General features: G+C 42.2%; 3 protein-coding genes across 4 annotated transcripts in view; 2 read left to right on the forward strand and 1 right to left on the reverse strand.

The window, feature by feature from the left end:
- The first annotated feature begins 17,645 nt into the window (after positions 1–17,645).
- Positions 17,646–27,537, forward strand: pitx2 (paired-like homeodomain 2). 2 transcript variants are annotated; one of them, XM_079268216.1, is made up of 4 exons: positions 17,646–18,025; positions 20,448–20,517; positions 24,987–25,183; positions 25,951–27,537. In XM_079268216.1, exons 2-4 carry the CDS (start codon positions 20,472–20,474, stop codon positions 26,506–26,508), a joined length of 801 nt encoding a protein of 266 aa, XP_079124342.1. In that variant the 5' UTR covers positions 17,646–18,025; positions 20,448–20,471; the 3' UTR covers positions 26,509–27,537. The 2 variants fall into 2 exon arrangements, with proteins under 2 accessions (XP_079124342.1, XP_079124341.1); XM_079268215.1 differs by lacking the exons at positions 17,646–18,025; positions 20,448–20,517 and adding an exon at positions 24,084–24,463.
- Positions 27,538–44,266: 16,729 nt separating this feature from the next.
- Positions 44,267–58,336, forward strand: elovl6 (ELOVL fatty acid elongase 6). Its single transcript, XM_079268053.1, has 4 exons — positions 44,267–44,396; positions 56,311–56,442; positions 57,104–57,255; positions 57,774–58,336. The coding sequence occupies exons 1-4, from the start codon at positions 44,314–44,316 to the stop codon at positions 58,214–58,216; spliced, it is 810 nt and encodes a 269-aa protein (XP_079124179.1). The 5' UTR covers positions 44,267–44,313; the 3' UTR covers positions 58,217–58,336.
- A 3,726-nt stretch (positions 58,337–62,062) lies between these two features.
- egf (epidermal growth factor) overlaps positions 62,063–72,089 on the reverse strand; it is a gene marked incomplete at its 3' end in the record, with an annotated part of 19,838 nt that continues 9,811 nt past the window's right edge. Inside the window, 15 exon segments of the mRNA XM_079269218.1 lie at positions 62,063–62,225; positions 64,564–64,601; positions 64,603–64,700; positions 64,832–64,928; positions 65,141–65,243; positions 66,798–66,962; positions 67,604–67,769; positions 68,080–68,202; positions 68,495–68,872; positions 68,971–69,120; positions 69,420–69,587; positions 70,717–70,940; positions 71,116–71,220; positions 71,553–71,701; positions 72,003–72,089. The exon segment at positions 72,003–72,089 is cut by the window's right edge and continues 50 nt beyond it. Coding sequence (XP_079125344.1) covers positions 62,063–62,225; positions 64,564–64,601; positions 64,603–64,700; positions 64,832–64,928; positions 65,141–65,243; positions 66,798–66,962; positions 67,604–67,769; positions 68,080–68,202; positions 68,495–68,872; positions 68,971–69,120; positions 69,420–69,587; positions 70,717–70,940; positions 71,116–71,220; positions 71,553–71,701; positions 72,003–72,089 — 2,214 coding nt within the window.

The raw sequence follows: 72,089 nt of genomic DNA on the forward strand, positions 1-72,089 counted from the left end.
CCCTCCAACAGTTGCTGTTTGTAGGACAGATTAACGGCGAGATCTCCATCTCGGCCATGGCATGATGTGATATTTGCTGCCCTTTAAAGGATACTTATTCGTCTGAGGTCTCACATCTTAGATGTTCAAGCTGAATTAAAGCGGCTATCCTTGGAATAAATATTGGTAAAGCAGCAAATCTACTAATACAAAGCAAATAAACACGGTATACGCCGATACTCTTTACAAGTCTAAATCTTATGATCATATTTTCAACAATTCTGTCTGCCTGGTTTGGGAAGATGTACTTTTAACTTTGCTTATAGCAGTACTAGTTAGTATAATGTAGTGAGGAAGAACTGTTACATTAATATAAATGACATCAATTACATGAATTATGTAGTTCCTTATAACAGAACAAAAGTGACACTGAAGATTCCCTGCCTTAAAGACATAATAGCCCTTAAATTAAATTCAAACCTTAGGGTTTTATTGTTATTGTAATTTCCTTGCATTTGGTAAAAACATCAGATGGAGCATAAAAGTTACATAGTGTTTGTTGTAACCACATACTACCAATGAATTACTGAATTGGATGTATATGTTATTCTTACGGGCACAATATGTGAAACAAAAGCAGTTTTGCAGCTATTTGATTACAAACCAAAGTAATCACCAAAGTCATTACAGTTGATCAAGGGAGACATGAATATATGTACCAAATTTCGTTGCAATGCATCCAATAGTAATGATATTTCACTCAAAACCACAAATGTGAACCTCATGGTGTTACAAGAGGAAAAGTCAGGGATCACCACAGTTGACAGGATTCATCGACTGAGCAGCCATGAATATCTGTACCAAATGTTGTGCTAATCCATCTGGTAGACGTTGAGATATTTCACAGGATAAGTGAAACATTTAACCTGCTGGTGGCGCTACAGAGGGATAAGTCCGCAGCTCACCAAAGTCACTGGGATTCATCCTCTGTGGAATAGGAATGTCTGTAGAAAATGTCACTGCAGTGTTTGAGATATTTCAGTCTGGTGGTGGACAGACCAACCAACCAACCAACCAACATTGCCATCCATAGAGCCATACCACTTTCCATAGAGCCTACCACGACTAAAAAAAAATCAGACAATCCCCATCCCTATTTTTAAATCATGGACGTGGTATGTTTTTGGATGTGGAGGGTGCATAAATTAGATGAATTTGGCACATGTTTATGGATCCTATGATCAGTGCTTTTCAGTCAACGCCTTAACATGTCAACAATAATCCCAGATTCTTCCCTGTCGTAAACTTCCATGCATCACCTCCTTGCTCTGACTTTTCCTCTCCTTAGCCTACTATGTTTGCAATGCAGGAAGCTCACCACACTTTTCCTCTGGATGAAAGCAGGACCTAAATACCTCACATGTAAATGTAAACAAGCGCACACACCCTCACATGACACATCTTTCCTTTCAGCGCACATACCCTCACATGACACATCTTTCCTTTCTTCCCAACATGGCTCGTAATCGGATGCCTGGATGCCCCTTGCCATCCCTCATTACCCAGCATTCCTGAGGGCCACATGCCGAGGGCGCGGCAGAGAGACTGGTGCGAGGTTGGCGCTGGGCCACGTGACAGTGATTGATCCAAGTATGATTGATGGCTACAGCTGATACACCAGCTCTGTTTTCAATTGTTCTTGGATCTGGCACTTCACACCTTGTAAAAGGACTTTAAGAGGAGCTTTGGGATGAATGAGGGTGCCATGTTAGAAGTAGACAATGGTAAGGGTGAAAAGTGGTTGAGGGGTAGAACTTGAGTGGATGGACTGGACATTTTCTAATTCCAAAGCTGTCAGTAGGAGACAAGATGGCGGCTGTCAAAGGCTAATAACACTGGCATTGTTTTTTATTGTTTACAATAAAGTGACAAAGTACTCTATCAGCCGTAGGAATTGAAGAAGTTGAAGGCAGAATAATGGCGCAATAGTGACACCTTGCACAGGCTTTGTGAAAGGGGCTGTTACAATCATTAAAAAAGCATGTGAATACATTCAGGATACATTCAGTAGCTAGCGTAACATAGACGTGCTAATGCTAGTTAATGATGTGTCAACGTGCTAATGTTAGCTCCACAGGTTTTTATGTAGAAACAACAATCTTCTTCTAACCTCTCTGGGTAAGAAGTCTCACTATGACACAACGTTTGACCGTGGTTAGCTCGAAATCCCCTAAATAACAGCCTGAAAATGAAGAAATCTGAAATGATTGCATAAGAGTCTGTGGAGCAGTCAGAGCTGGACGAAGCTACACTATCACTGGCAAGTCTGCATTCGAGGGCTGGACTGAGTGGGAGCAAGGAGAATGTGTTGTGACAGAGCCAAAAAGTCTGCAGAAGGACGAGGTTGGGAGGACGGATGGGTCCACAACATGTTGGTCATCAACACAGGGGACCACTGTTTGCTTCCAGTTGCCAAACAACAGTCAATGTTGGTTTCTTTTAACAATGAATAACGTTCTTTTACCAAGTAGTAATTTCAACCCAAAAGATTCATCTTTCCGGATCCTAACCAAGATGAATAAGACAGTCTCCTTCCCTTACTCAACTAAACCACAGCGTACAAACTGTTTTGAAAGTTACTGGCAAATGATGTCCTGTTGATCGGGGCATGATATCAGAGAATTACGTTGGCCCTGTGAGTTACACTGCAACTTAAGAAAACATGCAAAGATTGAAAACACAAGCAAATGAAGAGAACGTCCTCAACAATTTGGCAATTTGAGTCTTCAGATCCACCGTATCAACTGCTTCATACTTGAGGGCAAAACAAACACATTTTGGAGGACGTTTTTTTGTAACAGTGACATGTTAAGTTAATGCAATCTTAAAATCATGCAAACCAGTTGATCATTCTTTTGTAGACTTGATTTTAAATTACAATATGGAATATATAAGCAGACAATATACATTTTCGAACCTGGAAGCCACATCATCCTAGATATTCCCCCTGTGATAACTTATAGAGCCATTTTTAAAGCTGTAATGGGGGTTAACCCCATCTGAACTCCATTTGCATGTGTTTTCTTCAGATGAACACATGCAAAGATACAAAACACAAGCAAATGAAGACAACTTCCTCATCAATTTGACAATTTGCAAAGCGTTGAGTCTTCAGATCCACCATATAAACTGCTTTGTACTTGAAAGCAAAACAAACAACACATTTTGGAGGATGTATTTTTGGAACAACAGTGACATGCTAAGTTAACGCAATCTTAAAATCACGCAAACCAGTATACATTTTCTAACCTGGAAGCCACATCCTCCTAGATATTCCCCCTGTGATAACTTGTAGAGCCATTGTTAAAGCTGTCATGGGGGTTAAAAGACAGAAGTCTCATGTTGCACAATTTGAGCCACTGGTGGTAATCACCAACCATCACTGTGGCCATTTTGTTCTACGAGGGCAGTAAAAAAAATCATAATCGCTTTTGTGTTCAATGGAAATACCCGCTCTCTCGTTCTTGGTTAAATGTTTAGCTGAGGTGAACAGGTGGCACCCTCAATCCCCCGCCCGCCCCATTTCACAGCTCCACTCTTCCCGCGGGGAGCTGCATAGCTGAACTGCTTTCTGAGTTCCTGCTCCGCGGCCAGGACAGAGTGGCTTTGAGTCCCAGTGGGGAGGCAACCTATTGGGAGAAGCAGGGAGCTCTACGGCATGCCGACAGAGTAAGGAAAGACACAAAAGCCTCATCGGTGACCTTCTGAGACACCAATAGCTATCTGCCCTTTACTGCACTGCTGTGGTCCTATATTGCATCAGTAGAAACAAAAAAAGAAGCACATTTTAATTGATTTACTCCTAAAGCCTTACGAAGCATGTGATTTAGGTTTTGGAAAGATAAAATTCAAAAAGGTGGACAATATAGATGAATTCAAAAGGCTTTCACTTTTTGCACTGAGCGATGGTGATAATGTGGGTGCCTGCTCACAGAGTCAGCTGATAAATCTGACATTTTTGCCAAAGCTACCGATATTAGACTTACTGAAAAATGACTACGGCTCTCATGTCGTGCACCAGTAGACATTATTGAACTAGACTTGAGGAGTCTGTTCGAATTCCAACTCATTCTTTGATTTGGCTGCTCTGGTTCAAAAGCTAAAGGGATCTGTGGTTTGTATGCAGAGGTAATTGGACTGATACCTAATTGGGTGTCAGGAGAGAAAAGAGCAGGTGGGCACGCTTGGAAATTGCACTTGTTTATGAGGAGGAAAAAGGGAGACATTTTCTTTTCTGCTTATTTCTTTGTTTGGTGTCAATTGTGCAACTTCTTTTTATTCATTTTTTTATATGAGAATCAATAATGAACTCTCAGAAAGGTGTTCATCATGCCACCGTGACTATGCCATTTGCTAATTTAAAGCCAGTTCATCTGAAACCAGTGTTTTTCATCACTGATTTACTTCAAGCTTTTCTTTGAGCTACAGGTGAGCTTGAATGCTGGAGCTTCACAGGAAAGACAAATCTTCTTTATGGTGTATTTGGTCTCCGTGGCCATAGACCAGTTATAGAGTCAGGAGTTGATCGATTTGTTTCCCCTAAAGATCCTTGAAGTTGATTGGTGACAAAGCCTTGGTTCTGTTAATACGGGCCCCCAATGACCTGACGGTATTTGAACTGCCCTTCGGGTCCAGTGATCAGAATACTCCGTGTTATAACCATGAGCACCATATAGGGTTAAGACTCGGTTGGTCTCCAAAGGCCAAGCCTTCAACATACTAAAGGATCTGCAGTTCTCTTTGCGAGGATCACGGACCTGCAACCTGTCAACCTTGGCTGAATTCATGTCTCACTGGCCAATGGAAAATATCAATCAATCATTACCTGAAGCCTACCATTTAATGGTGGCAAATCCAGTCTGTAAAGAATGTATCTTCTTCTTTTTTACTCTTTCAGCTTTTCTATCAATTTTGTCATTGAGATAAGAGATAATTTATCTGAAGATGCTCACTCTATATATTACTCCTATTCTTTTACTGGATATATGTAGTTTACAAGAGCAAGAGTGTTTCATAATCTGGGGGTTTGTCACACAATCATTCTGAGGTACATTAAAGTATGCCTGAGAGTAAACACAACTATTTGCTTAAACTGCTCATAGATACATTTTGTCTGGGGTCCCAAGTTTTTAAGGGATTAGAAACCACGTCCTTAGTGCATTTGTAATTTGATGAAGTTTTTTTGGCCCTGATCCTGATCAGAGTGACTTATTGGGTATCTAATACGTATATTTACATAAATGTTGATTAAACATGTATCCGGCACATTTCATAAACTTACCAACCTCACCTTAGTTTGAGATGTACAAATCTCCAAATATATACAACCATCTGTTTAAAGAATATATATATATGTCAGTAAATGATTTTAAATCAGAAAAAGGATAACAATTTGAGAATTTCTAGTTGTCTTTAATATGGTAAATATAACAAATATTAAATGTTTGTACTCCGTGTCTGCTCAGATTACATTTGAAGAAAATTGAGTTTCCATGTCAGATGTGTCAGGTTATTACATGCATGTCTACATCACGTTCAATTTCACAACTGCAGTATCCTCTAATCGTTGAGTGTTGTTAGACTTGTGCCTTGATAACGTTTATATCTTTATATACTGATAATGGTAACATGGACTGAGTTATGTTTTGGAATAATGCCACAGAGGAAAATTTGAAGAAAAAACAAGTTTTGTTGAATCACTTAAGGGCAATTTAAGGTGATTTTCATTTAATCTGCCAATCAGAGTGGAGTTCGATGAACACTCCACTAATCAATCTGTGTCCTAGAAAAAGAAAATATCTAAAAGATCCACACTTTTCAATAAATACACATGAGCTGTTATATTCCAAACCACTTTCACTGTTGCTCAATGTAGGATACATTTTCCTCAAAAACCTCTCAGGTCCTATTCATCAGCCACACAACCTCCATCTGTTTTTGCCAAAATAATCACATGCAATATATGTTTGACTGTGAAGTTTAGATAACTCTGTCAAGATACAAGGTGAGGTCAAAGGGCCTTCTCCAGCTGAATCTCACAAAAATGTAATGTGAACCAATAAGACACCGATTCGTTTTGATAATAAAGTTTTGCTTGCGCCATATTTATTAAAGTAACATGTGAGGATATGCTGCGAAAGCAATGAGGGAGCCTTGAAATTGCCTGGAGTGAATGTTTGTCCCGCCACACATGCAAAATGAAGTCATGTGCACCACCAGGGATGCACAGCATATAATGAAGGCTTTGTTTCCACTCCCATGCTTTCCTTTCTCTCACACTCCTCAGACATTTTTTTTCTCCCCCCAAATAATAAACTATCTCATCCCTTTTTCATTACACAACTATTCCAACGCTGGAGTAGCCTGAAGGTTAGCGAGGCTTTCTTGTGACCGGAAGGTTATACAGTCGGAATCTGCCAGATTTGCTATGAAAACCTGGACGGGGGAACTGAATGAATACATGATGACCGCCATCAAAGTGCCCTTGAGCAACACAGAAAGCTCTCGTTGGCTCCAGTGCGGCTGCCCAGGACAGTTTGCAACCCGTTTCACCTGTAGTAACAACAAAAGAAATCCTCGGAAATTCATAAATAATGATTTTTTTAGTGTAAATGTGTCTCTACGACCATGTTCAGATCATATCAAACACCAGTAAGAACTGCTCGGTCCTTCAAACAAAACCTGTTGTGCATACGTTTGAGAGGGCGGCAGAGGGAGGGGACGCAGTTGTGCGAAACGATCTGGAACGAGATTTAACACTTCTAATTTCATCCATCAACAATAGGGGCTTTCACGTCAAAGCCAATGTGTTTCCTGTTAGCTGAACACCGTTCGTGACAGCCCTGCGATTAATTGAAACATTGGAGAGAGGGGGAAATGCTCTGGGGCTCATGTGGCCTTGGTCGCATGCACTGCAGTCCCCACAAGACACGGAACGCACGAGCTATCCAGCGGGAGCTTAGCCTAGCCTCAGAGTCAGCGGGCTAGCTTTCCTCCCACTCAGGGGGAACCAGATGGAACTTTGTACTCAGCATTAGCACTTGCATCATGCAGAGGCAGCCGGCGCGGAAGTGTCCCTTACGTGACGAGGTTATTGTTCTGCTGCGCGTGAATTGTTTTGGAAAGCTGCTCTTCAGTCTTCAAGTAATGCATACGCTTCAAGTGTTGGACATGAAAGACCCGAAATGGAAGGTCGTTGACTTGTTATATGGAGGTATGTAGATGTGTAAGGGGAAAGGGTTGAAGTATGGAAAGTGGGAAGAGAGTAGGGAGTGGCAGGATGGGTGTGATGAGGGACTATCCTGAAGCCAAAAAGATTAGATTCAGATTTCAGCCTCAGCTTATGTGCCCTTTAGCAAGACATTAAACAGCTAGCGCACATCCATAATAGTTAATGATTTTTTTTTTAAAGGCTGCCAGGTGAAATAATTGCAAACTCAGCAATAAAAGCATTTTTGTAATAATTTGTATCAATATAATAAGCAAAAATGCAGCTTTAAACATGAGGATTTTTGCTTTTTTATATCTTTGTAAATTGAATATCTTTGGAGTTTAGACTGTTTGGATGTCACCTCGGGTTCTAAACAGTGAATCACAGATCAAAAACAGATAAATCCTTAATGAAAATGATTGCCAGTTGCAGTCTCTAATGGGACATTTCATTCATAATGCATCTTTGACCTAGTTTGTCCCAGTGTTGGTTTGTTTTATTCACATCATGATTTTTGGACAGTCAGGTTTTTAAATGTTTTAAAACTAAATAATTCAAAGCCTTTGCTGTAAGAAGAGTAGATCAATTTGTTTCTTGACTTGAAAACTTTATTTTCCCCCCCATCCATCTGTGAGGGTTTGGCATGCTGGCATTTTCCTCATGACGCTCTCTACAGTTAATGTGTGAGCATATGTGTCTGTGAATCTGTTGTGACGACTGACTGAAGTGTTGTGTGTCCATGTTGGAAAACAAATGAAAAATCTATTATTGAGCATCTCTGAAACTATAGAACGGTTTTCATTTTGACAATGACAAACTGCCACGACTCTAATTTTGTACCAACATTTGTAAGACTCTTTTTTTTTTCTTTTGGAAAACTCATTTAGTTATGATAGTCATGTCTTGTGCGTCTGTTCATTACAATGGAAACTGTTGTGGGACATTCACAGCATGCCAGGGGTCAACGGAGCCAGCCTGGAGCAAACTAACGTGTCAGTCAAAAGAAGCACTTGGAAACAATCTTGAGCATTATGTATGAGGCTGGCAACTGCTATTACGATGAACTGTGACATCACCTAAGCTTAGTCCATTAAGCATTTATTCGCAGCAATGTGGCACCCTTACACATCAAAGCTGTCCGCCCGGTGTTCCCTGCACCTCAGACAGCCTGCACCTAATTACATGATCTGATGGTTACGCAAGGACGGTTGCGACTGGACGAGCGCTGCTGGGAAGGTAAATGTGCTCCACTACCGCAACAACAGCTGCTGTGCCCTTGAGCAAAGTGATAAACCCGCAACCGACCCAGTAGCATTGGCCAACAATGTGCAAACTGCGCCGTAGATACAGACCAAATCTTTTGAAAATGGATTTTGGAGAGCAAAAGAAAACGTTAGACGTGGATCATCAACTAAAAACTGAACATTAGACATTCAGGCAGAAGATATTAAGAAATGTTTAATTGATATGACACTGATCCAATACTTGTTGACATAATGACAGATTGCATTTGCTTAATAAGTTCAAGATTGTCTTATGTTGGACAGGTAACCAACAAAAATAGCAAAGAACATTGAAAATGTTGACTCCTTTTGTCTTCTTGTGTCTGCTGATAAGGTATAACAGTGTTCTTACTTGACAGATAACATTGAGTGCATTAAAAGAAATTTTTTTAGCTCTAACCAGGCAGAACAAACATCTGCTGTGGCTAATAAGTGATGAATCTGGCGGCTGTCGTGAAATCTGTGCTATATCTCTCAAGGTTGCTCCGTCCAGGGCTTTAGTACTCAAGTCCAGTCTCGGTCTTGAGTCCGACCTCAAGATCTCTTTTTGGAAGTCTTGGTCTAGCGCCTTGTCGGACTCGGAATCGTTTCCGCCTCAGGCTTGGTTATTGAGAAATGGTCAAGTTGTTCCGTGCATGTTATCTACTCAGCATGTTGCCTGCACCTGCACCGAAATGAGAAGTAACTCTAAGCTGCGTGTGCACGGTTAAGCAGGAGGACTTTAACTGGTCATCTCTTGCGGCACAAAGAGACATCGCCTATACCACTGCTGGCCCAGTTGAAACGGATTTTCAATTATGATCAGTAGACAAATGTGTCTATTTTGAAGTCGAACTTTTATGATTATATCTAAAAGAAATTCAAGATTGTGGCTTTAAAGAATAATTGCATGTCTCGAAATATATCACTTCTAATATTAGGGTCTCATGTTATCATGAGAATATCCCAATCGTTGTGAAGGAGATTAAGTCAGTGAAACTGTTTTTAGCAACATTCTTATAGACATCAGATATTACACTTTCACTCAATACACCCACATTTGCCCTCAGGGATCAATACAGTTCATCTTTTTTGAATTATGCTGTCACTTTGATCTTTTTATATAAGTAGGCAAAGGCTTTGATGAGTTGTCTTGTTGGGAAATCCCGCCGCGAGGTGATCTCACTTTCAAATGGAACAGGAAGCGATCCTGGAACGATCCCGCTCCTTTCAGACTGACAAGAACAAACAAGATTTCTGATCAACTGAAACAGGAATTTCGCAAAGGGCTGACTTTTAGAAGTTATGATCCAACCCTGCTACTGTGCCAGGAGACATCTCCTCCACCTGTGGCATTTGAGATGTTTGAGTTGTTTCTCTTACCACATCAGAAGGTTACAGTGTTGTATTGTGGGTGCAATGCAGTCATTGTTCTTTTCTACTTGAAAACATTTTTTTTAAACCAATTAAATGTTGAAAGAGACAGCCCTGAAGCTATGAGGTTTTGTTGTGCCGCAGTAAGTTGGCAGCTATCAGTTACACAAAGGCCCCAATAAAGAGCAGAACGTTGTGAAATTGAATAATTTGAGTGATTTGTCACATGAAACAATAGTGTAAAAAGAATCCGTGCTTAATAAAAGTGTTGAAACTGGACATCATGAGGTTACAACAGTTTTATTGATATATTGTGTCGTCTCATGAGAGTCTCTGTATCAGAACACCTCCATGTAAAGAGGTTTGTTTGACTGAATACACGTTCCCACCTCTTCGTAAAGGTCAGTGGGTAAACATACATTCTCCAAAATTCCTCCAAAAAGTGTGTTTTTCATGACATGTCCCCTTCAAAGCATTTCACCGACACTCTTATTTGTTAGTGGTTATCTTCGTGAGCCGGCAGCTGCTGCATGCTGGGATTTTTGCATGTGCATTGTTCAGTAGTCAATCCAATGAAGGCTGGTGGAAGGCTACAATCTGATGATTAGCTGGGACAGAATAACTCAATGTGCTTTTTGTCATTTGCCAATTCTTATAGGTATCAAAATGAGCGGGCCATGAAACAGGCCAGTATAGAACAAGTACAACCAACACTGTTACCAGACCCAAACCTTTAGTAGCCGTCCACCTTAAACGGCAAGAGCAAAGACAAAAACTTCAATCTTTATTCAAATAAAAGTGCAGCCGATCGTTGCTGTAAAGATCCTTTTTGAGCTTTATCCATGCCAGTCCAAAATAAAAACATATTCAATACCAGAAATAAAATATACAACAATCTCATATATGTGGGATTATTCTTACCTGCGCTTTATGTCTCACCACCAGATTTAGGTTGTTTATTCTGTTCAGGCCGCATCTCCATTGTTTTGAGAGAAATCAAAGCTGGCAGTGGGGAAAGAAATAGTGAATACGTACACCTTTAATCTCCCTCATCCTGCTGTTAGGCCAGGGTGTGTCCCCCGGTCTTCTATAATAGTCTGCAATGAGAAGCTTGATTAAACACAATCAATGGAAGATACTAGCATATGCACCGCGAGACTTCCGAAGTCCCCCCCCCCACCCCCCTCCCCCTTTTTATTCACCCCCTCCACGTATTCGATTCCACACCCCTACCTTTGTGGATTGCAGGCAAATTACAACCCGAGACAAAAGATATTGATGCAATATTACATGTGGGGAGCAATAACAGGTAATGTTGTCAGCGTCACCGGATTGTCTTGGAATAAAAATAAACATTCTACCAGAGGGGTGCCCTCTCTCCCCCTCTCCCTCTCTCCCCGTCTCTCTCTCCCTCCGTGTATAGTGCTCCTCCATGCTCTCTTACTCCTGGATTACAATCTCTTCATCCATTATTAATGAAGTTAAACTACTAGTGGCATGCTGAATGTGCTGCATGGGAGATTTGTAGCTAATCCAGCGCAAAACAGCCCCAGTCACATAATGAAGGGAAAAAAAGCACAAATGTCAACAGTTTCACACTGGGACTGGATTAGATGTCTGTCCCCCACCCCCCCACCCCCCCCCACACACACACACACCTCACCCTCCTCATTCACACACGGCCTGCTTTCTCTCCTCCACACCACTCGCACAGAAACCCCTGGGCACACAGCACATCTTGTATCCAGCATAAAGAGTTATGAGTGCACAAACACCCACATCCCTCCGTCACCTTTTCTGTGAGTTCCACTAACTGAAGTACCGCTTTGAAGGAAAAGGCCAAAGTGCTGTTGAGGTCTATATGCGACATTGTTCAACACAGTCTCCCAAGGAGTGACAGATGTAACGCCGTTTCATAATATCAGCCACATATGGAGCGATGTGACACAGAGACGTGCATGCTGACAGTACGACTGGATGTTGACCCCCTAATGTCATCTCGAAGGTTCTCATGTGTCACTTGATTGCACGGGGTTGGTCGTTGTGTTGTGGTGAAACGCTGTGCACTCGTTTACAGCTCAGCCAGGCGACGGGGCTCCATGAAAAGCGGAGACGAGCATGAAACACCGGAACTAATCAGAACACAGGACATGAGACCAGCATCCTGATTTCAGATTAGCCACCCTCCCTTCCTCCCTCTCTGCCTCTCCCGTCTCCATATTTTATCTTTGTCGTCCTTTATCTACCTTTTGGAGGTGATCTTTTTGCTCTGCATCTTGCCGTTTCTTTTAAACCCTCTTCGTCCAAGTTGTTTTCTTTAAATTTGCGGTCCACACTGAATCGTCGAAAAGACAGTAAATGACTGAAACCAATATCTTTGACAACCTGATCATCAGACTGAATCGCCATTGTGTTTTCACTTTATTATTCAGTTTCTAACATTAGAATCATGTTAGCCAATATCTGTTTGGACAGGGGTTATGTTGTCCTAACCAACCAATTTTCAGTCAACAAAAAAGCAGCTACCAGTAGCAATTAGCTGAAAGTTTGTCAAGTCGAACAAACAACAATTCCCAAAGCTGCATCGATCTCATCCACTGGTCTTGCAATGTTTCTGTTGCTCTTTTTATGGCTCTGGTGCAGGAAGTCCATGTCCCCATCTAAGCCCCACCTTCAACACTCTGACTCTGTTATTTCTCCGACCAGGGAAACAGCAGTCATTGAGGCCTTGTTAGTCGTATCAGAGTTATTACCAGTTTACTACTAGTTTCACTCCCAAATTTACAAGTGCAAATTTTTTTCTGAAAGTTCTTATGAAACTGACTTGAGACTTGGTAGTGCTTGAAAAACAGACCAATATGAATGTCTGGGGTCAGCCAAGGTCTGTTGAAACTTAATAAAAGCTGCATTTAATGATTATACTGCTGTAGTTCGTCAGTGCACAATATTCTGAACCCCCACATGACCAACTCTGCAGTCAAACAACCGTCTTCAATTGTCAGACGATGTGAACACTCGCCATTTGTAAACATGGAAGTCCATTCTATATCATAAGAACACAGCAAGAACACCAGAACTATTTGATTCAGAGATGTGGGAAGTAATGCAGAGGCCTAAGGGTCACATAACAACCACACTTACCAAAGACTACTTGGCACTTGTGTTTCCATAAAAGCTTCAGTTTCCCATCAACACTACAGTGCAAGACTTCCAATTTACAAATGAATGCATTTGGGAGACATTTTTTCTTTGCCGCTGTGCCGTCAATCACACGATAGCCATGCCCTAAATCATGCCCTGCTTTATGGTCTATTTTACTCTAAATGGGACCACTTGAAACTAGCGATTGAGACTTGAAACGCATGTTTACTGAGGTAATAAATCAAGTGAGAAGTAGAGTCATTTTCTCATAGACTTCCGTACAGTCGGACTTCTTTATGCATCCAGAGCAGTCGCCCCCTGCTAGCCAGAAGAGAGAATGCAAGTTTAAGACTCTTCCGCATTGGCTTCCCAAGTCAGAGCCGGAGGTCGCCGCCATGTGACCATGAATAGCTTTGTATGTGGGGAGGGGACCAGCTGAGCCATGACTGAGAAAATTCCATGCACTTATGAAGACCATGAGATGTGGTTGACAGCTCCAGAAAAAGCTAGCGAGTGGACTCTTCCAACCATTTCTGAATTAGTTCTGTACCTATACACTTACATGTATACATCTTATTGTTTCCCCCAAACATAAATTGTGCAATATCATCCATGCTCCACTCCACATCTCTCCAGCTCCTTCCCTTCCTCCTCCTCCTCCTCCTCCTCCTGCCCTCTCTCTGCCACAGTAGACCAATTAGGACTAAGCTGATTCCAGTTGTGACCTTTGGGTCCACCTCAGGTCTGCTGACAGGAGAGTTAACATGTAGCTGAACTGTTTTACATGTTATCGACGGGGTGGGAGGCATCATAGTCATTTTATCACACCAATTTCATTCTTGGCCGATTTCCCCTTAGGCAGGTTAGTGGCAGCTTCCCATTGATTTTTCATGTAATTGATCAGAGACCTGCTTGAGCAATGTATTGGCCCGCTCGCACCTGTGATTAAGGCTGAGGCCGCATGTGTTTATGCATGCACCGACTATTACTTTCCCCAAGATCAACCACGTGCCATGAAAAAAAGCGCCGCTGTGCTTGCCCATCTGTGGCTGTCAGCGTAATGAATGCCGTCCGAGTCTCAGGGACATTTTTAATCACGCTTGACCAAAGCCATGTCATGTCCAAAGTCAAGAGGAATGGAAACAGGCGCGTCTGACTGACCGGCAATGACAGGAGTTAATGTGCTCACATGAAAACATGGACCAGAGTTTAATTCAAAGTAATTGTTATTCATTTGAAGCCGCCTCTTGCATGGGATTAATATTAGAGCAGTCGGGTGGCCAAAACCACAATGACATCAGCTGAGCATTTTCTTTGGAAGCCGAGGATAGGATAATTACAGAAGAAGACAAAGACGAAGAGCTGAGTGCTTTTTAAATATACACCACGGTAGCTGGGCACGTCGAGAGGAGTGAGGGTAGCCCACGGCGTAAGTCATTTACTGGCCTTGCGTATAACGGTCTAAAACCACAAGCCATGCTGCTGAGTTGCAGTGCTCAGCGTTGGTGTAGCTCATCTCCCTTTGGTACTGTGACAGAGCTGGAAGAGTAAGGATCAGGCATAAAGCCGCTCAACAAGCTCAAGAGCCATCAAAAAGCCACCCTTTTAATTTGGTTAATTTACAGGCAGCTTTTTCGCTAATAACGTTCTTGGAGTGATACTTGACAAATTGAAATACACACAGAATATTTCTGTCTCGCAGGAGAACGACTCATCTACTGTTCCGTCTCTCCTATTCATCCTCTGTTTCTCCTCTACTTCCTCCTCCTTTCTCTCCATACTCATTCTATTTTCAATTGTAGAGAAGTCACACCCCCACAATAAAACTAAATTCCCAACCATTACTTCATTTCTAACATGTTAGCAGTACATAAACTGATTTGTTAAAAGATTTGTGGGTTTGGAAACACCAATTTGACTCAAAATTTTATTACATGGCCACAGAGTGTTGGCCAGCCAGAGCACTAGGCGACAATCGCATGTGGTTTGAGGCAAAAACAGGGAAAAAAAGAATCAGACTTGTTTCACTGTGAAAGAGCACCCCTGAATAATGGAACCACTTCACATCTGCAATACCCAAGCTTCCCAGTGCAACAGAGCGATGACAGGACTTGCATATTTCACTGAATGCTGTGGGGAAGAAAGTTTTAGATTCACTTTTAATGACAGCCTATAGGAGAGGAATCAGAGACGAGCTTGTTTTTGAATTTAGTTTCCGTCTGACTAACTTAATTGATGCATTGAGCACGATGCAAAGAGGGGACATCTCCCATAGATTGTATATGTCTTTGTCAATAAAATAGGGCTTTATTTCACAATAAGACTAAATGATCGTGTGACAAAGTGCAATTTGGCACACAATAGACAAAGTATTCCAAAGCTTCAACAGTCTTGGAGATAAGGGGCTGTGTTCTGCAGGTCATGATGCGTATTTTCAGAAGACTGTTTAAGCTTTTAGACTGCATATTTAGTCATTTTGAATAAATCATATATAGCTGTCAGATCTAAATATTCGAAATAATATGTTGTATTAAGTGCACAACCGGTTGTTAGATGATCTGAAGTCTGTAACCAATCACAGTGAAAATTAACAAAATAAGCCAATTCGTTCAAAAATATGAATTCAAAATGAAAAGGTTACTTTTAGGTACGTTTTAGATGGTGTGTGTGTGTGTGTGTGTGTGTGTGTGTGTGTGTGTGTGTGTGTGTGTGTGTGTGTGTGTGTGTGTGTGTGTGTGTGTGTGTGTGTGTGTGTGTGTGTGTGTGTGTTGCGGCTGACTTGCTGGGCAGTCCATCACCTCTCCTCTTTAAAGTGGAGGCTTGTGACCGTGCTGATACACATGGAAAGAGTGTTTTAAAGTCCTCTCCAGCATGCTGGAAGGGGGAAAAGTTGAAATGTGCAACTGTACTGATGTGCTCGTTAAGAATCAGGAGCGAGCGTCAGCAGAGCAGGTCACCCCGTTTCTCACATCACAGCCCCATCAGAAATTCTTTCAAGTGTCCTGCGTCGCCAAAGATGACAACGGCGAATCGATAAGCGCTTGAAATGAAAAGGAGCCGCCGGTTTGCCCCCGAGGCGAAAGATTTCATACCCGCCAGCCTTCTCTGAACTTCAGGCATTCCTCTGCACCTTTCTGCGTGAGAAAGAGGAGGCTCTTGACTGATTCCTTTCTCTTTTTTTTCTTTGTATAAGAAGGTAAGAGGAGAATATAGCCGAACCATCACGCCTCTCAGCCTCTTTTTCTCCGCGTGCAGGCGGGGCGTGATTTGAGATGTGCATGATGTTTTTGCTTGCTTTTTTGTTTGTGCGCACGTGCACATGTTTGTGCTTTTCTCTGTGCGTGTGCCATATCACAACACATATATTAAAAGCGCATGGGTCACATTTGTAATAACTAAGCGAGCTGTGTTGGCAAATATAAACATTGTATTTATTTTGTCCTCAGATTTGTTTGCATTTGACCAAAGCTCTTTTTTCCTGCCTGCACGTGTGTTTACGCGAGTGGGAAATGAATAAAATATGGCCTTCTTGGGCCTTTGTAGAAGACTATACAACTAAGGTTTACAGTCCTGACTGAATAAACCAGATGTAAGCAGCTCTTGAAAATAGCAACGCTTCTTTTAATTCCTTTGTGAGGCTGCAGCAAGCATTTATCACATCACCTGTGTGTTTGGGTTACAAGTATTCAAACCATTCCTGGTTCACCAAATTCTGTTCTGGGGATGGATTGTTTTGCTTCAGTGTCCCCTAACGCCTGGATATTCCCGTGTGGATGTGCGCATTAATTACCGGTTTAATGGGAGTATGACTAAAAATGTAAAAGACGGATTAGGCGCGGGCCTGCGTCCGGTCTGCTCGCCTCGTTTAAAATGCGAATGGAAAATCAGTCTGTATCTGACGAAACGGATCTATAAAGAACATTTGCATCTGAGCCAGCTGTTCACTTCATCTGCACGTAAATCCCCAACCCGACCGGGCTCTGTCTGGCCATGAACGGGTCTCATTTAAATACGTTTGTTTTCCAAATATTGCATTTGAAATGTGTTAAATTATGTTATAATCAGTGCCTACAACGATCAAACAATGAGCTTAATTGAGCGTTAATTAGGCTCTTGCTGGTTACATAATAGGCTGCCATCCGTATCTGTGACTTTAAATACAATATTTCTTGAAATTAACTTCCAGTCAGTGGCTTTCGTCATACACCCCGGGTTATGGCTGTTTGTTTTGCGCGCGCACAGTTCAGATAATAAGGCAGTTGAGTTGCTTGTTGTAAATTGCAGGTTGTGATTTGACAAATTGAACCATTAGGCTGTGTGTGTTTTGCATGCCAGCACCTCAAATGGTGCAACGTTGCAGTGAACGCACCGTGGCTAACAGGGATATCAGGGTTTGGTTTTTAATCTAACATGTGTGTGTTTTTAAATATGCACATTTGTTTGATTGTTGTTGAAAGTTGAGAGGCTTTAAATTTGCCCTCTGCTAGATTACACAGGCACATACAAACACACACCCCTTTAAAAAGGCGCGCGCGCAAACACACACACATACGCACACGGGGTCCCTCTCTGAGCTCAAAAGGAGGAAGAGAAAAAAATGCGCCACTCTTGGAGCGTCTTTCAAGGGGAAAAAAGTTGAGGAAGACAGAAGAGGACGAACCAAGGGGAGACTCGGATGAAAGCGCCTCCTTCGCTGCTTCTCCTCGCGCTGTAAACAGATGGTTATTTATGCGCATAAATGAAACTATCCTAAAAGGTAGCGCTGCGTCTCTTCTTTGGGATAACATTGCAGCAGGGGAGCCACATCCACGAAAGGCTCACATTTCCGGACAGACACTTAGACTTCAGCGCACTGGACCTTGAAAAGTTGCTGAATTTTCGCTATTAAAACAGAATCACTGGTGTCCGAGCGTGTTTTTGGACGGTGGAATTTATCTCTCCGCTAGAGAATAAAACGCCGACGACAGGGAAGCCCAAAAGCCACCGGTGTCTACAACTGGTAAGTGCAGCAGAGGAAGAGAAGAGGCGTTAAAAAGTAAATAAAAACTGAGATGCGAGTTAATGCAAGTGAAGGGATTTGTTCCACCTCTTGTTGTTGTTTTGCCTTTTTCGGTGCGTTTCTGACGCGACTCTCAAAGCCGTGTAACATAAAAGGAGCATGAAGGGATGTGAGGGCAGGGTTCGCCTTCCAGGTCGGCGGATGGTAATGATGCATCGTTAGAGGTGATGGAGTGTGGGGAAATGAAAAAGAAAGGGGGGTAAACCACACTGTACTGTCCTGCAGTTGGGGGTGATTGTGAAAAAAAACTGTCAAATATCGATTAAAGTATCAGAGGAATTAGACATTTTAGAATCACAGCCTGCAGCTCGTCAGTTTGGTGATTTAAATTCACACATATTGCAATAAAATGCGTAAAGAAACAAAGCGCATGAACTCCTTAGCTCCCCAAAGCTACATTTAAATAACCCTGTTGATTAAAAAAAACCTGTTTTCCTCCCTTTATATGTTGCAATATAGGGAGGAAAAGAATGTCGGGAAATAGGCGACGTTCACGGTCTCACGCCTTCAATTAATACAGGGCCATATGGTGGAGGTTAGTCGATTCATCTCCCGGTAAAGGCGGCAGTCTCATGCTCTGCTGTGTTCATTTCACAAGTAAAGCCGGTGTGAGGCAATGCCAGCTTTCTGTCTGCACTGGGCCTCACGCCACGTGAGCCACTGACTCCCATCAACTGTTGGTGTAGTAGGGTGAGAGCAGCGAGCGTCCGTGGGGTGAGAATGAATGAATGAAAAGGATTAATAGAAGTAATCAGAATATCAACGCAGCTGCATATTTAAACTGCTCCTACTGGATAAACACTGTGGCATATGTAAACAATATTAAAAAATATATTTATTACCAGGCTTAATTACCACAAAACCACTGTCACAACATTATCAGAAATTATTATTCGTCGTGTTATTAGCAGGCCTGTTGTTATTAATATTGTAAACTACGAGTTGAATATATTTTAAGACATTATTGGTAACATTTTTTGTCCCATATGCTTTTGGAAATTAGCGCAATAATGTCGATTACTTTGACTAAAATGTAAACTACACTTTCTACTTTTAATATTTTTGAAATGTTTATTTCCTGTATATTTTAAGGAGATGCTTGCCTTTAATTTGAAGTATCCAGCAACAAGAGATACAACAGATAAAACAAATCATTTTGACGTAAAAAAAAAAGGGTCCCTATACATTTTTTAACAGTCAAATAAAATACAGTAAACTGCATAAATAACAGTAATAATTTCAGAGGCCGTGGAGCAACCAGGCAGGCTGCAATATTGCAAGGACCCCTGATTGAATCTCACTGATTAGATAACACCGAGTCGCATGCAATGACCTTACACCTTACATCCTGACCCACACCATTTCATTTTGCAGTGGGGACATAGAGGAGTGGTGCGAAGAAAGGTGGTGCAGGTACACGCCGTAAAACTTAACCTCCAATATCTGCATCTTCTGAATTGGAGAAAGAGAGAAAAAAAATAAACCTCACAGATGATGTAGAGCAGGTGAAGAGAAGAACTGGGGGAAATGGTTAACAGCATGACTGCATGCAAATTCCCCCCGACTTGAATTATCATAAGCAAACAGTGCGAGCCTGGACTAATAAAACCCCCATCTGTGTAACTTCATATCGAGGTAGTATGAGGGCTGCGATAATGAATTTTGTAATATCCCACCGACAGACATCTCAATCAGACTCTAATCCCGTGATTTTACGACGGAATCACTCCACTTCCAAATGCAGGGTCCACCAAAGAAAAGAAAAAAACACAAGATCCGGCTCATGCAGAACACGGCAGGTTTTATATATTCAGACTGCACAACAATAAATATTGCACTGGAAAAATATAAAACAATACATGGCGTGCTATACAATTGAGCCTTAGACTCTAATCATTCTTAAAAGCAAGTGAAACCAGCGTCAGAAATAATCTTGTTTATATTGTTTATTTGAATCCAGAGAGGTTTGTAATGTTCTGCATTTCCCAACACAGGTAAAGTTTAATTGTAAATAAATCGATCACTGACGCAATTTTACAACAAAAAACAACGAGACTAGCAGAATGAGAATTATCATTCAAATGTACACTTTTGCAACCAAACTTTATTTTATGCTTTTACTTTCTTTCTTGCAGGAGTCGAATATCTGAGTTTTGATTTTAACATTTGGAATATTTTCCTCAAGACCACCAGCATTTTGCTCTTGTAATCCAATCCTTATCTTTTGAGCACACTCTACTTTTCAGTCTTATGTGGACTCCAAAAAATATCGACACGCAGAATCGGATGTCGGTGAACAACACAGCGGGGTTGTTTACCACACTTAAAGGCTAATCGTGGCTCTTTTGTCTGTTTTTTTCAGAAGCGGTTTCCTTAAATTGCCACAATGGACACCCACTGCCGCAAACTAGCCACCACCTGCGCGCAAATAGGTGAGTACATCATCCATCATCAATGCCGCACAATCCTCACACATCACTCAAACAATTAAACGACATTATTTTTCGATAACATGTTAGTTAATTGTACATGATTGGTTCTGTATTTTATTTCATGCAATTTACATAAAATCAGCACTATTTGGTCAGGCTAACTGTGTGAGTGTTTTCCAAAACAGATTATATATTTATTAATTACAGCTCGATATCTTGTTTGCATGTACTGCATGTTTAATTGGAGAAGCGGCCCAAACACTGATGTGATCTTAAAACCTGATTTTGTTTAAAATAAATGAACAGTTCTGGCACTGTGTAGTGAGCCAATTGTCTTCCACTTTGGTGAGGTTTCAGGCTTAGCATCTCTAATTAAAAAGGCTAAATTACGTTGACAACACTATCTTTGTCTTCTTCCCAATTTCAAGACTTGTGACGGTAAAAAAAAAGGTAACTTTAGTTGATATTTGTCATTTATTAATGTATTTGTTTTGCAGTAGATATCACTGAATATTTGGCAGTCAGATATTCGGCCTCTTTGCTCGTCAGTGTGGAGAAGCGGTTGGTGAATGCAGCGTGTTTGCTGTGTTAGAGGGACACCTGGTGGTCCAACGTGGATCTGCAGTTTCAGAGCGTTATCCGAGGATTTGATCAGAGTGACAGCTCGGCAGCGATATCATTTGCTGTAATTAGAAGATGGACATAAATGCACATTTTATCATACCCTTTACTTTAAAAATTGACTGCCATTTGGCACAAGCAGGCCGTTGTTTTATAACCACAAAACACATTTATTTTCTTCAACCCCATTTGCATTAATGACAACATGTTTTCCTAAATAACATCCATGAATAAAACCCAACTAGAGACTAAGGAACAGCTAGAATCCCTTGCTCGACAAAAAGTCAGGGATTTATTAATTATTCTCCATCGTGGCGGGGAAATGAGTTCAGGTCTGGTTAGGGTCTTAAACGAATAACCAATAACTCTCGTTCCGTCTCATTTAGCCGGCACTGATGGGGCAATATGTGGCAGAGGGCAGGCTGCTCATAGCTTCACAGCTGCATCGTGTGCACGGCCATCGATTAAGAATAATAGGATAACTAAAATACAAAAAAAACTGAATCACACGGGAGGGGAGTCAGAGTGATGCTTGCAAATATAGACACGCCAGCGCCAACTGTTTTGCTGTAATATATTCAGCGCTCGTTGGATGGACTCCGGGGGAAACTAAATGTATAATGAAAGCCCATTCGTGAGGAGGAATATACTAATGGAGGAATCTGATGTCTGCTTAATCCTATGTAAAAAGCCTTGTCGTCTCCCCCTATATTGACTGAATTGCTAATTAATGGCCCTCAATGGCGGAGGCCTATTGCGCGCAGTAATCCACAGAAGAGAGATAAAGCATTCAGAAGGTAGAAATGAAGAGGAAACCGATAATCCACTTCAAGTTTAGTATTACAATACGGCGGGAAGGAAAAAAGGAGCAAAATACTGTTCGCTGCTTGGCATAAAACAAGACATGGAAAACATCGGTTTATTATTGTTATTTCTAATGAAATAGTAGCCTTATTTTGAAATGTAAAACTTTTATTTTTTGAATCAAGTTTATCTAATGCACACCATTATTCATTTCTATTATATAAAGACGAATCGTTTTTTGTATACCTCCCCCTATTTTAGAACTGCCTTTTCTGGGAATATAAGAGCAGGATTATACCGTTTATCCCCCAAAAATAATCTGTTAATGAAAATAAACCCATTAAAATGAATACCACGTGAATGATTCCAACTTAACGCGTGCATCATCTTAATTGAATTACTCGGAGACGAACAAAAAAAGGTTGTATTGCTCTGTATGAGAAGCGATTGGCTCCCTATGTTTAAAAAAAAGTCTCTTCCGTCGCTCGGAGTGCCGCATACAGTCTATGCCCTGCTGGTATATATCAGGGGCTTTCACGGGATTAGCCCCGCAACTTCTTAACAGCGCCAAGTCCAAATGTGCTGGCTGAATGGGCGTCCGCCCGGCCACGTGGAGACGGGAAGTGATGGTGACGAGCCGATTGTGTCGTGGAATAAGAGAAGGTCCGGAATATAATACATTTCTAATGTAATTTAATATACATTTGTATGGATCGCAGTAATTGGCGTTAGCGTGTCCTCTCTGTACGATGAGTCCATCCCTTCAATCACCTGTTACCCAGCTGACATTTCTCCATCCCCCCCCCCCCCCCACCCCTCCTCCTTGGAAATTAAAGTCGCATTTGTTTGATTAGACATGTTTACTTTGCCTTAACGCGTCACAATCTTTCGGGAGTTGTAGGTTAAAAAAGAATTGCTGGCATATCGGCTCAAACTCATTAAAAGTCCTCCTTCAGAAATTCTTAGGCAAATGAGAGTCTTATCAGATTAAAAAAAACACTACAGGAGTGCTGGCTGGAAACGACTGAGGGGTCCAAACGCAAAGTGAGAGGAGAGATCCAGTTAAGCACCCAGATAAAGTAATCCGTCGTCAACAAACCGAGTCTGCGTGAGTGCATGGCTCCGGTGGGGTTGATTTAATGGATATTTGAACCTTAACTCTGGGGAGGTCAAGAGGATCGTCTCATTTGACAACTCGTATGCTGCATACGGGAATGATAGTGAGGAAGCCAATTTAAGTCAGTTTGGTGACGTCGTACTTCATATCCAAGTATGGAGTTGGATATGAGGATTAGAATGAAAATGCTTAAATTCAATGCATTAGTGGTTGTTTAACTTTAAGTCATTTTTACCACATTTTCCCCGTTTGTTCATTGCCTTTGAACCATATCATTACAATTCTGCAGCGAGCTGCACCAGCTTCAACATATACTTTATTAGTCGTTGACCTGCGCACAGATGTTTGTCACAGAATGGCACATTTGAAGTTCCATGTATTTGTTTTGCCTTTATTCGTGTGTCCTTTCACGGAACCATTGTGCTGTAGTAAGCTGCTGCGTTTGATATTCAGTGTGCATCTCTCTTTTTTTTCATACGGCTTTCAATACAATCCGCTCGGTGGCTCTCTTTATCCACATCCTGAGTAAACTGCGGTGACAGAGCCTGCGAGCTGCACAGTTTGCGCATCAATAGAACTGCATCGTTTTACTGGGCCACTGGACCCATCTCATAAAATGAGGCCAAACTGTGTTATTTTCATTTTTATTTGGTCTTGGGCTGCTGCGCAACGGCTACGGAGCGCCGCGGGTACACCGTGCGTCCCAGCTCTCTTTGCATGCTTTTATTTGGAAGAGGGAAATAAGCGCCAGCCCCGGCATAAACACATTGGCACACATCTCTCTTTCCACGAGCACCGGTTGGTTGGACACGCAGTCATATCCACATGAATTGTGCCTGTCAGATGGGCGGGCGCAACGCGGTGACGTGGAGGTCTGAGGAGACGCGCAGTTGGACAGTGCGCAGGCAACAGCTGAAATGAACAGAGAGCGGTGCAGTGTGTGTATGCCTCTGGATCTAATATCACCTACCTGTCCTTGTCACTCTGATAGTCAGCCGAGGTAGCCGCTGTTTACCACCGATGCTAGTATGGCAGCACTCAATGGCCCATTTTAAAGCAACTTTAAACAGAAAGGTTTCATCTCAGCCACAGGAGGAACCGCTCTGCTGTGCGTATTTTTGGAGAACAGAACACATTCCGCAGACGGACTTTCCGCTCATCCTTGCTGTACTGAAGGGACTTACTCTGCTTTTGACAGCCGGTTTTGCGATCTTCTACCGATGAACTCTATGAGGGATCCATTAAACATAGACCATCACCACGTTACAGGGAATAAACTTGCCTCCACGCACCACACGGCTCTGGCGATGGCTTCCACTTTACAGCCGCTGCAGCGGTCTGTGGACTCTAAACACCGGTTAGAGGTGCACACGGTGTCGGACACGTCCAGTCCGGAGTCTGTCGGTAAGAACCGCACGGGATGCAGATGTTCTCAGCCAGGCGCCGCAGATGTCATCTTGACATCAAACAAACGGTGGCTCCCATTAATCTGCGTATAACGGGAGTTTCACGTGAATGCTAAATAGGCGATTATAGCTGTCATTTTATTCACGCGTAATCAGTTTTGACACTGGCCTGTGTGCATGCTGGTGTGGAAAGTTTCTGTGTTATGGAAATGGGAGACAGCTTGTCCTGTGTCAACTGGAATTAGTCCGGCGTTTACTCTGATACTGCGTGCTCAGATAAAATAAAAAGGTCAATTTACTAAAATCCAATAAAATTAAGAAAAAATATATGTATATCGTTTTAAAAACGTAATTTAATTGTATGAATCACAGGATTTCTTCCTCAGTGAAGTCAGATTGTGAACTGCTCATCCACTTCCCAACAGTGTCAGGGATTCAGGATTTTGTTTTGTTCCCTCTCTATAGCATGCAGGCCTTAATCCGCCTGACCCTGACTGAATCAACTTCTTTCCTCTTGACAGAAAAAGAAAAGAACCAAAACAAAAATGACGACTCCTCAGACGACCCTAAAAAGAAGCGGCAGCGGCGGCAGAGGACTCACTTCACCAGCCAGCAGCTGCAGGAACTGGAGGCCACCTTCCAGCGGAATCGCTACCCGGACATGAGCACGAGGGAGGAGATAGCCGTGTGGACCAACCTCACAGAGGCCCGGGTCAGGGTGAGTACTCCCTTGGGTGCTAAACAAAACAATCCGTGTGTATAACTTTGGGTAATTTGGGCCAATCGCCCGGTTAACCTCTCAACACCGTATACCTCATCATTGTTACGCACGGACACCTAACTTTACGCACGGCTGAAAATTCTATAAAAATAATGTGGGACATCGTTTTTTTCCTCGATAGAAAACAAATAAGAGTAAATACACTACTGATTGAAGCTCAATTGAATTACATTTGATGTGTTTGTCTAGTCGGCTAAATAGAATTCCACACTCTTTTAATCTGTTTAGTAATTTCATAATAAAATTGGACAAAACAAATTAACTCTTTGTTATTTGCCCATTATGTGTTCTAACACTATTACGTTGTTAACAGTTGGGGCTGTTGACATTTGTCGGTGGTGGCAGATACCGTCGCGTTCTCCTGTTCGTGTGAAAGAGGTGCAAAGCTTGTATTTCGCGATTGCCGCCCTGGTGCTGTGTGATTAAGGTCAGCGTGTTCGTGGAAGCCTGCGGAGGAACACACGTCCTCTCCACATTAAGATGTGTATTCTGCTCAGATAACGACGGATTCAAAGCGGCATTTGTCTGCACGGGGAAAATAAAGATTTAAGAGTGTTTGGATTTGTAGACGTTAAAAATATTTAAATATGGAATTTAAATTAAGCACCACCACCACACAATTAGAGAGTTCGTCAAAAATTGACTGTAAAAACTGACGTTATTGTCAAATTATTTCTAACCTGCTGGTATTTCCTTTGCTCTAGGTTTGGTTCAAGAACCGGCGAGCTAAGTGGAGGAAACGGGAAAGAAACCAACAAGCCGAGCTCTGCAAGAGCGGCTTCGGCCCGCAGTTCAATGGACTCATGCAGCCCTACGAAGACATGTACCCCAGTTACACGTACAACAACTGGGCCGCCAAGGGCCTCACGTCGGCCTCTTTATCCACCAAAAGCTTCCCTTTCTTCAACTCCATGAATGTCAACCCCTTGTCCTCGCAGACCATGTTCTCGCCGTCCAACTCCATATCCTCCATGACTTCAGGCATGGTGCCATCGGCGGTGACCGGCGTGCCGGGCTCCAGCCTCAACAGCCTCAATAACTTGAACAACCTCAGTAACCCGTCTCTCAACTCGGGGGTGCCCACCTCGGCGTGCCCCTACGCGCCTCCGACCCCTCCCTACGTGTACAGGGACACTTGTAACTCCAGCCTGGCCAGCCTGAGACTGAAAGCCAAGCAGCACTCGAGTTTTGGATACGCCAGTGTGCAGAATCCGGCCACTAATCTGAGCGCTTGTCAATACGCCGTGGACAGACCAGTCTAATGCCTGCACTGCAAAAAAAGTAACCACCATAGCGAGTCATTATAGGCTAGAAGTGACACTTAAAGTGTTATTTTTCTCTAAAAGGAGTGGGGGAACCTGGCAGATAATTGTACTTTTGTCATGAGATTCATGGAATTTCTTGATCATGTGGCATTTTCTTGGTACTAGTTGGAGTGAGACGTGCATTTTTCTGACTTTTTCTTCAAAATATGGCCACTCGTTTCTTGAAAATCGCCAAACTCTTCATTACTAACAAGTGAGGATATTCCATCCAGTTATTTTGGGGGGAATTATACATTGAGGGTGATTAAACGACCAAATGGCTTGTTGTGGTGGTCATCTTTTGCAGTGTGTGGTTAATCACAAACAGCCGGCCGCAGGAACAAGAGACTACTACAACTACTTTTTCATTTTTTTCAAAAAGGGCACTACAGAAGACTGAACCACTGACACAAGCTCAACTCCAGGTCGGAGTCAAACTGAAACGGGAGGTTTTAGGTTTATTCACTCTTTTGATGAGTCCAGGCCTGCTTCACACTGCACCACCGTTTAAAAAAAAGAAAGAAAGAAAAAAAAGGCCTGTTTTATTTTTCATATCTCGTCATGAGGGTTTTTTTCTGGTGGACTTTGGACGTTAATTGTTGACTAATAAGGTTGTATATATTTGAATTATCATCTCCTGTTTGTCGAGGCGAATGCGCTATAACCCTCCAGTCCTCTCCAGGTTCAATTTATCAACGCATGTGGAAAAGAAAAAAGAAAAAAAACCTTAAAAAAGGAATCATGTTTTGCTTGCAAACAAAAGGGAATGTACATACTAAAACGCACCAGTTGTGTGTTTCTAACATATTATACATTTATTATTAATGTCTGTGTGAATATCGATTTAGAATAGCAATTCTGGATTTAAAAAAAAAAGAAGCATAAAAAAATGTTCCTGCGACAAATTATTTGGTTTTTGCTCTGTGTATACTATTTGGTACGGAATTATGTTTTTTTTTTTTTTCAACATCCAAAAAAACTATTGTGTTTTATTTAATGGAAGTAAATATATTGTTCAAAAACATTCTGATGTTCTTGAATCTTTGTGTTGCTAGTCTGTCAGTGGGGTGTAAAGCAATGGCAAGTCTGTCTATAGCCTTTCGATTGTGTGAGGTGCTTGTGCGGCTAATCTATAGAGGAAAACAATGGGCCGCTCCAATACACATAGCAGCGAGATGCTCCGTCGGATTAACTGCTGAATACATGTCTGCCCGCTCAGCCAAGGGCCTCGGCGGGTCACTGGTGCTTGAAATAACACGGGAATCAACAAACAGGAGTTGGACCACACAACAGTGACAACAGTCCATTAGGGTTTGTTTTTGTCTCTCAGAAGACTTTGTAGTTCTCTGGAGGGGATTATTAGAAAACCTAGAATCCACATCTTTAAAAAAAAACATCATCTGATTAAATGACTGCGTTTATTGAGGATTTAATTGAACAAGAACAAAAAGGCATTTTTGTAAATTAAAATTGTACTGATTTATTTATTTACTTACATGATGCGTAAACTGTAACTGTGAGATCTAAAATCAACCATACGGAACTTTTGTTTGAAGTTTATATGTTCAAGTCTTGCTGCCTTTATTTTGTTCCGGAATCTAAATTCCCTTCATGCAGCCTATACCTGACTCGTGCATCTGTTTGCATTGCGGCTTTCTTTTGTTACTTGTCTTATTTTTTTTTGTTAAGTCGGGCTTTATAGCGCGCAAATGCACCAAATGAAAACAAAGCTACTGTCGAGGGAAACTATATGATTCACAAGCTTGAGCAAACAATCGCCCGCACGCGCACACACAGAGCGAGGGAGAGATACAGAGGTGTATGCGGGCAGAAGCTGACTGGAGGCGGGGGATGAGTGCAGCCTTCTCGGCTGCAGGCAGAGCGGTGGACACCGGGGAGGAAACGCCGCAACACTCCCTGCATAAAAAATAGACAAATACATGAGTGGGACTTTGGGGTTTGCAGGTTGAGCAGCGGTCATTTTACAGCCTCAAAATGTTGATCGTGTGAGGTGTTTATAGTCGATCAAATAACTTTTCACTCTAAAATCAACTAGAATATTCAAGTGGGAAAAAAGAGCAAATGTGGCCGCTTGGTGAAGGACCTGATTTAGGATCTGATGTCATGCTACAAGAGGCCTCGGGTCATCTCCCGAGGGGAGGTTATTATGATGAGAAATAAATCCGTTCGTCCAAAAAGCTGTGCTAAATAACAAACCCAAGAGAAGCATCCTGCAGCCTGAACTCCTGAACTCGCCCTCCAGAATGAGATTTTCTTCTTCTTAAAAAAGAAAGCTGGGGGGGGGGGGCTTTTGTTGCACGAGTGTCACCTTTTGATGGAGTCGGTAACGCGGAGCAATAATCAGCTGACAGACAGGGGATAAGCCTCGGCTGCTGTAGAGGCGAATACGCAAGTCTGCACTCTCAATACACATCCACACAATCAACATGTGAACAGAGGATGACCTGAAGAGAAGAGGCTTCAGGGGGAAATGTTCATTTGGCTGAAACGGCGCGCAGGACTGCAGACCTCTAACCCCTCTCCTCTCCGGCACGAGGTAAGAACTTATTAAAGTTGAAATGGGAAAACAACACACGCGCATTTTTGCTTCCGAAGCTGCATGTTCACGCACGTTTATTTCCAAAAACAATTGCCCAAAATAAGCTTGTTTTCCTGCTTATATTCTGCTCACGTTTTTAGCTGAAATTAATATTCTAAATCCAGACGCTGCAGTCATTTATGCGTCAACCCACACTCGTTTTTAAAGTAGGAAAACTACATGGATCCAAGGAATAACTACAAACAGTAATACACTTGTAATATACACACTACGCTTTATAAACATGCAGTCCATGTTCCAACAAAAAAGATACAATTAGCAATTTCTTGTTTAAACAGAATTCAAATTCGCCCTGCCTCCGTTTTCGGACAGCTAAAGCACACGACTACATCTTAATGCGAGATTTGTTCCGCCAGCTGATTTAGAAGAAAACTAAAATGTATTCAATGTGAAGAAACACACCGAGCCGTCACAGCTCTCACCTCCACTCCGCTGGGAATTCAAATAGAAAGCGAGGAAGTGCAAATATCCAAACATGTATCGTTACACCTTCAATCTAAATAATTAGCAATCCCTCAATGTTCATGGAGGAGACGAGGCGGGCTGGTAATAACTTCAGGGAGCATGTTTTTCTAGGTAACGTGCTAGAGGCCTGGAATTCAACTATTGCGTATATATTTGAAAAACACACGAGTTTTTTTGCACAAGTTCCGTAAAATGTTTGTGGTATTTCAACCGAGAAAAACATAGAATATGAACGGAAACGGAGCCACCTCTGAGTGATGATTTATTAAAAAACTAATGCGGGACGCCTCAGCAGGTAAACATGATTGTTTGCATGTAATTAGACATGGCAACTGTTTAAGCTTCAAAGGTAAATAATAATACTTTACAATTGGATATTAATGTCTGATATTAGCTCTATTCATAGACACATGAAGACTTTTGATTTCGCATGCGCGCTCCCCTTCAAAATAAATGCAAATCATTCTTTCTATTTAACCACAGATGGTATCCAACAAGCATTTCATTTAAATGAGTGGCGTTTTAGGTTGTGTTATATTCTGACGAGATGCAGCGGAGAGAGGGAGATTGTGGGTTCAGGAAATGAACAAGGATTTCGTTTCAGAGCATGGAGGAGGGGGGGGGGGGGTTCTGATCAATAGTTTATTTGGCAGGCAGTGATGCAACAGGCCCAAAATGAAATCACAGAAGGACATAAAGTGCTCCAACCAAGCAGCTTTCAAAACTCAACAATCACGATTTGGGCTTGCAGACCTCTGAAAGGGGGATTTAAGTAATTTTCATGTTTTTAATGTAAGATTTGTATTTATAATATCTGCACCTGCCTCAAATAAACGTACAAATATTGTAGACGTCGTGGTAATACACCTTTCTTGTATCTCTGCATACATGTGCGCTTTACACACACACACATGTGTGCAGTATTTTGCTGTGTATTTTATTTCGGGCTGCTATAGCAGAAGGGACTATAAACGCTGCATGTATTTCTGTATGAATGAGGGACAATAGAGAGAAGATCTACCAAACACACAACTGGTCTCAGCACTTTGCCCATGAGTGCAGCGGTCAGGCAGCAGAGAGGACTGCTGCTGTGTGTCTGGGGGAGGTGGGTGGTTGAGGGTTGGGGGGGGGGGGGGGGGGGGGGTTTGGCTCTGGACCAATGGCGGCCCAGCGGCTTCAGCTAAAGGTCACATGGTGTGACCTCACACATTCTCACCCTCACCTCGAGGCCCGGGGAGAAGTTCTCCACAACAAGATGCACGGCCGTCCATCTCTGCTGAACTCTGAAAGCCTCAGAGATGGTTTTTTTAGCACAATAATGCGATATAAATTGTTTCATTTGCTTTTGATTCACTGCCACAGTTTGCACACTGCAAGATGAAAAACAAAAGAAAGAAAGTTATACGCCTTTGCCTCCGGCTTTGATTTTAAAGTGTGCTCTGTGTGAAAATATTGACTTGCTGGTGTCTGCATGAGAATAGACGAACAAAGACACGCAAACTTGCTCGCTGCTGGTGTCCGTTGCATGCATGTTGGCTGTATGTTGTGTGACTACATGTGTGTGTGTTGCTGTATCAGCCCCTCTCACAGTGGAGGCTTGGTGCTGTTTGAGGGCAGGCGGCTGGCCAGAGCGTGTGAAAGCAGATAACCAGGGCGAATTTCATGACGCACACACTTCCTGCTCTCTGAAGTTCTATTAAAAAAGGAGGATGAAAAACAAAAACACACATCTGAGATGTTTTTTTCCTCTCCAAATCAATTTCTACACATTAAGCATGCTGGAAAGATCAACAGCACGGCTCTCACGGACCTTGAAATGATGCATCAGGAGAGGCTCGTGAAGCTTTTTGACAGAGGAACTATACCGTGTAAAAACAAATCTTTGAGAATACAGTTTACCTGTCGGCTTGTTGCGCATTACACTACTGAACCTTCTACCGAAGGTCACGATCTGGAGCGCTGGCTGAAGACCTAAAATGTTGTTTGGGGTGTCTCTAAGCCATTTTGCTGTCGTAGGTCCCCAATTGGACAAAATAAAAACATTCAACAAGTGCAGGGAAAAGGGCACACAGCACCCAATCAGTCCCAAACAAAGCTGCTGCTGGAGCTCCCTGATGCATCTGTGTTTGTGTGAGACGGGCTAAGAGCTTGCACGCTCAAACTGTCTGGATAAAAATGCCATTCAAGTGGCATTATTGAGCATGGAGGCTCAATATAGTCGACCAACCAAGCAGCAACACCTCTAATGCACGTTGGCCACAGCAAACACAGACTCCGCATGTTAAACGGTTGCATTTTTCTCGAATCATACCAGCAAATGTGCAGAGAACATGTAGATGATAACACCAGCTACCTGAAGTCTTCCTCATGCCCCTTCATGTTTACCTGACAAGTCGAAAGCTGCTAACATTTTCGCCATATCTCATGCGTCGTGTTCAGACAGCCTTCGGTTTGCACAGTCTGCCCCAGATGGCATCTCTCAGCGCTGTTTTCTTTGGGCCTGTCATCTACTGTAACGTCTTAATTGACGTTTACCTCTGTTCGCCGCCGTCAGACACCCGGAGTCTGCGTCTGACGAGCAGCCGGGCAGGACAGTTTCCCAGGCTCCAACTCCACATAGAAAATTACACCTGGGCGCTTTTGTTTGTTTTTTTCTCATTTTTTCTATTTTGTGTTGTGCAATTCCCCCCTTCACATGCATGGGGGAATGTTAAAAATGTGGTGGAAATCGTCAAAGTGTGGCGTCTACCAGTTCGTGTTCATTCAGTGGCCTGAATGACACCCTGACTGCTATCTTATCTCGAAAATCAAAGATTGCATAACAGTTAATTTTGCTATAACAGAAGCAAACTATGGACCCTTTCTTCGTGGTAATCATCCCAAACTGCTCCGTCAAGTAAGATGAGATGTTTCAGAGAGGAGGTCAAATCATGCAAAACATCCAAATAATGTGGACACTTCCATGCACCAATGTTTCCCCGAGTGTGTGTGTTTTTATTATCCCCAGTGGAAACAAAACCTCCAACACTCGCAGAGTTAATGTCACACTTGACACGTGCATTGGACTCTCCAGCTGTACAAACATGGCATCTTTGGGCATAAAATGCACAATAATGTGGAGAGGAACACTTGGCCAATGCCACGTTCAGCTCAAAGCTAGAAGTCAGGAATTAAGAGTTTCCTCAATAAATCCTCTGTGCTTTCATGTGGTCCAGTTATGTGGGGAAAAGCAAGAATTATGGACAATTACCAGATTTAAATTATACAATGTCAAATAACGTCTCTTATGCAACAGTCAACTGTCACGTCACATTTGTTGGGGGTAAATGCTGAACTAAAACGTAATTGAATGATTACAGGAATGTTATAAGTAATCCTGCGTAGCATTTACAGAGTACGCCGTCATGATAATGTGACTGCATGCAGTGCACTATATTGCTACGGCGTTATATTTTCACTAAAAGGAAGTTCTGACACCCAGAAATGTGGAATAGAAGTTGAGCAGTTAACATGTTGACATACTGGATTTGAAAACTCTGTTATTTTGTCTTTATTTCCTGCCCTGGACCTAGTTTCTGAAATTAGTAGCCCACCGCTGCAAAATGTTGAAAGGCAAATAGCAGCGAATGCATTTTACACCCATAACTATACCTTTGGTCATATCACACCCTTTACTCAGAGGCTCCGTCTTAAAAAACACATTCAAGTTACAACTTGGCAAATATTCATTAAAAAACCTGATGTTTGAGTTTCTTTAAAAGGTATGTAACACGACTTTAGCCCTCTTTCCTTCTTTGCATTTCATTGTACCCTGTTCACGCTGCATCTGCTGTTAATATCCAATGAAAGGCAAATTTGAAATTTGGCAAACAGCAACTCAAATCTGTGAATCACTGAATGTGACTGCAGACAAAAATAGAAGCATGCAGGTTTAAAATTGCACACCGTGCCTCACGGATAAGTCAAATAATAACCGTCAATCCGCCGTCCTCGTGTTGAATTAATGTCGGCGTGAGCCGAGTGAAGACTAGCAGCAGTCAAATCAAACCCCGCCTCAATAAACACATGTCAGCCATTGTTTTTATTGCAAGCCATTTGTCACACAGTTCAATGTTGTAATTAACGTCCTTGTTATATTGCACATGGCCTGAGATCAACATGTTCTTGTCCATTACTTCCAGGGCCAGTTGCCGATTGTCTGACGTGCCAGCAGCAGCTTGAGGTTTCCAGTCTACAACTGCCAACGACCAGTGCGGCCCATCGACCGCAACACTTTTGAAAAGCTCTGTCCAGTCACCGTAAGTGTGGGCTGATTCATCAAATGTTTACTCCTCATAAAAACATCTATTTGGATTGCTCTCTTATTAAAGCCAGATGTTTTAGGTTCCATTCTCCCCGATGGTACAAATATGGAGCCATTTGTTTCTCTGGCATTCATTTGTTCCATCTCGACACAAACCCAGTGATCAACAGTTGTGCATACGTTTATTTTTTCCCCATTGATGAGCAACTATTATATACAACTGTACTAAATGTCTGTTCTCTCAATGTTCAAGGTAATAAGATAAATATTGATTGTTTTCCTCATTTCTCAGTGTTACTGTTGAGCGATTCCCTTCTGTGCACATCTTAGGTTTAGCTTTTTAGTGAATTTCCATTTTGTGCAACATGTTATTGTTTTGTTGCAATCTCTGTGTATCATCATATTATCATGCCATTCATGAAGTTCAAACTGAAATATTTTCACAGTTTTTCCATCATGTTTGTCAAAGTGTGCATGTCATTCATTCCATTTTTAATGAATTCATGGTGGGATTCCAAAAAGTGATTCATTAAAAAAAAGTATTACTCAATAACCGATATAAATATGACTCTTTCGTAAACGTACGCACTACGACACACTATTCCAAAAAAAACTAAATGGGTCGGGGAGGGACACTGTTAAAGAAATAGTTTGACATTTAACTTTTAGGTTTTTTTTCGCTTTCTTGCAAAGAGTTAGGCGAGAATGTTGATGCCATCCTCATGTCAGCATGGTGAAGCTGCAGCAAGTTAGCTTAGCACAAAGGCTGGAAATGGGGGGGGGGGCACTAGCTTGGTTCTTTCCAGAATCAACAAAATCCACCCAAAAGCACATCCGTTTCCAAAAGTGTTTACACTTTGCTTTTGAAAGCGATACGGAGAATCTCTGAGCTTCAAATAAAACATTTGCATGATTGTTTTTTTTACGGTTAACTTTTGCCGTGTACATCTGTAGATGTGTCAAATAAGAGGGAAAATAAATGAATAAATGAAATTTGACCCGTCCAGACAAACAGCAGTGAAACAAACAAATATGATAAAAAAGAAGAAAAAGAAAAAAAAGTGAACACTCCACCTGGTGTACCTGGTGGCTCCACTCATCCACCTCTCCCAGCCTACAGCTTTTCCAACCCAACGAGAACAGACGGTGTGGGGAGCGATTTATTGGATTGGATCCCACCCAGCAGTAACTTATACGCTCAACCTATATGTCACAGATGGTAGGATTTCAGCGTGGTTGATATAGGAAATCCACTAAGGAGTATTGATCTTCCTAAGATCCGCTCTCTCTGCCTGATCTCCACAGGATCTGAACATCCGCAGAGACCCGGTGGCGGGGGGACTGGAGCCGCTGGAATCGAAAGTTAAAGGTAATATGGAACATTTTCAATCTAACACTGTAGCACAATGACGGTTCAACCTATAGAACAGCTGACTACATGTTTTTCTGTTCATGTTTTCAAATGGTGTAGAATAAACCGAAGCACCGATAGCATGACTTAGCACAATAGCCACCGTGTCTGAACAGAAGAAAAGGAAAGAATGCCGCCTACAGCAGCTCAAACTGGAACCGCAGAAAATCCAAGGAAACTCACGGTTGACTCACTGTTTGCTTGCAGACGGATCTCTGGGGAGATTAAGTCCAAAACCACAACAGTAATAATCAGTTTGCATCAAAGATGTCACCAAAATGAAAAAACAAGAACCTGGCAGATTATTCCTTTAAAATGGAGGTACACAGTGGGATTCCTAGGTTAAGTGCCATCCGCTTATCAGAAGGCGTTCTGCTAGACAGTGCATCATCTGTTACACATCAAAGTAAGTTAAAAGCAACGTCCCACACGTCTTCTAACAAACCCAATGATGATGATGAACGGTGATTTTAAATTGGATAAATCTGAGGTTTGCCATCTATTGCATCTTTCATTATGAGGAGTTATTCATCAGAAACCCCATGATAACCAAATCCTGTATACAATTATTGACTTATACTGTACCTGTCAAAGCGATATCCGATAATCCTGATAGTTCTCATGTTATTAACTTAATGTATTGTGTACCACTGTTCTGTTGTCTTGATATGTATTCTCCTATGACGTTATGTGGACCAACAGGCCCTGAGACAAGAAACGACTGATTTGAGAGGTGATCCACATCTCAAACTTCCAACCTCACGGTATCCTTTTGTCTTGTTCTGTTTTGTGTTCGATAAAACTATGAAATTGATGAAGATTTGAGTTCCAAATATTGAGCGTACGAGTGTCGCAATTCATTCGCTCATCTTTGGGCGCAGGTTTTGCAATCTCCAAGTGCCCTCTGGTTGAACCACTGCACAGATGTGACACCTGACTCCATTGCTTTCCTTTGATTTCCTGGACCGTTAGCCAGCGATCTCATGTTAAACTGCACCAGCAGCAGGTTGATGGAACAAGTGCATAAAGCATACGAGCCCCCTCGCTCTCGCCGTCTCTCTGTCTCCGTCTCTCTCAGACAGTTCTAATCTCTGGTAAGATTGTCACGTCCAGATTTGTCATCTGCCGTGTAAACTCTGGAGGAAAGCGTCCCCGCCGCCTGCGCCTCCAGTCTCCACAGCTCTCCTTCATTACTGCGCACGGTGGGAGAGCCAGAGCGCACGGTGCGGTAATCCCTGCTGGAAGGCGTCACCATATACCATTATTCATGAAACGGAAGACACCCATATATATATATATATATATATATATATAGCCTACAGTACACACACATATGCATGTACACACCCACAGTCGGGATTGGCTGAAAGATGAATGGTTGCAGCAGCATCTTGTAGACCACAGCTACAGATTTAGATCTCTCTGCAGGAGATGTTATGTTGGCTCAGACTGATCCTCGTCAGTTATAGGCATGGACTGCTCTTATTTGTTGTCCATGTCATCTATACAGTATGCGGTATACTGCTGTGAGGCCTAATGCGGTTTGCTTATTTCTGTGTAATGCCATCGCCTGCTCAAAAATGATGTTTCTTTAAAGGTCCTAAGGGGATTTCAGTGGTGAAGTTCAACTTTGCATACTTTTGCCTTTCTCATATGTAGCTTACAGAAGAAAGGTTCCTCATGACCCCTCTTTACAGACCGTTCACGTCTACCGGTGGTGAGTCATTCAACTTAACTAAACCGGTAATTCACAGCGGAACAAAAATAAACATTAAGGATATTCAGAAAAATGAACCATTGTTTTTTGTGACAGAAATATATCCTTTTGTTAATGCTCTCCTGTTCTGTTCATCATCTCACAAGCCATCAGATGCATCTTCTGAACCTGAGACCTTTGACCTACAGCCATATGTGTTTCACAATTATATTATTTGCATTTGATCAAACTATAGTGCTTTTAACTTATGCAATGATTATTCAGCATTCGTAACAGGATCACAGACGTTGACAAGTGAGAGGTATTTGTTTGCCGTACAACATCAGTTCCCATATTGGGCCTTTATAATAAGAGGATGTGTAATATTAAAGATTATTTTGATCGTATACAAACACTTTCAGTTTCTTATTCTCATACTGTTTTCGATGTCGCTATAGATCATTTGCAAGAAACTGTCCCTATTTCAACTGTCAATATACGTTTTGCATCATTCTTTTTCGTCATTATAAACAGTTATGAGAGGCACAAGGCTGTTTTATGTAACCATTTCTCCAAGAGATTGAGAGACGACTCCAAGGGCTGCAAAATAAAGTATGAAAATTACAACTTTTCAGTGTTTTCTTCGTTATGATTTGTCCGTGGTTAATCAGTCAGTGCAATGTCAGCTGCCAAGCTCTCGTTCATTCAGGCGTGCAGTTTATGTGGGACAGTCCACGAACCAGCAGAGGGCGCCAGATATAATTAAATATATTAAAAGAGCAGTTTGTCTCGTTTTGTCTGAACTCACCGCTCAACAGTTGTGTTTCTGATAGAAATAATATGATATTCCTTCAGTGTTTGTTCCACATTCTCACTTTATAGTTTGGTAATTAATGCTTATTTCAATCAAATATATTTACGACTTAAATCATTAATATATTTTAATTGTTAAAATGCTTTATTATAGGACCCTTATTGTTTACTTTAGGGTATTATTGCATGCCGGTATGTCTGTTTTTGACATTTTTAACAGATCTACAAGGTCACAAAATGCACTCAACACGAACAAAGTCAACCCGACAATCCGACTCAAACATCAAGTGGGGAAAAAAATGGGAGTAAAAAAAAAAAAACCCCAGCACTGTATTCTCCTCTATTTATGAGGCATCATGGCGGGTAATTCAGCGGAAAGGTCAGGGGGAATATGTTGTTATCCGTTCTAAACCAATAGGTCAGATTTCCACTTTCCACGCCACCACTCTGTGACTGCAGCTGGTGCCCTTTTGGTTTAAAAACAACACATTCACCTTGGCCACTCGTACATCACATCACCAATTCTCCATCTTATTGGCAATGTCACACAGAGGGCTGGGAGATATTACAGAATAGATTTACTGCAAGGCCTCATCCACAGCCTCAGATATTATATGAACAGCGTGTAATGTAAGCCATACATTATGAATCCAATTTGTTGGGGACGGGATAAGAAAATAGATGTTCTAGGTTGAAGGTTACCCTGAGAACCACTAGATGGCAGCATGCTGGAGACTATGGAGCCTCCGTGTACTCCACTGAGGCCAGTTTGACTGGATCGGTCTCTCAGAAAGATAGATATCCATTAAAAAACAAACAGCAGACTGTTGCTGTACCAGACAGTAATATTGTAAAGTGTTCATGTTATTTTAACCCCACATTGTATACATAAGCTTTGGGAGGGAGCAAAACATAGACACAATAAAGTGTAGACACACCTTAAGACAATCCACTTCAACACAAATACCAAACGCATCCTAAAAAATGTACATGTTAAGTGAACGGCTTCCTGACCAGTATCAACAAAAATCTTTCATCACAAACTCTGCAGGGCTGTTGCATTAGCCTGCATAGCTGGTAAAACTATCGAGTCTGATTTCTTTTATTTGTTTGTGCGTCAGGCCCTTGTTCTTCCCCGCAGGGTTGTATGCCTCTTAGACGACTGCCAGGTTTACGCCTGGCCAAAGATCCAACACATGACTTTTGTTGTTCAAACATGTCATTGTCATAAGTGTCATAGAAATCCTTGTGTTACCGCAAAACAAATTGTTTTGTGAGGTCAGTGACCTTTGACCCCCCACCCCCCTCCCCAAACTGAAAGTCGACATTTGTGAAAATATTTGAAAAAGTTGCTCTCGGCGTGATGTTTCTCTTCTTACTTTTTCATGCTGCATCGGCCCTTACACAATACTGATACGTACCGCTGAAACATCTTATGGTTTTCAATTGTGTGAACAATCCCTCATAACAAACACTAACATCTGTCAGGATCCAAGTCCCAAAAAAGGAGTGATCAGTGATTTTTGATCCTCTGCAGCAGTCTCACTGTCTCTGCGTTTTGTCTTATGCTCTTTTTGTCTGTCTCACTGTCTTGCATTAAACATCCATAGCCCTGTTAGTTTAAATATTACCAGTTTATTTGCTAAACAAAAGTGACACATTCACATTTTCGACATGAATCATTTTCGGAAGAACCAGGATTCAGTCAAAACAAACCAGTCTATTTTAACAAAAGTGGAGCAACAAAAATGAATTGTCTGATTCTCTTTCAACAGATTCCTCAGTCATATGCAGACACGTAACACATGCAACGGAAAATATTTTGGCCTAGCAAGCGTTCGGGTTTCGGTCTCCAGTTTGAATGCTGTTGACCAATCACGTTCGAGCAGGCAAACAGTCTGTGTAAGGGGCCACAGTGGCCGAACGCTTTGGGCGAAATGCAATCTCGTGACCCCACTGGCTACCATATGGCGATGACTTAGCTTTCTATCGCTTTAAAATGAGCTTGTTAACTGGCTACTTGTGAAACAATACAGTCGAACAAGCTCAACAGTACATGCTCTGTTTGTGGTTTGTGCTTTTATTTTAAAAATGTACAAAAGAAGTCAATGTAGTAAATGTACCTTCTAAAAAAAGTGAACATTTTGATTTAATTTACAAAGAAGAGGAGCAAGCAAATCAATATTGTTATTCAAACAGCAAAAGCAAAATAGATACTTAAGATGTTCTGCTTTAACGCATCTCCTCTTGAAACCAGTGCTGATAACAACCTTAACTCCTAACGCACACGTGCCAACACACACACACACACACACACCCTCCCTCCCTCCCTCGCATACTCACTGACAGAGTGACTTTACCGGATTTCAGAAGGACACAGCTCATGACTTCATGAACTTCCTGTTCTGTGAAACACAGCGCTCCAGATGCCTGACATGCCAAACTTAACCCCCGAGGACAAATCGGCACAGGTGCGCCCACTAACCCACAGAGATAACAAGTATGGAGACACATTTACACAACCTGTAAGCTTCTCCAACAACACTTCCTTTGTTGCGGAGCGAACGAACTGTGATAATGAAATCCCAGCGGCTGCTGTAGTACACCTGGCATCAGCGGCAGGTTCTCCACTGGGTGAGGATGATATGTTTAGGCCGACGAGGTGAGAGGTCACACCTTTCACTCCTGCAGCAGAATTACACTCAAGGATACTTGTGGGAAAGTAATGATGCCATGAGGAAATCGAAAAGATGGACGTTTTTGGAAGGCGTAATTAGGTAACAGGGGAGAAGAGTGAAAAAAGGTGCCGGAACATAAGTGCAGTTCGGTCGCCCGGCTCAGGTGAATGCAGAGTCCATCCAGGCTCTGGCCTCATCAGGGCCTGCGATGCCATAGCTCCCCACAGAGGAAACTGGAATGAACTCCTGCCGCCCCAAAAAAAAGAAGAAAACAGCATGACATGGCAGCTCACTTGCATTCATATTAAAAATCATTCTTAATTGCAGCAGACAGTCTAAAAATACCACATAGCATTAATAATCAGCAGGAGGTGAACACCACCATTGAATCAGAGTGTAGCAGCAGCACAAACCACAGCAGCTGAGCAGTCGAGACCTTTATGATGAGGATGACAAACAACCCGTTACATTAGAGCTGAGCTATTTCCAATGTGTCAAAAATGATTGTACAGTTGAATAAACAAAAAAGCATGAACATTGTAACCTTAGTGATATGTATTTGACAGTTTTTTGCATGCTGCATTAGTTTTACCTAGATATTCCTTGTTGGCAACTACATGTACACCCCCTGCACAGGGTTTACAATGTGCCAACAGTTAACCTCCAAAACAATTGTAACTTTCTTTAGAAGGTATAATAATGTATCCAATTCATCCCAAAACACACACAAATGTCACTCCAACAACAGCAATAGTGATGCTCAAACACGAGTCATATTTGACCACAATGTAAATCAGCAGTAAGGCACCATAATGCACAATTAACACTTGAAGCAAATATTGCACATGGAAGACAGCAGCAGAGCAGAAAACGTGCAAACAGCTAGCAACCTGCAAGACAGCGAGCACACGCAGAAACGACTTGCGGCATCAGCTTATTTTAAAAGATGCCTAAAAGAAAATCTGATTGCTGTTTTGCAACAGTTTGTTTATGTATTAGTTTTCATGTCTTTCTTGTTTTAGCTGTTATATTACACACGCGCACACACACACACGCTCACTCACACTCGACACAATTACATTATTTTTTCCCTTTTTCTTTTCTTTCTCTCTTTGTTGTGTTGTAATGTAATGCAATGTAATGTCTTATGCATATTTTATTTTTTCTTTGTAATTTTGTAAAATTTGAACATTATATAGGTGGAGGCTTCAAATAAGCCAAGTTGGCTTTCTGTCTCTTCCTGCACAGTGATATTCATTTATTTCTGTTACGTTTGATTATTTTAAATTTTGTTGTTTGAATTGTGCAAAAATAAATAACTAACTCTACCCCACTGCTTAATGATGCACATACAAGCCAACTGCACAGAGACACCAAGTCGCAACATGGACGGAAGCACAAGCAGCAAATACTTACTTGGTGACGTGTCTTCTCAGAGAAGGGTTTCAGTGTGGTTTCAAAGCAGTACGGTGAACTTCAGCTTGCAGCGCGTGTGCAGGCTGCAGCTGGTCGTCTGAGTTTGGAAAGACACCAAGAGCAACGACCTATAGCGCCCAAAATGGGGCCATGCTAATCTTCTCTGTATCGATTCCAATTTATTAGATGTGCTGCCTGAGCAAGCACCACTTTACCACGGCCTTGCATCACTGTTAGTGATGTCTGGGGGTTATTTTTTATGTATGTGGACGTACCACTGACAACATAACAGTAAAGATTAAAAGAATAAAGTAAAAAAAGGAATATTTGACTACATAGGTTGGGTTCAGGATTCATGATTTCCTGATAGGCCTTGAACCAAATGTGTTCAAATGCTTCTGAAAGGTTTTGGAGATAACTATTTACAAGTTAAAGACCTGAACACTTGCCAACCAGTCTCTCTTTGATTTTCAACCAATGCCCAATGATGAAATAAATGTGTGTTCAGTGAACACACATTTTGGGTTCCATTACATTAAAAAAAGGCAACAGGTATTGGCATTGGTCCTGATGCATTTTTCTGCAATGTTAATTAATGTATTTGACACTTTGTTTAATAGTCTTCCCACTGCAAATAGACTGTTTTAATAGACTGTGGGTGTTGTGGTGATTTGGTGACCCACTTTCAGATGTAAGTGCAAAGATGATTTGTTGCTGAGGTGATGCTGTGCTCTGAGGAGCTAACAAAGAACACGGTTGACCGGTTGAACTGGAAACTTTGACTCACCGAGTGTTTCCTGAGAGAAAACATGTCAAAAGCTTGCCACAGTATTGTGGTTCTCCCATACTTTCCAAAATTCACAAGTTCTTATAGATGTCAACTTTCAATGTGGTCAAATCTTTTATCAGATGATTTGTACAATGGTTATGCTGACGATGAGGTTACCTATCAGAAGGGAATGTCACAAGAATGTTTCTCCATGTTTGAATCTGTGGATTTTTGACCCAGTGTTTGATCGTTGGTAAATGTGCTTAAAGTCCAAGTCAAGCTGCAATATCATCAGAAGATATCATCAGATATATCATCAGCCCACCATCCAAAGGTAAGTCTGCCAGAGGACAGTCTGCATATCAGCCCAAAATTGTGCAACCTGCAAACAAATCTGGAAAAACCAGTGTGGGCTACAGGTATGCATATGTATCGCCTGCAGCCGTTCGTCAGTTTCTGTGTGACAGTTCAATCTGGCTGTGCCAAAAGGGCTCACCACACCTATTTGTGTAGAAACAGCTCCTGTGATAAAGCAGTGATTACAACACTCATTATAAAGATTGGGAATAAGTTAATGATTGTGCAACAAAGTGGCAAAGCTAGTAATTCAAAACTGACTTATACTGTAAACCTCTCATCGTTTTCTGAAAAACTGAGTATTTTGGAGGCATTAATGGGTTGAACAAATCATGAAAGAATGCTGCTCCCATATGAATGCATCTGTTTTAATAATAATCAATGCCATGATATACAATAAATAATGACTAGACATGTCCTTTTTCCTGCATAAGTAGCTACTTTGGATACTTCAAGTACATTTTGCATATACTTCGGCTAGGATCTGAACACTTCTTCACCACTGCTAAAGTGAAATATAATTAATTTTACAAAGTGAAATAGAGCTGACAATAATCGATTAGTTGAGTAAGAGGGTATTGGAAAACCAAAATGTCAACATGTGAATATTTTTTGGTTTTCTTGGTCTTATATAACTGAAAAAAATGGATTCTGGACAAAACAAGCAATTCTAATATGTCAAATTGGGCGAAAAAGATCGATTTTCTTCACAACTGTCATTGTATAAGCTTATAAGATAAATAGATTATTTTAAAAAATCATGAGTTGCAGCTTTAGATTGATATCCTGATTGCTTTGAAAGGACATTATGTGAACTGAATGATATAATTTTATAGTCAGATTATCTACTGAGAACTTTGTCTTGGCATTTCTACATATCATTCGTCGGTATTCATTTTTCAACTTGAAGTGACTTGAATTCTGTGAGTCACTTGAACAGAATTTCAAAAGCACTATTATGACAGAGGAGAACAAAAAATTGGCCGGCGTTAGGACCTTGAGTCCACCTTCCAGAGGAAGAGGGCGTAGGCTCGCTTTTAGCCGGTAGAGGAGGAAGGTGCCGCGACTGTCTAGGCTGCTCACGCACAACCCTGAAGTTCAGACAGAAGCAGCGCGAGCGATGCGAGACAAGGGCTGCGTGGAAACAGACTAGAGCTAAAAAAACAGAACCCCCCCCCCCCACCCGAGTTCCGTCTTGTTTTCAGCGGCGTGAAAAGAAACACAGCGCTGCCAGCATGTCTGTGCTCGCTCTGCAAGAGTACGAGTTCGAGAGACAGTTCAACGAGGACGAAGCCATCCGATGGATGCAGGAGAACTGGTAAGGCTGCACTGTGATGTTATAGCGCCTCGTTTTGGATTTTTTAAATCGCACATTACAGTAAATGTTCTGCAAATTCAGCGCGGTGCGTGTGTACGTGCAGAATGTGCATTGAAAGGCTGTAACCGTGCACATGCATCAGGGATTAGAAGAACCGCGTCCCTATTATATCAGGCGCGCGCTCTCTCTCTCTCTCTCTGTCATCCGCAAATTGCTGCTCGTGCCTCGTGAAATGGACAAATTAAGCCGCGTGCGAGTGCGATGCTCTTGCCACAACACGCGTCAAGCCTGTCCGAACTAATTGGATTCTTAAATGTCACACTCGGCTGTTTGCATTGTACGTCTTTTAACGGTCGAGGATTTGTCCTTGATTTCCCGTGAGTTATTCTCCGGGCCACGAGTTACCGCAATACTATTGTAAAGGCCATGCATGGCTCCAGATGCCTCATCCAGTTAGACACACTGGTCCAACAGCACAGTGAACCAGTCCCTCATTCATCCACTGGTTCTTATTTTCAAAAAGAAAGGCGACTGTACAGAAGACTACAGATGCCACCCTAAAATCACAGAAACATGAAAAGTTACTGCATGTTATTGTGAGGTCCCTCAGAACTATTCTGAGCAATTTAAGTTGTAATCTCTGCATGAATATGTTATGGGCTGATCCATCTGTTAGACTATAAATATGTCTGGATAAAAGAGAATAATGGCCATCACAAGAGTCCAAAACCTAAAGATATTCTATTTATAATGAAACAAATAACTGAAACATTAAAACAATCATAAAATGAATAACTTATTGCTGATCAATTACTAAATAAGCTCCAACAGAGTAGCTTATTTCAAACCTTGTAATGAACGTGGACTGTGACTTAAAATTAAAACTATTTCTTGTACAGGGTCATGTTTGCCCCAGGCAGCGTCTCCCAGGCAACTTTACCCTAGACTGATATTTCACTGTGGCTGGGATTAAGTAAACATTGCTTTGTGGTTTGAGTGCATCGATGGATTTAGGTCATGTGCTGGTCCATCCAACCATCGTCCGCATGAACTCACTGAAGGGTCATTGTTGACCATGCCAGGTTGAGCCAAGAAGTGGTTCTAAGCCAGACCAAAGTGAGTCATGCGTTAAGTTTGCATAGGCTTCATTAAGCATTCAGTGGCACTGGGTTCGTGGAGAACGGTGAGCAGGAGCCATTCATCTGGCTTCCTCTGTCATTCTGCTTGAACTGCCTGTAGGAAGAGCCACATAGACATTCAACATTTACATATATTTTTGATTAAGTAGAGCAAGTCTTACAGCAGTTTTGTTCTTTTTCAGTGAAATTAAATCTGTGTTGGATTGTATATGTGTGAGAGAGAGCGAGAAAGCATGGGAGCAGTGTGTAGGAGCTGTCCACACCCTGGTACTGACAACCGACCTATCACATTAATCTTCTGATGTCGACTGACAGAGAATTAGCCAATGGCGTTGCAGCTGATCTGTGCTGACTTCTCTGCGCTGCTCCTGTAGTGGAGGATGTCAGGCTGGGCCGGTGCACATGGCCGATGGAGGCAGGAAATGGGATTTGATGGCTTGTTTGTTTTCATTCAAAATGTTCAAGGAGCGAGCGAGCAAATGTGGCATGTTTTCATGACTTCAGGGTGAGATGGAGAGAGACAAGAGTAAGCTAGTTTGAAGGCAAGCGTCACGTAAAATAGACAAAAAGGAAGCTGTTTGTGTGAAGGTTAGTTCACTTGCAAAACAACCGCAATGCTTTTTCACCATGCAGTCACTTAAATCACAGACTTCCACACCACAAATGAATGAATTAATTTAGCTTGGGCCGGGTGAGGCGCCTTCATCCAGTGGCAGGCCGTGCATTTTATACCTGGGCCTTCACTGCTGTCCTGCAGCTGAAATACCACCTTATAACCACATTGTGGCGCCACAGCTATTATTCATTTTTAATGCTCTAACTATGCACATCTTCGTATTAAACCGTTCGGTACGAGTCGTTTGAATAATGCTCGAGCATTTCGAAAATGCAAAAGCCTACATTCAGGAAAATATAACGTCCTCAGCTGGTCTGGCTGTGGGATCCACCGTCATTCCTTCATGACAAGCCGCGACCCAAAGAGATTATCATAGGATTTTACTTTCACAACGTTGAACGTACTGCACTGCAATGTCTTTCCTCAGCTCAGCACCCTCTATCATTGTGCAGCTCAACTCCGTCAGAATGCATTTTGATTGGCTGAGCTGCATCACGTGATGTGATTCACTACCCATCAGCCTCTGCTGGCTGTTAAGTTTCGTTTCACGATAGTCACGTGCTCGCTCACTGACCAATCGCAGCACACTCTGAACTTAGCGGGAAAGCTACAGATGAACACTGAGCGGCATGTAATGCTGACGTCATTATAGGCCGGCTAGCAGGCGCTGACACGTCAAAGAATACGCCCAACATTTCAAACTAAAGATCTGATTGGTTGAACACTATGACAATCAACAATATCATCCCCATTTACTTTAATCTGCACTGGCTGCAGGTGAGACTCTGCAGGCCTCTGGCTCTGTTCTTACCTAGAGACACAGAGGTGATATCTGATTGGATAAAAGCTCTACTTAAAACAAGCTGCACTGGAAGCAGAGCAACTGAGGAAGACAGTAGCTGTGCAATGAGAAAATAAGATAATGGGAAAAATATTTTTATAAGTTATAATACATGTAGTGTATTTAAGAAAAAATATTAAATTATAAAATAGATTTAAAGTTTTTTTTTTTTTTAATTCTTTAGCCTTTAGTTCTGGCTCAACATTTGTTATATTATTTGAAAATGAAAAGCAAAATAAATATATACACCTATTTTCAGCAGATTTAAGCTGGCAAAAACAGTCTTTTGTAATAAATGGCAACATATATATATATTTATTTGATATATTTTATTGATAGTGCCAATTGAGTGTGAACTCCTGTCACTGATGGGGGTCAAAGTTCAGTAGGTCTGAACTACTGTTTCACTACAATCAGGTGTTTTACCTGTGAGGTGAGGCCAGCAGTGCAACATGCTTTTAAGTCTGAACCAGTGGCTTAGAATTCAGTATTGTAAGTGAACAATTAATCCTATCTGAGATCTGATTTAAAACGAAAAAAAGAAGTCTCGCCAGTTATGCAGGTTATGGCAGGATTTATCTGAAACATAAAAAAACCTTTGTCACTATGGACACAGAGGTGGAGGAACTGTCTTGATAAATGATGATAAAGAATTTATTTGTGCACTTAAAATAGTGATTAGATCAGCAAATATTCAGATACACTAGACTGCGTCAATTCAGGACTAGTGATGTCATGGTGATGACTAGTTTCTGATCAGCAGTTTTAACGTAATGTGACAGTTTGGACTCAATATGATTTCAGTGCGATGCATTCTTTGAGTGCGCCTGTTGTACGTGCTCATCTCAGTGTTGATGAAACGGTTGTTCAGCCCTGGTGATGATAACACAAGACAACCAGTGGCTGATTTGGGTAGATTATCCATTTTAGCATTAGCATCAGAGCCAGAAGGGCAGCTAGCTGAAATAAGCTGCAGACTACAACAATTACTACGCTCAAGCTGATATCGATGTCTTTCTAATTTATAATTTGAGCTGTTAAATCATTTTGCCTTTGTTTGGACGAAGTCCATCTCACATTATTGTGTTGATGAATCAAACTTGTTAACTCTTCTCAGTGTAGCCTGAGGTGCTGTCACTTATTGTATTTAAGCTAAGTAGCACATGCTTTTAGAAACAGGCGGTGAGACATCTTAAGACACTGTATCTATATACTGTGCATCATTGTTCTGCAGGGATGAATGGAGACTGGTACACTGATCTGATGTGTCCTCTTGATACTGGCAGCAGACAGCTCAGCATTGTGAAGTAAGCATGATTAAGCAGCCAGTTGTCAGAGGAAGAGGAAGAGGAAGGAGCAGACATGGACCTAGATGCTGCTGTTTAGCAACAACATGAGCGCCATCCTCTTTCTCTCCTATAACCAACAGTGTAAAAGTACCACAAACACACGAGATGGTGTCGGAGCTCTATTTTATTTTCACTGCATAAACGACGTGGTAGAGGTGACACGGTTGGTCAAGCTTGACGTTGCTCGTGAAAATATGGGGCAGCCAACTCAAATTCATCAGCAATGCTAATAAACATGCTGGAAGATGTGATTGCGTAGACTCAATAATGCGGTCGCCTCAGCAACGATATTGCTACGTCAATGCTTTCTTGTTATCAGGAGTGTCAGCAGCTTCACTTAGCACCTGGGACCTGAAGAAGTGCAAAGGGAAGTCGGGTACGTTTGGGATGGAACCTGGCGTGTCAGCTGGGTGATATCTACTTGCTCCTCACGCTTTACAAAAAAACAATATCCCCAAATCCAGGGATGTCATTTCGCTTGCACACGTTTTTCTGTCCAAGTCCACCGGATTGCATGCATTTACTTGTGTTTAACTTCCACACATTGTGCTTCATTAGTAGGATCTGAATACTATAGTTTTAGTTCTACATAGCTCTCACCATTTTTCTAAATACAGGGTGTTCAACATCTAAAAGAAAAGCACCTAACATGTAAATGTTTCTCTGTCATTTTCCAAGTTGTACTGGTGACAAATAACACTGGCAGTGCTCCGAGCCCACTTCCTTGATAATATTTGGACTGCAGCCATTAGAGCTCAAACATCTGGCATCAGAAGCTCAGCGGCTTGACTGCGTAGTATTCATAGCAGATCATCGAACAGATTGATTGCTCACCGTTTGGTGTGGTGATACAAATGGGAAAATGATCCAATATCAGACTCTTATGTAATATACTATTGAGGATCATGTATGGCAATCAGAGCGATTGCATTTAGTATGTTTCTCTTATTTGTTGTGATTCTGTGTGGTGGCAAAATCTGCTGCAGTTTAAAAGCGGCCTGTTATGTATTGAGATTGCTTTGCAGTGTGGCATAAGCATCCAAAAGACATCTTTAATCTGCTGACTCACGGTGTGCTCCCACAGACGTCATCATTTTTAATTACCGTGCAGGTTGCTTGGAGTCTGCGTTCTCTGCGTTGGAAAAGGTTCTGAGGGTAGATGGCATCTCCATGGATCTCAGTACTTTTGATGGATCTCCGGTGGTTTAGTCCTGGACTCAGAACAAGGGATGCAGAGCCTGAGAGTGCTGCAGTGAGAATGAACAATGAGATATTTGTCGTGCTCCGTACTGTGTATTCTGTCCGTCTGACTGAGCTGAGGGATGTGGCAATGTTTGTCAGAAGCATCGCAGCTCATCTTGGAAGTTCAGGTTCCGATGGCACTTGATGAGTTGAAAGAGATGCGTCTCTTCCTTTACAAGTCTAATGTTACTTCTTGAGTCTAAGATTAGTCCGGCCTATTGTTCCAGAGCACTTGAGCCCGGCTGCTGGATTGATCGGACCAGTAGATATAAACCAGTCTTGAATCTGGCATCAGGGTATCATTTCAGCGGGCATGACGTAGCTTGTTACCTTCCTTCTCTTGTTCAAAATTTAGTTGAATATATTTTTTGCAGATGTAGCAGAGTTTTTTTTATAGTTAATTAGAAGCCAATTAAAAATGTTTGATTTGTCAGGTGTCAAACTGGGTAAGCAAGAATTAGGTCATATTTCATATCTACAGTAACCTGACATCTGTTTGTTTTATGTTATTTCCTATTTCCTCAATCTAATGCAAATCTTACGAAACAAATGGCCAAAAGAGATTTTTTACTCTGCTAAATCAAATGAAAACAAACATTCATTATTTTGCTAAATGGAGAAGATGAATGATTATTTACCAGTGTACATCTGTATGTTCATACAGTTACATTTTCAAGGTCTTGCGTCTGCATTCTGCTGCCATTTTAATGAGAGAAACGCATGATGATTCTTATCGTTTGTGACCACGTTCACCCAGAGTCCACCCCGGGCTGGATGCCTGCTCGGCTGCTCCTCTTCTCACGACTGGTGAGACGAAGATGCTGGCTGGCTAGCTCCTCCAGAATTAAGGTCTGCCTGCAGTGTCACTAAGTCAGGTTCCACTTTCAGATTTCATCAGGCTGTCAAGGAAAAGCTGCATACAAAGAGTTGCACAGTCTATTTTACATCATATGCATTGAGCTACTGCGCATTTACATGTTTGCATGATTTATTAAAATATTTTGAAACCTGCATTGTTCCCATTGGATAGAAGTCGTGCTCTTCCATGAACTCTTTTCTTGGCACGCTATTTCCATTAACTTTCAATCAGTGGAATTGCCTGCCTTGCATACATCACATAACTGCATTACTGCCCCCTGCATTTCCAGGAATTTGTATTGGGTCAGCCTTGTGCTCGACTGTGTGCATGTGTGCCATTATTAGGTGCTAGTCGGCCACGCGATTGGTCCGCTGTGTACAGAGAGACCAGAGAGTCTGAACAGAGAGTCTGATCCAGAGCCTCACAGACTGAGGTAAAGCTTCCATCACTGTGAAAAGAAGCCAAACATTTGTGACTGCCTCTGTAGGCTTTATTGGAGAAAATATTTGAAATACAATAAGTGGACAGTGTAGAGATGCCATCAAGGTGCGTGGATTGTGCCTATGCGTTACAATCCATTGGTCCGGCTGCTTAACATACGCATGACTCAAGGTGTTCTTAAGCACTTAACAGGCTGATATAATTACCACTCAACTAAAGAACTCTCCTGTTTCCTGATAAGATGCATCGTCCCTTCGTGTGGGCCTCCAGATGCAGAATGAAGTAAACCAATGTGTGACAGTATCTCGCAAGCCTGGTTATTTTCAGTTCCTCTGCAGTAACTGGGCCTGGTGGGTGTGCTCCGAACTGGATTATAAGCGGCTGCTTCCTGCATGACATTTATTTTTCTGCAATAGCAGTAGGTCTGACTGACAGCACCTCTCGGTCTTATTCAGTGGTTTGCTGCTCAGCCTACACTTTGGCACAGCAACTCTGGTTGCCTTTCCTCTACTTTAGATACAGGGAATACAGTTACACCCCCCACCCCCCCCAAACTAAACTGAGTGACTTTGTGTGTTTTTATATGTGTGTGTGTGTATGTATGTATGTATGTATGTATATATATATATATATATATATATATACGCATACGTGCACTCACACACACTTTTGTTGTTCATGCATTTGCATTGCATGTGTGACTCTGTAAAGACACACTCCGTTGAGGCAGTTTGACACCAGTTCTCATGCACAGGCAAGCAGACTCTTCCTCAGACTGCAAACTCAGGATTACGTAGCCGGTGAAATCTCCTGCAACATCTAATACAGATCCAAGTTTCACGGCAGGTTATTCAGCAGCTTTATACAACACTGTGAGTGGGGGAGGGGAGGGGCTACACAACAGACGGCCTTATATTACCAACTGTACTATACAGGCCACACGCAGGAGACCAGCTAAAATATTCTTGGTTTGTTGGCTTTGTGATTTTATGTTACTTTTTATACATGAACGTCTTTATTCAGGTGTCTCAGATTTTCTGAATGAGCGTCTCACCCAGTATCTCACCCAGTATCTCACCCTGTAATAACAATCACACATGGGAGAAAGATATGTCAGATATGCCACACCTATCTAGCTTTTCTGATACTGTAATTTTACTTTCATGTAGAGGAATGCTGCAGAGACAGTTCTGTAGGCCAACCCTGAAGTTAACGTCACAGTGGTTTCCTGCACAGAACTAAGAGCCAATTTTTCCATTTGATTATTTCAGAAAACAAGAACTGTGGCAACCACAAGTTTATGACACTTCAACATAAATTAAACATAGATATAATCTTCTCAAATTAAACCGCTTTTATGATTTTTGAAGCGTGAAGGAAGTCGGCAGAAGTAAAAAGCTAAAGTTAGGCTACAAAGGAAGTACACCACACATGACTTTACCTCACCACTGCTAAGCTAAAGGCAGGCTAGCGTTTGGCGTGATGACCTTTTGTAGTCTCATTTAGCTACTTGTTAGCAGTCACCTTTTTAAAGACACATAAAAGCTTAAACATTCATGTTTAGGATATTTACTAACATATTTTCGTAGAACAAAATGTTCTCCAACCAAAACCCTCAAACTGTTGCTGCATAAAAGTCCGATTCATGTAAACACTCTGAACACGTAGACCTTGTGCAGTGGATCTGGGACACCTACGTTTCTGAAATGAAGCCGGTGCTGCTCACTGGTATTTGGAGGAGAACTCGGCCTGGTTTGTAACCTCGCAGCGAGCAGGAAGTCTCTGCTGATTCTGTCACTGCTCCGTGCTGATGCTCTCCAAAAGAGCTCTGATGTAGTTTTTCCATTTGTGCTGCCTCGGCCCACTTTAACAATACAGCCGAGTCGAGCAACTCGCCACACACATCTAATATATTGCCCTGTTTGGACAGAAGTCAGGTTCAGAAGCGGCGGTTGCAATGTGGTTTTTTTCACTTATTAGGTGATTGAAAGTAGTTATTGGTACAATATTTCATGGGCTTCTTCCATCTTATGTGTCAATTCAAAATCTTGTTTCATCTGAAGTTTTTGCTTCTTTATTAGTTGCTGGGTTGGGTTGTAGACGTTGTTTGCTCAGTGAACTGGAGGTGTTTTTTTCTGAGCCCCTGACTCTCTAAATATATGCTGTAAATCCCAGCTACAGAGTTATTAGCAGAGCTTGTCTACACATCCAACTCGTAGCCACCCTTTCAAAAAGTTTCAGATCGTATGACTAACTTCACGTCCTTGGCACTTGGATCATTAAAAACAAAAAGTGTCGCTTGTCTGTTGGCTTTTATTTTGTAAAGTGCAGCTTGTTTCCAAAACTACTTTGAAAGTATAATGTCCCGGGTGAGTTGAATACTCGAGGTCAGGAGTAGCTGCAGAGGCACCGGGGAGCATGAAGGGATGATGTGAAGTCACACTAAAGTCTTAAATAGATTCCTGTGGCTGCAGACATAGCTTGGCTGCAGCTAGCACTTTGCAAAGACAACAGCAGCACCCCCCCCCCCCCCCCCCCCCCCCCCTCAACCAACTTGTCAGCTTTGGCCGTGCACGTGGGTGTCTGTACCCTTTCTTATTTTCTCTGACAGCGTAATCCATCTTCTAAACATAACTCAGTAGCCGTACACATCTTATCCTTTGGCTTAGTGTACTTGTACACGATGATGATGAAACATAGAGTACGAGACAGGAATGCCACTCCATACCTTTGTGCTCTGGCTGGATCACAACAAGCAACAGGTTGCAACAATCGTTGGGGTCATGTTTCATATTGATATCATATTTGTCCTGTATTGGTTTACATGCAGAATTACATCGATAAGACATGAGAAACAAAGACGTAATGAGGGTACAAGATCTTCCAAAAATAATAACAAGAATGCCAGTCTTGGTCAGTTTAGACCACACTTTTTATGAACAGGTAGAGTTCACAAAGGTGTCTGTGGTTATGATAGTTTGAGCTTAAGGTGAACTAATTGTAATGTAATTAAAACGAGTTTATAATTGCTGTTGTATATTGAGAAACCGGTCAGATTTAACAATCGGGGTACAACTATAAATTATTTTACAATCAATTTTCTTTTCTTTTTCCTTGAAATTGTAAAATCTCAGCTGTGCTCAATTGATTTATGTCTTCATATTTCTTATTATGTCTGAAATATAATAAGTATTTAATTTAGAATTAGGTGAAATGTTGAAAGCATGCAAATCTTAAGTCTGAATATCTTAACTAACAGTGACGCAAGCAAAAAGACTCGATATCTTTCATACAGAAAACTATCCAAAGTTTGCTAGCATTAGCTAGCATTAGCTAGCATTAGCCCCGTAAGCTACGGGTCATACCAGACCAAGCAAAGCTTTAGTAGTGAATGTAACAAGTGTGTGTCTTGCTTATGTTTAATAGTTAACATTTTAACTTGTCAGAGGACATGTTATTCCTTCTGTCAAAACACACAAGGTGTCACTTTAAATAATTCATTGATGACAAAAAAGAGACGAATTTACTGCAGATGGAATTCTACATGGTCTGTGCTTGCTACACACACACGTATTGCTAAACGAATGTCTTGTGCCATATCTGTGCAGAACATCTTTAGACGTAAACGGTGCACCGCATACTGCAGGATCACACCTGCAGGCCAGACATCAATCTGACCTATCAGCGTTAAACTTCTGGAATGCTGAGACTGTGGCTCCTCTCCGGTAGAACCGGCTTCACCACCGTGTGTAGGCCGCTGTGAGCTCTGTGTTGCTCTGTGTTGATCTGTGTTGCTCTGTTCTCCCCTCCTTCGTGTGCAGTTGAGAAACAGTGATGTCATTCTGCGGTCCAACCCTGCTGTCATTCTGTGGAAGCTGCTCCTTTTCGAGTTTGACTGGACTGCTTTGTCCTTTGTTCTGTGGAGGTGGCCTCAATTAGTCTGTGGGCTTCCTGCAAGAACAGTAAAGTGGCTGCTTTCATTTTCTGACAAACAATGAAGTCCGTTTTGTTAAACGGCTGACACTGTTGTACTTCTCGTGCTGTTGTGTTGACAGTAGTTCAAGCTTCACATTTTCCTTTAGTGAGGAACGGTGGAGGAAAATATACAACTGCTCGAAGTTAAATTTGAATTAAATATTGAATTAAAATTGCAACAGGTTGTGTATGTCACGGCTCTGTGAGAGATGTTTGTAGTGCGAGTTGTGCAGAGAGCTACTACACTGTGTATTACAAAGTCAGTTGAGCTTGAATACATGTTCTTTTCCTGAGGTTTAACTTTACTTTTGTATGATACAATACTACACACACAATGCTTTGAATGTAATGAATCATTTCCACATTCTTATTCGGTGACTAATGTTGTTCTCGTTTAACCTCCTAGAAAGCAGCACAAAACCAACCCGACTGCTTGAGCTAGTTTTACGCAACTCATCACCCCCAGGGTTGTTAGTCCTGGAAGTTCCAGAATGCCTCTCATTCCTGGTGCCTGTGCACAGTGTTCTGAGAGCAAACCTGATGGTATTATTGCCTAAGGTGTAGCTGCACATGTTTTTTTACACTGTTACACGTGTCTCTACCTCTGGCCGCTGAGGACTCTGCCCTTCTCATTGGCACTTGCAACCGTTGTATCACAAGTTTATTTCCCCCTAACTTGTTTTGGCTACTGTTGCTCCACGCTATTGCTTTTCTCCCTTTCCAATAGACCAAACAGTGTTTTGGAAAACAAACTGCTCTAGAATGAGTCACAATCCTCTGTTGGTGCTACTCAGCATCCAGTCAGTCAAGTCCGACCACCTGCACTGTGTAATTGTTCTGAGCGCTGGGAAATGAAAGTGAATCATAACTGTATACTGAAAGCTAAGCATTGAGTGGCTGTTGGAGCTGAACTCAAATCAGTGAATCATTACTTCGGGCATTGCTTGTGGAGTCAGTACAGCTATTGTTTGTGTTGTGAACACAGTGTGTTGGACTCATTATACTGGCGCTGCTGGAAGACGAGCAGTTAGAGAAGCAGACTTTTGGTTTGGGCACAAGGGACACTCACTACTCCCATAGTGGTGAAGTACATAAAGGAGAAGTCCCCCTTTGAAAACATGTTGTTGGATGTTGTGCATAAAGTGCAGTTGCACAACGTTCATGATGAATTACGAACTGATTAGTTGCTCACGTGTCACGTTGCTCACGTGTCACGTTGCTCTGGGGCTTATTTTCCTGTCTTCTTTCATATCCTAGCGTTGCACTATTTCTGTCGCATTTCTGCCATTTCATCTGGTTGACTCTTCACATTTGTTGCCCTGTGATTGGATGAATATTAAGCAGATGCATTGCTTAAAAAGACCAATCATAATCCGCACATTACGCCGTGTAGGTACAGGCAATGAGAAGTCAAGTAAAAGGTTAATCTTGGATCTTTTTTTGTGTTCACAGGAAGAAGTCGTTTCTCTTCGCTGCGCTCTACGTTGCCTTGATCCTCGGTGGCCGCCATGTCATGAAACAGAGGGAGAAGTTTGAGTTGAGGAAACCGCTGGTGCTGTGGTCGCTCACACTTGCTTTGTTCAGGTGAGAAAGCACTAACATTATTAACAAGCTCCAAATCTGCATCAACTTTCAAACACAAAGAGTAAACCTAAATATTTAGGCCAACAGTTTCATCATTTTGTCTGCTCGTTAAATGGCATTGTGTCTTCAGCCATTCGTGACATTCCCAAACATTTGTTGAGCTTAACTTTTCACAGTGTCCATTTCTTATTTATATTTTTAACTTCATGATGGTAAAAATACAATGTGTAATAACTTTGCGATTGTATAAATATGAGGCCTCTCATTGTTGGCGTATTGTCTATATAGTATGCATTTTTCTTTCCATCCATAATGCCAAGTTCATCTGTCACATCAGATACTACCAGCAACAGAGGGAAGCAGGTGATGTGACGTTATGGAGCCATAGCACCTCTTTACACACCCAATACATAGAGTGTAACGTTAGTCATTGTGTCATGGTGTATTTCAAACAACAAAAAATCCAGTTCAGTTCACAAGTGATTCTGAAAAGATAGGTTTGTATGGGGGGGGGGGGGGGAAACAAACAAAAAAAAGCATATTTTTGCACAATATTAAAGCTACACACACATTTGGCATCGACTTCACATATCATCTACTTTAATATATGATACACATTTTGCGACTTCAGTAATTTCTCACATCTTCTTTGTCCTTGTAGTATATTCGGTGCCATCCGTACTGGGAGCTACATGATGCACATCCTGATGACGAAAGGGCTCCAACAGTCCGTCTGTGACCAGGGCTTCTACAACGGGCCTGTCAGCAAGTTCTGGGCATACGCCTTCGTACTCAGTAAAGCACCAGAACTGGGTATAAGTCGAGACCTTTTTATAGCATTACTCATAGTGTCCGTGTATAATGTATAGTTCACCATAAACCACCGTTCTTTAGTCAATTAACAGACCACCAAGTAAGGTTCTGTTAGGATGAATTTCATTGTGTCATAATAGCGTACATGAAGCTGCTGCTCTTTAGTTCGGCTGCTTTCAGACAGCTAAGGTAGTCCCTAATGTCAAAGGCATGTTGGTGAATTACAATAACGCAGTCATCCATTCATTCCAGCTGTTCTGTCACCAGTGGTAGTGTAACCCAGTGTCAGACTAAACACGTGCACATCAGGTATTACAAACAGGCCTGTCGTATTGCACTGCACCAAAGTGTAACCGCACAGATAGCATGCACTTGCCGACTGTTTTACCAAATGTACAGAGCGGTCTTATAGCAAGTAAGGAGTGCCGTTATTGGTCATTTTAGAACCATTTCAAACAAGTGTATGTTTACTATACATGTTCTCCTAAACAATCAAACCTCCTCCACTGTGCCTGCAGGCGACACTCTCTTCATCGTCCTGAGGAAACAGAAGCTCATCTTCCTCCACTGGTACCACCACATCACCGTGCTGCTCTACTCCTGGTACTCCTACAAAGACATGGTGGCCGGCGGCGGATGGTTCATGACCATGAACTACTTGGTCCACGCCGTCATGTACTCTTATTACGCCCTGCGGGCGGCCGGCTTCAAGATGTCGCGCAAGTTCGCCATGTTCATCACGCTGACCCAGATCACCCAGATGCTGATGGGCTGCGTGGTCAACTACCTGGTGTACTCGTGGATGCAGCAGGGCCAGGAGTGTCCATCCCACATGCAGAACATTGTGTGGTCCTCCCTCATGTACCTCAGCTACTTTGTGCTCTTTATCCAGTTCTTCTACGAGGCCTACGTTGGCAAGTCCAAATTATCGGCCTCGGCCGTCACCAAGAAGAGTGAGTAGACAAATGCCATGAGTGTGGGAAGAGGGGAGATACTGAAGAAAAAGGGAGTTTGAAATGGAGGAGCAGGGACCAGTGACTTGAGATAAACTGTTGTTGGTGAAGGGTTGTTGGAATATTAGACGGGTGATTCAGAGGTGGGGGTGGGGGTTGGGAGGGTCAAGAGGATGGCTGGTGTTTGTGCCTGAGCATTACTACTAATGTGCAGATCTAAAATGCCTCGAGGGATGTGGCGTCTCCGTTAAGGGGTGCCGAGGAAGCAGCGCCGCCATGATCAGAGCCATCGTGACTTGTCCACCTTTAAAATCCCTTTTTTTTTTTTTTTTAATTCATCATGAAAAGTTTTTTATGTAACAAAAGGACAAAATCACCAGATAAAACAAAAAAAATCCCATCTGCCACAAGCATATGTTTACTTGATATGAAATAAATAAATAAATTGGTACATATGATGGATGGAGTCGACATTAACTTGAGCCATCTGAATATGTTTCTGTCTGTTGTCAGTGTTTGTTGTTTTGGTCAAAGAAGAAGTTTGAGACGCTGGTGAGAGTTGGTGGTGGGTGTGAACGGCACTGTATCTTCTGTGTCTTACATTGCAAAATGCGATATTTTCTCAGGTCTTCAGGTTATCTCTTTCTTAATATAATATGCATATCAAGACAAAGTGGACATGTTTAACATCAGTACCGGTTTACAGTATGGAAATGTATCCAGTATTGGCCGTATAGTTGAGAAAAGTGTGAATGAAGCTGATTGGACGGACCGCCTCAGATGATCGCTCTGCTCCTGAGCATGATGGGGAAACGGATGATGACGGTGCCCTGCTTCACCACTCGTCATGACCTCCCAGAAGTTGCCGACCACACTTGGAAAATGACTTGCCATTGATTTCCAAACGCATCTCCTTGTTGAAGGGCCCCTACCAGTGAAGAAACCTCGTCTGTGAGACACTGAAGGCTTAAATGGAGGACAGAAATATTTGTTTAGCAAAAGAAGAAGAAAAAAAAAATCAAACATGCGAATTGTCGAAATCTGCTGTATTGACTTTGAAAAATATTATGTATCCTTAATAGTGTCTGTTGTGCTATTGTGCATTTGCACTGTATCAATGTCAAACAATTGTTCCTGAAAAATGTAACGTATGAACAAAGAGTGCAAAATGTGACACGTGTCTGTGGTGTGTATTTTCTTTTGTCTCGGCGTCAACATCTTGTTATACCTAATCCTTTTTAATGCTGAACCCGGAAAGCCATGTCAGGCAGCAATAATTAGAAAGGTCTGAGGGTGATTATCTTGTCCAGATATCCAGTATATCTGCATGTCAAACTTGATTCTTCTGTGGCAGTAAGACCGTTAAGTTGTCGACCTGCTGAGAGCTCTTAAGCATATCGAGGGTTCCACTTTGTGGTTCCACCTCGGTATCTAAAGTCGGTGTTTGTAAACACTGGACATAAGTGGCTGGTGGAAGGTATCAACAGCATACGTGACATGATAATTGAGCTATTTGGCTCTGTACCAACTAACTACTCTACAATTGGTGCTGGACCTGCATTCAAACGTGTGCACATCCACTGTACCTGACCTCCCGCTAGAGGTGCAACAGTGCAATAAAGCTTCATCATTGAGACCAAATATATCTGTGAAAAAAATGTTGAATCTCAACAAACTTCTTCTGTCAACTATTTTGGTAACTTGATAACCTAACTTTTATTCTTTCCTGTGATTAATATATCATTATTGCTGGATTCTACAATAGAGACTCCTCAGAGTGAACACTTTACTCAAGTAAAGAAAATGTCCCACTTCCTACTACGTTAGTAATGTCATTTATTTGTAGTATACCAGATAAAGATACAGGAAGGGTTTATCCCAGTCTGATGTGTTTCGTTGACAAGCCAACCATTGTTTATTTGAGCTAAACAAAACAAAACATGGTAGCCGGAAGTAACTGTTTCCTGTTACAACAAATACGTCATTTCCGGCTACCGGTGTCTATGTTACGAATCGACTTGCTATTTGCTGTTAAAACGTATTTATTTCGCAGCAGACATCATTTTTTTGTCTGAGCAAATAAAATAGTCTTTATGGAATCTGAACATGCCTTTAAAAGCTGCGGTAAGTGCTGTAAACGACGTTTACGAAGATTTGAACGGAAGAAACAGGTGTAGCTAACGTTAACGCTTCAGAGGTGCCACTGCACGTGTGCAGGACGAACTTGTTGCGAAATACCAGCACAACACGAGGTGAGCTCACTATGACATTCATATGAGTCTGAAAGAAAGCAATTCAAAGAAAATGAATGCATAAAATATGCTATCTAGTTTCCATTACTGCTTCCAATGCTTTCAAAGTTTTTTTTACTTTCTATGTAACATAAGACTTAGCAAATGTCCTCTACATATTAGTTTTATCTTTAATGCATATTTTTACATTAGAAAAATTTGAATAAATTGCTGCCACGGCTCGTAACACTGGTAATGTCCCAGTACCAGCTGGTTTTGGGTGAAGTGGTTTTCCTTGTACACTATCGCCATCTGCTGGAACAAAATGGGCGTGACAAATATGTCCTCCATTGTATCTGAATACTCCTTGTGAAATCCAGTTGGAGTTATTTTTGATGATGTGCCACCAGAATTCTCACCTTTTAGCTTCTATTTGTGGCTTTGTTTGTCCTAACAGTGTCTGCAAGAGTGAGCATGTAAACTGCAAGAGCAACTTTCTGACATCTAGTTTACCAGAGCAACGACGAGACCAGGTGGTGAAAGCACCAGCAACCCACTGAAGAAACCGTCGATCTTTAGCAATGGTTTCAGCTGACTGTACTGTCCCACGCTGGTCCTCAAATGTTTAAAAAGCTCTTTCACCCTCACAAGAATGTAGCAGACACACTGGAGACTTGTTAGTTTGCATGGGAAGAGACAACTTTTAAAATATGATGTATAAGAGTACTAAATATGATCCGTGAGCAGTTTCAGGACAAAAACAAAAAGGTTTGACGCCATATAATAGATACTGGCGATGTTTCCGTCACGAATATATCTTAAATATTCAAAAATGCAGAAACACATTCTTCTGTTCGACTGGATATTTTGTAATGGCTCCAAACGTTATTATATGTTTTTAAGTTGCAGTAACGTTCATTGATGTACATTAAGTTTGTACTTGAGGGGAATTTCAGGGTTTAAAACTCAAAATGTTTGCTCCAACTGCCCCTCAGGAGACAAAAACCCCCACAGGAGCCCCCGGGTTTGGGACTTTCCCTCCTCTGTGGTGCACCCATAGATTCTGGCTCATGTATCCATGTCCAATACATGCATTAGTCCCCCTCCCCTTTTGATTTCAAATCTGCCCAAATCCTCGCAAACTAGTGTTACTCTGTCCTGCTCAAGAGCTGGAGGGACTAAACACTGACCTGAAGGATCAGCGCAAAGCCTTTGAGTGGGTAGCTAATTCCCTCTTTAGCCCTCATCAGCTGTCCTCCGGTCTGGGTCGGAGGCGTGAGCGATAAAGCAAAGCTCGCCCCATCTGGCAGAAAAAATACAAAATGAGCTAATAGAGAAGGAATACAACTGCTGCAGGTAGTCCTTGTATGTTTTTTGTGAAAAAGACACTTTGTTTCCATACTTTGAACTCTAACACGGCAAATGTGTCTGCTGACTGTGGGACAAATTGCTTTCACCACTAAATAATCCAGACACTTAATTTGGTGCAGAGAAAATATATGATGAGTACCTTTGCTTTCCGTGTGAAGTATATTTTAATGCTGATACTTACTTTTAGGTAAATAAGATTTTGAATGCAGAACTTTTCCAAGTGTTTTTACTCTGTGGTACTGCTGCTCATAATCATGCAGGTCCACCAGACAGTCCTTCAGCTCGGACTCCAGTGGGGCCTCCGGCAGTGACCGGCCCGCTCAGCAGCAGACCTCTGCATCGCTGCTCGGGCCGGTCTACGCTGGGACCAGATGCCGACGCCACGCTGCTGGAGGCCTGGGCCGTATAGCTGAACCTGTCAGAGGGAAGAGAGGCACCGGAGAACCAGAACCAGGACTCAGGGAAGCCCCTGCTACATCATAAGGAGAGCGGTTCTAAAGGGACTCTGCAGCTCTCGTAAACGGTACAAACAAAGTTTCTTGTACTACCTTTTAAGTAGAAGATCTGAGCACTTCTTGATAAAACACAGTACGATACAGTGAAGAAAGGATAGGATTTTTGGAGACAACAATCCTTAAGATATGTTCGGATCAGACCTGATACCCTTCCTTAGGATAGGCTCAGGAGATCTCTACGAGCAAGTAAGCTAAAAAAACAACAGGTATTTGTTCAGGTGTATTAGTTGTATTAGCTGTAGCCTAATGAACTGGCAACTGTGTGTATATTTATAATATTTAAAACGACGGCACCTACACAGAAGATACAAAAAGGGTGGCCCCCGAGGCCCCTGTTACTTACAGTGTCTGTGACTCTATTGCCCCCTGTTGCCCCGATTGAGGAGTAATACAAGATAAATTGACACTGGGCCCAATTTCATCTTTACTTGAAGGCTGAACTGCTCCTGTTTAGAGTGGTGCCCTAACCTATCTGTTAGCTCTAATGGAGGCCAATATATAGATAAGTGTGTCTTGCCAGGAAAATCAATATCGATGTGGCCCCTGATGGTTTTTGAATTAAAGTGCTTTGTTTTCCGCCATTGCCTCGAAACAAAGAGGCTGTTGGTCCTTCTATTAACAATTCCCAGTCAACCTTGAGACGGAGTGTCGCAGTCGGAGATAGAAATGGAAAGAGACAGATGGGGGGGGGGGGGGGGGGGTCGCAGCATCGCTACCAACACCACTCGAGCGTTAGATTTGGTGGAGGAGCGAAACGCACCGTCGGCGGAGCAAGAGCTTTGAAGAAGATTGTGATGGGCTGTAACGAGACGAAGACAAAATCATCTTTCAATTATAAGAAGACGATGTCATTAGAAAAGTGTATTTTGCAAATCAAGAAAGGTTTGGTGAAGAAGAACAGCAAAAGTTTAGTGTGTGTAATCGTTGATGCCAAATGTGTTGCGGTTATTAACACTTTTAGCACTTTTTGGTGTGAATATAGTTTTATTGGTGGAAATATAAGCCTCATCTTGCAGTTTTGTAATTCCAGTTATAGTATGGGGGCTGAAAAGACTACATCATCAGAGAATTATAGACTGTGTGAATGAAAACTCTAGCATTGTTTTTCTTGTTTAGATATGAAAACTCATATGGCAACGCGTCATTAGATAGAAATCAAAAACAAGAAGCCTTCCCTTTACAAACCAAGCTATCCAATTCAGTCTGTCATCCATCGATCAGCAATCCAGCTCAGTGTACCCGCGCCTTATTTATGAAATCATAGATATTAATGGAGCTCTGGCACAAGTAAACAAATATCTTTTGTATAAAAATAAATCTACAATTGGCTAACAATATCACACCGTTGGTTGGTTGTGTGAGCTGAGTTCATGCTCTCTGTAAAGGACCAGGCAGAATACTTATTGTGCATTTGAGCGGAACGACGAGATGAGCAACAAACCATTTTAACTCGGCACGACACCGACTTTGAAGGTGATGATGAATATTAGTCCAGTCACAAAAACACCGCATTGGAGTTTACGAATAGGGAAAACATGAATGTGATTTCCAAACAAAGAAACTAAACGCATCCCTTTATTACACACGCAAGCAGTGATTCTATTCTTATGCTCTGCTGCGCATTGGAGGGGCAACGGTTTATTCAACAGAGGACACATGCAGACGAGACAAACATTGTTTACTTTTTTTTCTTTTTTTTTCCTGTCAAAAATATGACCAGATTTCATAGTTTTGTTCGCTTATATGCGATTTTTTTTATTTAAATTTTTTTACTTTTACAACACTTGATAATAAACTTAAGCTCTACTTTGGAGCTGTTTAGGAAAGACATACAGTTCATGCTATTGTCAGCTTATCACTACACCTGGCTCGACACCAAATTATCTATTCTGGGTAATGCCACCAGATACTTGTAATATCGTTCATGAACTGGTGTGGCATTAATACATTTAGTGTGTAATAGAAATCTACAGATGAGAGTAGCAAACCAGATATTTGCTTTTTACAAAAATGCAACAAATAACCTTATGGTAGGTAACAGCTTATGTGACATTTCTTTCATTTGTGAGGTATGCCATTTTGCAATGAAACTCTTGATTTAGCAGTTTGCAGATCATTGCACAGCATCAGAACTGTACAGCGGCGTCTGTCGGTCTGTCTGGTGAACTAGGTGGCAGGGGGCTCTAGGCCGGGAGTCCGGGAGAGCACCGGTGGCTCGAAAAAGACAAACAACTATACAAGCTCGACGGAGACGGACTTGAGCGATGGACAGGGGGGTTGCGTGGTTTCCACAGCAACAGCCGACACCATGGAGCACTCGTACCCTCTGTTGTGTTTGGACAACGTTCCCGAATCTTCAGACGCATGGTTGTCGCCTTGCAAAAAAAGAAATAAACGTAATTTACCAGTATAGGATATTTATCTACGTTACTTAAGTAGAAAAAGGAATGAGGTCAATACTGTCTGCAAAGATGAATGCCAGGGTGTTGCTATTGGTTTCAGGTACCTGTTTCTGAAGAGCAGGATGGACAGACAGCTCTTCTGGGACAGCCCATCACAGGGACGACCATTCCTTCCACGCCGTTTTCTGCCACCATGTAGAACTGCAGGTTTGTACAGTAATCCATTGAGACGTGTATTACTATAGCTCTGTTATTCTACATAATACTGGCTTCTTGCTCTTTGGAATTTACAGGTTTAGTTGGATTTAACTTGCATTTAATGGAACGTTGTTTCTCTGGATGACTTCCTTTACTTAAAGATATATATATACTGTATATATATATATGACAGGGCTCGGTGATGATGGTCTTACCCGAGGCACGCTGGCAGTGGTGGTCTCTGACATGCTCTCATCTGTCACGCTGGTCTCGCTCACATTATCCACAGAGGGCTGTTTGTGGAAGAGTTTTCTAGTTCTGCAAAGAGAACAGTACAAGCAAACATGCAGTATTGGAATTCATCTATAATTAAACACCTAAAAAAACACCAATATTTAAAATGCTGTCGGAATACATGACGTCTCACCGACTTGTTTACCAGAGGCTACATTTAGGTTGAGAGATCAACTGCCCAGAGGTCTGTGTGTCTATGCTTTTAGTGTATTTTAAAAGACACAGCATGATAAACAAGTTGTTTTTTAGCCCACATCACGATGTACTGTGTGATAGTTTACTTGTGTGTTGCACTGGTTGTGAGTTTGGCGCTTTAGTTTCCTCCTCAAGTGCACTTGCAGTCAAGTGCAGAAGGCAATTTGAGGCAGAGCTATTGGCGGCCATGTAGCGGTTCCTCCGGGGTCATACCTCACCGGCTCCATTTTGTCGCTGAGAAATGACCTATTTTGATGTGTAATTGCTGTAGAACAAGCTAAACCAAGCATGTAATTGAAAGCGTGCCTCTTCCACAGGGGAGGCGCGACTGCAGACGTGTCGGTTGCGGTAGGTGGAGGGGAGGGGTTGTGCTTTGTGAGTCAAAAGAGTGGAGAATGCCAACAGCCTTGTCCGCAAGCCAGCGAGACAACGGTAAAACAAATCGGCTACTTAGAGACGGCTCAGGTGGAAATGAAAGGGAGGATGTCGTTTACGTATGCTCCTCACTTCCGCTAACCGGGGCTGCGTGATGCCATTCGTTCTACATGTGATCTGCTCCCTGACCCCCTGCGGTCATGCCGAGACCCCTACATTACACGGCTCATGCCACCCTGCGTTTGATAGACACCTCTAAATGCTGTCGGCTCATTCATTGCGGTGAGCAGCGCCTCCCTGGCTGTCTTGTGCTGCCCTACGCCTCCAGTGTCCAGAAGACTTAGCGCAACACTGCTGACTGCTTATATTATACATTATTGCAATTTATCTGCCATTGGAAAATGGGCGGATGATACGCACTGTAACAGATCTCTCTTTAACCATTGGGGTGGAGAAGCCTATGAATCCAATAACAGGATTCCTACATTTAGCATTTGAATCAAACCCATTTATTATTTTGGGGATGTAAGTATCTCATTATGTCCAGACAAGGTAAGCTTTGCATCATAATACCCTTTGAGATAAGGACTTGGGGAATGTATTGTATGGAATGCAGTTTTGAGGCTAATTATAGAACATTTTAGCAGAGAAAATACTTCTCATTCCTTTCAGTTATCAGTGTAAATCAAACAACATATTGTTATTGATTAGTTTTCCCTCCTTTCACCAATCATTTCCTCTGTGGCACATCTTCCTCTTGCCTTCATCCATTGTTCCTACTGTGCTTTGTTTTGTGTTTTCTTAACCTTTGTCTCCTTTTAGTCTTTTCCTTTTCACCTGTCTTGCTTACTTTTCTTCTACTTTCGTTCTCATCGTGCTTCTTCCTTTGACTCTTCCCTTTTCCCCTTTGTCTTCTTCTCCTCATGAACTCTTTCCTTTCATTTGTCACAGTGCAGTTTTGTCCGCCTTGACCCTCATTGACCACATCTCCTCCGTCTCCCCTCTCACCCGTAACAGTAGGTGACACAGGCAGCGATGGAGAGCAGGGAAACGAGGGCCACCATGCAGGCCGCGATGACCACGTTCCTCCTCTTCTCCTCCTCGGCCTGCTGAAGCTCCCACCACTCCACGTCACTGAATTGACAACGCTCCCCCATGTAGCCTGAGACACAACTGCAACAGGAGAAAAGTCAAACAGAGGATGTAGTTCATGACGGAATGACTCAAATCATGGATTTAAATGTCTCCTGGACAGCCTCCGTTTGAGCTGGGTATAATTATTTCATGAGAGATGACATCCACAAAATGTTCCTGCTTATTGACTTGAAATTAAAAACTTGTTTTGTTCGTAATTAGTTAATAGTAGCACTTGTATAAATATAAAAAAGTCAAATTCAGAATCCTCTGTCCTGGAGCCACTTTGTCAAGAGGTTATGGCTTTAATAATGGGACAACAGTGACACCTACTGGTTATCCACGGTAATGAACAGCATAAGAGACGCAAATAAGAGAGAAGACACCAGAAAACCTGTAATGTGTGGTGCAGGAGGTACTCTTATACTTTCTAACAATGTTGGCTTAATATGAATGCCGCTTGAAAATTAGTACTTTTCGGAGATCACTTAAATATTCTCCTCATTGCAGTTTGACTTACTGCATATTTCAACTATTGTAAACTCTCTGAAAAGAATGAAGAGCAGCTTACGATTGTACCCGTCTTCTACGAAACAGAGGATCAAATCATGTCCGCTTGGTAAAGGGACATGATCTCGTTTGTAGGTTATCAGTAAACTTGAAGATGGGGGGTTATTTACTTGCAAGCGTAGGACTCCATTTCAGGAAAGTAGAAGCAGACACCCTGGTACAGACAGTAGGACTCATGGGAGGACGGGCAACTCTCTACCGAGTCACTGTTGTGGTGCCGGGTGGAGACATCAGCAGGGCTGCCGGTCGTCAGCCACGGTGACGTCGTCTCCAACTCTGAGGAGAGGATTGGGGAAATAATTTCATTGGATGAGACTACAGTTACCTTTTCATCTCTTTAATCAATGTCGGCTGTTTAGAACACTCGCCCCCCTTTGGGGTGACTCGTGTAAACATTCCGTTTATGATAAAGGGGGTTATATTACGTCCCATTAATGATAGCTGTGCTAGTGTTGGTTATGTTGAGTCATACTGGACACAAGCCTCCACTCTCCAGTTTAAATAGTACACCTGATGATCAGTAGCAAGAGCAAACGCACGTATCCTGTCAAACACAGTGTTTCCTAACACTCTAATGCAGACGCACCTTGACATGTCTTCCCATTGCCCTGGTATCCAGCCTGGCACGTGCAGAGATACTTCCCAAAGGCATTCTGGCATTCTGCATTTTTGTCACATGTGTGCGTTCCCTGTGCACACTCATCAATATCTGAAACAAAAGGAGAAGAGACCTAAAGTTGTACAGCAGTCAGAGTTACACAAGTTTTATGTATACGTTCTGTGCCAGCAGCTCATCAAAATGAGCCTTCATTCATTTCCTCTAGCATTACGATCAAACTAAGAAGAATGGCGATGGACAATTTCTCCATAACGAGGCGTGTACTTCTCTGATACATTGCTGAAAGTATTGTTTTTACCTATCAAATGAGTTGACCCCATAAGTTTTCTTCAGGATCCGTTACTTTCTCCCAGTACACATTCATAAAAGCAGAAATACTCACCCACACACGTCTGTCCATCACCTGTAAAACCATCCAGACATAGACAGGCTGGGCTGCCAGCACGCAGCAGGCACTGTGCATCTACGTCACAGCGGAGCGAGTAACACTCATTCTGGTCTGACGGAGCAGACGGGACATATGGAATCGTACACATTTCGTTAGAATAACATCTTGAGTGGGGGGAAAAACATCCCCAGTGATTCGCACTGTTACCTGAAACCATCTCGTCTGTGAAGAGAGTTGGCTCGCTGCCTTCATCAGAGTTCAGACCAGGCTCCGCTTCACCAGTTGACAGCCCAGGTGCTGTCGGGGCTGTGCTCTCGTCGTGTGTTTTGTTCTTGATAAACGTTGAATCGCTGGATTCACTGTCTCCAGATTCTACACAGTGAGTTCATATCGTCAACACAAGTCAGTTTGACCTCATAGCTCATGCAGAAGTATAGACACTTCAAATAAGCTTTCTTAAAACGCATCACCTGCTGTTCCATTCGAAGCGTCGGCGGCCAGGCAACTTCCTCCATCGGCTGACAGGAAGTAGCGTGACAGACAGGAGCAGTGGGCGAACCCCAGTCTGCTTTCACACACCTGGGCACAATCTCCATTCAGGTGAAGGCAAACGTCTGCCCCTGAAGACGTGTGCGCAAAATGACAATCTGAGTCTCAATCGTGAATTCTTTTTGGATGACTTGTTTTGTTGCTGCCAGCCAACACACATCTCAGCTTTCATCTCAAACGCTGACCAGCTTCATTTCAGGAAATCAGCCATCGACGATGAATGCGCAGGAATGTTTTTTTATTCAATGTTTTTTTGCATTGCTGATTAAATACTGACACGTCTTGTGATCATCCGTCCTTTGATGTTGCTACATGCAGTGTTTTTAAACCTCAGTGTGTAACTTCTGAACAAATGAACCCCTCTCTGTACCTGGTTTAGCAAGGGGATGTACCACCACAATGGACGCTGGTCGGACCATGTTGCTGTGGATACGTTGCAGTTTTCGCCCAGTCCGCTTGTGTACGCTCCTCAGCTGCTGGTGCTGCCGGTCAGATATCCACAGCCTGTCCTCAAATACTGCGAGGTCAAAAGGTCGAGCTGGAGGAATCACAATAGAGGGAAAGAAGACTCGAGTTCACCAAGTGTTTCAAGGTGAGAAATACTCTATAGCTTGTGATTGCAAGGACACGCGTTACAGAGGGAATTCAGCATATTTGAATGCTGGGAACAAAATAGTTCTTTTAATTTCTCCCTCCTCTTTTATGCTTAAATTCAGTGTGTTCACTTTGTCAGGCTCAGTTCTGTTTATGTCAGTCTAAGGCGCACTTTGTCAGGCTTAGATTAGCATCTACTGGACTCGACTTGAGGTCTTCACGGGTCCAAAAGTTCATCCCAAAATCCTAAAAGTCTCTGGACTGTACTACCCGGAAGCAAACCAGACCCGTCTGTTCATGTAGAACCCCAAAAATGTCGGAGCCAAATCCATCTGTGAGGTACAGACCCAATCGACACCAATTTCACAGTCGATTTCTATTAACAAGTTAACCTGAATTTTCACGGTGACTGATGACAAACACAACTTTAAATTGAATATAAAAGATATATAAAATAAAGGTTTTGTTCCCTCTAGCATAACAAAGATAACTTGCTCTTATGAACTATAATAAGAATTGCTCATTGCCATGGCTGCTTACATTAGCATTGCTAATTTGCAATCATCTGGATTCTCAGAGTCTGACTTGTGCTCTCTGATGGTCTGACCCTTCACAGCGCTTCCTTCACGATCTACTGGTCTGATCACAGCCGGGTCTTCTCGGGTATTACACGTGTTAAAACGGGCCCAGGACCCAGGGTGCCCTGTAAGCTCACAGGTGGAGTGCTAATACCTTCAGGCAGTGGCTCAGGTTGTAGTTTGGCCCGCGGCCTTTTGCTGCATGTCATCCTCTCTCTCTCGCTCTCTCTCTCGCTCTCTCTCTCTCTCTCTCTCTCCTGCGTTTCTTGCCAAAAACAATTCTCTGTGACCTGATTGACTTCATAAATCGGGAAACTGAACCCACGCGGGTCCTTGGTCAGGATTTTAGTTCCTTGGCTTTCAGGTAGACTCATGAAGACCTCTACTTGGCTCCTAATGACAAACAAATCTGCTCTGAATTGCAATATTATAATCAGACTTTTTGTCATCACAGTGCACTTGTATATGCGTGTGTATGTGTCACACAAGCCTCACCTACTTGGTTCTCTAACAGGACCTGTCGATCTGAACCATCCAGAGCAGCGGTCTCCACCAGGCCCCTCATCTGGTCGCACCAGAACAGACGATCCTCTGTGAAATCGATGGTCAGGCCGCTTGGTGACACAAGGTTGGTTCTAGCAATGACAGCACGGCCTTTCCCCTTCAAAGAGGCACTTTCCACGACAGGGTGGGCCCCAATATCAGTCCAGAACAACTTCCTCAAAAAGCAAAGGGAGCATTGTGAATTAGCCAGAGGAAGTGTATTAGCCCCACAGGTGCTACATGCTATGAGCTCAGCTGCTTTTTGATGTCGGATGAAATCCCTCTTGCTGATTTGTTCGAAGTTTGTAGTTTTAATTTCTGAAACTATCGCACTCATACAGCCAGACTCACTTTGCCAAAGGATGAACTGCGATTCCTCTTGGTTTTTCCAGCCCCTTGCTGACGATGGTTTCTCTGTTCAGCCCAGTTAAGGTACTGCAGTCCACAGTTGACTGGCTGGAGACAAAAGCATACAGACGTGTCAAACTGAAAACAAAAAGCAGTTCAATTCTGACAATGTTAAACAAAGCAACTGTTTCTTAAATATTCTATAAAAAACATCTAAAGTTGACTCTTAAACGTCTGTTAAATTGTCCCTGTGGATTCGTTTGAGGTTTAATAGAAACAAAACTACGATGAATACAATCGAATATGACCAAAGTATCAAAAGCAACTGTCCCACAAAATAACATTGAAATACAAATGTTCAAGTTAAAACTTTCAGCACTTAATGAAACAATCTTTTCATGCTTTATCCTCAACATTTGCTGCGTGCAAACACCACCCACCCTTTATCCGTCCAGTACATCCTGCGGTGGACCCAGTCAATCGCCAGACCCTCCGGAGAGTCCAAACCATCGGAGACCAGCACGTCTCTCGACCTGCCGTTCAAATCCACCCGCTCAATTGTCTTCTGGCTTGCACTAGCAAAGTACACCTTCAAAATGCATTGAAAAATATATGAGGAAATGCATTCAGTATTTCAAATAGATGAGCTTTAAAAACAACTATTACAACGATAAAGTAGAAAACAGGCCTTCAAATGACAGTGTCTCTCCACTAGATGTCCCTGGTTGTCTGCACAAAAACCTGGATCTGGTCTTCCTAAGTAGTCTTACTCCCGAGGACTTCTGACATCTTTGGGCAGTATAGTACCAACTGTACTACTTATGCCTCTATTGAAAACATCTGAAATCTGTTTCAACAGCAATAAAAGGTCTGAGCAGTTTCCAGCTTACATTTTTCTGGACAGGGTCGTAGTCCAAAGCTATGATTGCTCCTCTTGGATCCTCCACAAGGGTTTGATCCCCAGGGCCTTCAGGATG

This window comes from Melanostigma gelatinosum (genome assembly GCF_949748355.1).
Source record: "Melanostigma gelatinosum genome assembly, chromosome: 5".
NCBI classification, from domain to species: domain Eukaryota; kingdom Metazoa; phylum Chordata; class Actinopteri; order Perciformes; family Zoarcidae; genus Melanostigma; species Melanostigma gelatinosum.

Excerpts from the sequence above, each read along its gene's own strand:
- pitx2 (XM_079268215.1), top strand. The coding sequence starts at position 24,280 with ATGAACTCTATGAGGGATCCATTAAACATAGACCATCACCACGTTACA. Across the intron at positions 24,464-24,986 it reads GTCCAGTCCGGAGTCTGTCG|AAAAAGAAAAGAACCAAAAC; the intron begins GTAAGAACCGCA and ends TCCTCTTGACAG. Across the intron at positions 25,184-25,950 it reads TCACAGAGGCCCGGGTCAGG|GTTTGGTTCAAGAACCGGCG; the intron begins GTGAGTACTCCC and ends CCTTTGCTCTAG.
- elovl6 (XM_079268053.1), top strand. The coding sequence starts at position 44,314 with ATGTCTGTGCTCGCTCTGCAAGAGTACGAGTTCGAGAGACAGTTCAAC. Across the intron at positions 44,397-56,310 it reads CGATGGATGCAGGAGAACTG|GAAGAAGTCGTTTCTCTTCG; the intron begins GTAAGGCTGCAC and ends TTGTGTTCACAG. Across the intron at positions 57,256-57,773 it reads CAGTAAAGCACCAGAACTGG|GCGACACTCTCTTCATCGTC; the intron begins GTATAAGTCGAG and ends CTGTGCCTGCAG.